Below are 72,089 nucleotides of genomic sequence, written 5' to 3' on the forward strand. Positions count from 1 at the left end.
CCTCATACACACGTGGCTGTGCTCCGTACACCTCATACACACGCGGCTGTGCTCCGTACACCTCATACACACGCGGCTGTGCTCCGTACACCTCATACACATACGGCTCCTCTCCATACATCTCATACACACGTGGCTGTGCTCCGTACACCTCGTACACACGCGGCTGTGCTCCGTACACCTCATACACACGCGGCAGTGCTCCGTACACCTCATACACACGCGGCAGTGCTCCGTACACCTCGTACACACGGCTCCACTCCGTACACCTCATACACACGTGGCTGTGCTCCGTACACCTCATACACATACGGCTCCTCTCCATACATCTCATACACACGCGGCTGTGCTCCGTACACCTCATACACACGCGGCTGTGCTCCGTACACCTCATACACACGGCTCCACTCCGTACACCTCATACACACGTGGCTGTGCTCCGTACACCTCATACACATACGGCTCCTCTCCATACATCTCATACACACGCGGCTGTGCTCCGTACACCTCATACACACGCGGCTGTGCTCCGTACACCTCGTACACACGCGGCTGTGCTCCGTACACCTCGTACACATGCGGCTGTGCTCCGTACACCTCGTACACACGTGGCTGTGCTCCGTACACCTCATACACACGTGGCTGTGCTCCGTACACCTCATACACACGCGGCTGTGCTCCGTACACCTCGTACACATACGGCTCCTCTCCATACATCTCATACACACGTGGCTGTGCTCCGTACACCTCATACACACGTGGCTGTGCTCCGTACACCTCATACACACGTGGCTGTGCTCCGTACACCTCATACACACGGCTCCACTCCGTACACCTCATACACACGTGGCTGTGCTCCGTACACCTCATACACACGCGGCTGTGCTCCGTACACCTCATACACACGTGGCTGTGCTCCGTACACCTCATACACACGCGGCTGTGCTCCGTACACCTCATACACATACGGCTCCTCTCCATACATCTCATACACACGTGGCTGTGCTCCGTACACGTCATACACACGGCTCCACTCCGTACACCTCATACACACGTGGCTGTGCTCCGTACACCTCATACACACGCGGCTGTGCTCCGTACACCTCGTACACACGACTCCGCTCCGTACACCTCGTACACACGCTGCTCTGCTCCGTACACCTCATGCACACGGCTCCGTACACATCGTACACACACGACTCCGCTCCATAGACCTTTCACACGCTGCCCTGATCCATACACCTCGTACACACACGGCTCTGCTACATCCACCCTGTAAACACCTCCTGACCTCACACATACGCTGCCTTACCCTCCTCCGGCGCCATGGCAACCAGCAAAGTCCTGTACACGGAGGGCCTCCTCCCGATCATGTGACCCTGACTCCTCCCATCCTGTGACCTCATCACAGGTCCTGTGCACAGACCAGCCATTATGTGGTGTGCTGCTGTGCAGGCCTGGTGCAGGGACTCGGAGCTCTCAGCTGACCGGCTGATACACGCACCTCCCAACCAATGCGGCCCCCTCTCTCTGCCCACCGGGTCCGGGGGCACACAAATGCCGGCGGGCATTCAGACAATTAGTGGAGGGTCAATCTGTGCGGTAGCCCAGGGCCCCCCCAGACCACTGGGCCCTGGGCTACCGCCCATATTGACCCTCTGATAATCCGCCCCTGGGTAAGACACTAAAATGAGGGGAGTAAGGCCTTACCTCTTCTCCCATGGACTCTCCAGCCTCTGAAACCACTACTGCCACCTAAAAAGTAGAAAATTGTTAATGTGGAATTCCTTGGAAATCTCTTGGGGCGCTCTAAGAGCAAAAGGACGACTGTGCGCTAATGGGACTCTAAAAGCCCTATGGGAATACAGCAGTGGCCATGCACTCGTGCCACCATGCACTCATCTAACAACCCCATGGGAATAGGAGCAGTGGCCATGCCCCCTCGCGCCACCATATAAGGCTAGGTTAATATTTGCGGTAGAGTCCGCAGCCTATATTACTGGGAGACACACAGACCTCACATCCAGCCTATATTACTGGGAGACACACAAACCTCACATCCAGCCTATATTACTGGGAGACACACACAGGCCTCACATCCAGCCTATATTACTGGGAGACACACAAACCTCACATCCAGCCTTTATTACTGGGAGACACACACAGGCCTCACATCCAGCCTATATTACTGGGAGACACACACAGGCCTCACATCCAGCCTATATTACTGGGAGACACACAAACCTCACATCCAGCCTTTATTACTGGGAGACACACACAGGCCTCACATCCAGCCTATATTACTGGGAGACACACACAGGCCTCACATCCAGCCTATATTGCTGGGAGACACACAGATCTCATATCCAGCCTATATTACTGGGAGACACACAGAGCTCACATCCAGCCTATATTACTGGGAGAAACACACAGACCTCATATCCAACCTATATTACTGGGAGAGACACACAGACCTCACATCCAACCTATATTACTGGGAGAGACACACAGACCTCACATCCAGTCTATATTACTGGGAGAGACACACAGACCTCACATCCAGCCAATATTACTGGGAGACACACAGACCTCACATCCAGCCTATATTACTGGGAGAGACATACAGGCCTCACATCCAGCCTATATTACTGGGAGAGACATACAGGCCTCACATCCAGCCTATATTACTGGGAGAGACACACACAGACCTCACATCCAGCCTATATTACTGGGAGCAGGGGCGGATTATCAGAGGGTCAATATGGGCGGTAGCCCAGTGGTGTGGGGGGGCCCAGGGCTACCGCACAGATTGACCCTCTGCTAATCCTCCTGAGTGTGACTGACTGTGCCCGCCGGGCGGCGTTTATGTGCCCCCGGACCCGGTGGGCAGAGAGAGGGGGTCCGCATCGGGCCCCTTCTCATCTGCTCACCGGGCCTCTTCCGGCGCTGCGGCGGTTTCCTATTGACATGCGGGCGCGTGCCCGCACATCAATAGTTAACAACAGCCGCCAGCCAATTGGAGGCTGGCAGCTGAAGTCGGCCGCAGCGCACACGTCGCCGGCGTCTGACGTCATTGTCAGTCGCCGGCAAGTGTGCGCTGCTGGAGGGACTCAGGGAGCTCGCCGCTGGAGCGTCGGTCAGGTTGTTTTTTTTTATTTTGTTTTGTTTTTTTTGATCGGTTAACGGTGGGCACACGGTGGGGGGGGGCAATGCTGGAGGGCACACTGGGGCAATGCTGGAGGGCACACTGGGGCAATGCTGGAGACACTGGGGCAGATTGCTGGAGGACACACTGGGGCAATGCTGGAGACACTGGGGCAGATTGCTGGAGGACACACTGGGGCAATGCTGGAGACACTGGGGCAGATTGCTGGAGGACACACTGGGGCAATGCTGGAGACACTGGGGCAGATTGATGGAGACACTGGGGCAGATTGATGGAGACACTGGGGCAGATTGCTGGAGACACTGGGGGCAATGCTGGAGGACACACTGGGGCAGATGATTGCTGGAGACACTGGGGCAGATTGCTGGAGACACTGGGGCAATGCTGGAGACACTGGGGCAGATTACTGGAGACACTGGGGCAGATTGCTGGAGACACTGGGGCAGATTGCTGGAGACACTGGGGCAATGCTGGAGACACTGGGGCAATGCTGGAGACACTGGGGCAGATTGCTGGAGGACACACTGGGGCAATGCTGGAGACACTGGGGCAGATTGCTGGAGGACTGTTGTGAATTCTGTTGTTAAGCTCCCTCCTGTGGTCATGAATGGTACTTCGGCTGGTTCTGTCCATGGGCTTCCTCTGGTGGTTGTGAGTGGGGCTGCGGCTTCTGAGGTTCCTTCCACAGGTGACGAGGTTAATTCGTTAGCTGGCTGCTCTATTTAACTCCACCTAGATCATTGCTCCATGCGACCTGTCAATGTTCCAGTATTGGTCTAGTTCGCTCCTGGATCGTTCTTGTGACCTGTCTTCCCAGCAGAAACTAAGTTCCTGCTTGTTTTTCTCTGTTTGCTATTTTTTCTGTCCAGCTTGCTATTTAGATTTTTGTCTTGCTTGCTGGAAGCTCTGGGACGCAGAGGGAGCGCCTCCGCACCGTTAGTCGGTGCGGAGGGTCTTTTTGCGCCCTCTGCGTGGTCTTTTTGTAGTTTTTTGTGCTGACCGCAAAGTTACCTTTCCTATCCTCTGTCTGTTCAGTAAGTCGGGCCTCACTTTGCTAAATCTATTTCATCTCTGTGTTTCTAAAAACAAGAAAAAGAAGCGCACATAGAGTAATACCTTCAGGTGTCGCAATCACGTGGACCCCCACAAAACAGACTCACCTGGTCTGGTTGTGACAGGTCACAACTCCCTTGGATCAGCACGTATGGTCGCAGCAAGCTCCCGGCAAGCAGAACAAATCCACATGGAGAGAAGTAGAACCGGAGAATAGAAGCCGCGCAGACCACAATAAAGGTATCAGAGTTACACACACACTCTGTTTATTAGCCTACGCGTTTCGTGGCCAACAGGCCACTTCATCAGGGCATCAAGATTCATCAGTAAAAACAGGTATATATACCTACAAATACAATCAAAAAAATATATACAAACATGTATAAACCCCACCTTCTTACGACATCACTTCTGGTGAGAACGCCCACTTTAAATCAAAAATTTATAAATACACCCATAACATTAATTACAAAACATTAAAATACATAAAACACAATAATCAATCTTTAGAACTACAAATATTAATCAATAAATAATAAAAACAAATATATATAAACATTTCTGGTATCTAGATCAACCAGGATCAGAACTCACATATGAAGAAACCTAAAAAATATCCTCCAGAGAATAAACCTCCGTCTTATACCACTACACCACCTGGTGGTCTTAGGTGAGGGCAACTATTTATCCTGGATCCACCAGTTAAACCCATTCAAGACGCTATCATATGTTGACCCATAATAAAGGAAAAACAAACAAAGGGCTCATATAAGGTAACAACATCACATAATATGAAGTAAAAAAGTAAGGGAAAGAATGGGTTCCCATATGCTCAATTTCCACAACTCTTTTCGGATATGAACCCATATGATCTAGAGGTCTACAAACACTACAAAGGAATAAGCAGCACCTCAAACCAGTTAACCACTTAACCACCGGAGTTCATGAAAAATGGGGAGCACTGAGGTCCATAGTCTCTCCCCACGACGACACACGGAGGAACTCCTACAATCAAGAAAATCCATCACAGAAGAATCTCCGTGAGATGAAACTCATGATATTAATTACTTATAGGTACCTAGAAGAGGTCGCTAACCTCATTCAACGTAGATGAGGTCCCTATAGGTACTCATGAAATCTCCGTGGATTGAATGAGGTTACCTTATATGAGCCCTTTGTTTGTTTTTCCTTTATTATGGGTCAACATATGATAGCGTCTTGAATGGGTTTAACTGGTGGATCCAGGATAAATAGTTGCCCTCACCTAAGACCACCAGGTGGTGTAGTGGTATAAGACGGAGGTTTATTCTCTGGAGGATATTTTTTAGGTTTCTTCATATGTGAGTTCTGATCCTGGTTGATCTAGATACCAGAAATGTTTATATATATATTTGTTTTTATTATTTATTGATTAATATTTGTAGTTCTAAAGATTGATTATTGTGTTTTATGTATTTTAATGTTTTGTAATTAATGTTATGGGTGTATTTATAAATTTTTGATTTAAAGTGGGCGTTCTCACCAGAAGTGATGTCGTAAGAAGGTGGGGTTTATACATGTTTGTATATATTTTTTTGATTGTATTTGTAGGTATATATACCTGTTTTTACTGATGAATCTTGATGCCCTGATGAAGTGGCCTGTTGGCCACGAAACGCGTAGGCTAATAAACAGAGTATGTGTGTAACTCTGATACCTTTATTGTGGTCTGCGCGGCTTCTATTCTCCGGTTCTACTTCTCTCCATGTGGATCATCTCTGTGTTTGTAATTTTCATCTTAACTCACAGTCATTATACGTGGGGGGCTGCCTGTTCCTTTGGGGAATTTCTCTGAGGCAAGGTAGGCTTTATTTTTCTATCTTTAGGGCTAGCTAGTTCCTTAGGCTGTGACGAGGCGCCTAGGGAGCGTCAGGAGCGCTCCACGGCTATTTCTAGTGTGTGTGATAGGATTAGGGATTGCGGTCAGCAGAGTTCCCACGTCTCAGAGCTTGTCCTGTATTTTTAGTAACTATCAGGTCATTCCGTGTGCTCTTAACCACCAGGTCCATTATTGTCCTCACCACCAGGTCATAACAGAGGACACACTGGGGCAATGCTGGAGACACTGGGGCAGATTGCTGGAGACACTGGGGCAGATTGTTGGAGACACTGGCGCAGGTTGCTGGAGGACACACTGGGGCAATGCTGGACACACTGGGGCAGATTGATGGAGGACACACTGGGGCAGATTGCTGGAGGACACACTGGGGCAGATTGCTGGAGGACACACTGGGGCAGATTGCTGGAGACACTGGGGCAGATTGCTGGAGGACACACTGGGGCAATGCTGGAGACACGGGCAGATTGCTGGAGACACTGGCGCAGATTGCTGGAGGACACACTGGGGCAATGCTGGAGACACTGAGGCAGATTGCTGGAGGACACACTGGGGCAATGCTGGAGACACTGGGGCAGATTGCTGGAGGACACACTGGGGCAGATTGCTGGAGGACACACTGGGGCAGATTGCTGGAGACACTGGGGCAGATTGCTGGAGACACTGGAGCACATTGCTGGGGGACACACTGGGCAATGCTGGAGACACTGGGGCAGATTGCTGGAGGACACACTGGGGCAATGCTGGAGACACTGGGGCAGATTGCTGGACACACAGGGGCAGATTGCTGGACACACTGGGGCAGATTGCTGGACACACTGGGGCAGATTGCTGGACGCACTGTCTGGGGGCAATGCTGGACACACTGGGGAAGATTGCTGGACACACTGGGGGCAATATGCTGGAGTCAGACACTGGGGCAGATTGCTGGACACACTGGGGGTAATATGCTGGACACACTGGGGGTAATATGCTGGACACACTGGGGCAGATTCCTGGACACACTGGGGGCAGGACTGGAGGCATGGGCAGAATGTAGACACGGGGCATGATTGGAGACACGGGGCAGAATGAAACATGGGGCAGCATTGGATCATGAGGCAGGATGGAGACAGATGGGGCAGGATGGGGAGATCATATGGTGTAGAATGGATACTCATGAGTGCAGGATAGGAGAACATATGGCTGGAGCCAGGAATGAGACACACGGGGCCAGGGTGGGGAATATTACCATAGGGGCTAATTAAGGGATATTATTACTGCAGTGATGTATTTATTTTATTTTTTGAGTATACTGTTTTAAATGGGGGGGGGGGGGGGCGGTCCTGTTACTGTGCAGAGTGACACTATATCGCCTTTTTTTCTTCATGTGGTGTAATGTAGAAGTTGTGAAAAATTAAGTAATGTGTTCTACAAGCGGAGCTCGAGATAACTGTGTTATTTCCTGCAGAAACGAGTCCTGCCTGGAAGAAATGATGGCGGTCTGTGCTGGATGAAAGATGAAGGATTTCACCTAGAGACGTCACTGGTGAGTCAGTGTTACCTATACACTGACACTATACACTGTATACTATATACAGAGGTCCTGTGTACAATGTCACCAGTGATCACTGTATTACCTATACATTATATACAGAGCTCCTGTGTATAATACCACCAGTGATCTCTGTATTACCTCTACACAGACAATGCATACTAAGTACAGATCTCCTGTGAATACTGGCACTTGCGATAGTATTCTGTTTTTTTTTATTTATTACTGATCAGTATTGTAGTATTCAGTCACTATGTGGTGGTAATATGTGGTCTGGAAATGGTGTCGCAGTATTTGTCCCTTGTATGTGCTATTGGGTCACCAAGTGGTGGTAATATGCGGTCTTGACATGGTGCGGTGGTATTTGTTCCTTGTATGTGATATTATTCGATCACTGTGTTTGTAATTTGTGGTCTGGTCATGGTGCGGTGGTATTTGTTCCTTGTATGTGATATTATTGGTCAAAATATACCTAAATTGTATTGTAGATTTTAACAAATATTTAATAGGTTACAGTAGAGTAGGGCCCGGCCATTTTTCTGGAATAATCTGGTTCGGATATATCATGACCCTGTCACATGACCCCCGTCACATGACCGGGGGGCCCACAGTGTCTTAACAGCCCGGGACCCTGGCTACCCTTAATCCACCCCTGACTGGGAGACGCACAGACCTCACATCCAGCCTATATTAATGGGGACACACAGACCTCACATCCAGCCTATATTACTGGGAGACACACAGGCCTCACATCCAGCCTATATTACTGGGAGAGACACAGAGACCTCACATCCAGCCTATATTACTGGGAGACACACAGGCCTCACATCCAGCCTATATTACTGGGAGAGTCACACAGACCTCATATCCAGCCTATATTACTGGGAGACACACAGGCCTCACATCCAGCCTATATTACTGGGAGAGACACACAGACCTCATATCCAGCCTATATTTCTGGGAGAGACACACAGACCTCATATCCAGCCTATATTACTGGGAGACACACAGGCCTCACATCCAGCCTATATTACTGGGAGACACACAGGCCTCACATCCAGCCTATATTACTGGGAGAGACACACAGACCTCATATCCAGCCTATATTACTGGGAGAGCCACAGAGACCTCACATCCAGCCTACATTACTGGGAGACACACATACCTCACATCCAGCCTATATTACTGGGAGAGACACAGAGACCTCACATCCAGCCTATATTACTGGGAGAGACATACAGGCCTCACATCCAGCTTATATTACTGGGAGAGACACAGAGACCTCACATCCAGCCTACATTACTGGGAGAGACATGCAGGCCTCACATCCAGCCTATATTACTGGGAGAGACATACAGGCCTCACATCCAGCCTATATTACTGGGAGAGACACACAGACCTCACATCCAGCCTATATTACTGGGAGACACACAGGCCTCACATCCAGCCTATATTACTGGGAGAGACACACAGACCTCATATCCAGCCTATATTTCTGGGAGAGACACACAGACCTCATATCCAGCCTATATTACTGGGAGACACACAGGCCTCACATCCAGCCTATATTACTGGGAGACACACAGGCCTCACATCCAGCCTATATTACTGGGAGAGACACACAGACCTCATATCCAGCCTGTATTACTGGGAGAGACACACAGACCTCACATCCAGCCTATATTACTGGGAGAGACACAGAGAACTCACATCCAGCCTATATTACTGGGAGAGACATACAGGCCTCACATCCAGCTTATATTACTGGGAGAGACACAGAGACCTCACATCCAGCCTACATTACTGGGAGAGACATACAGGCCTCACATCCAGCCTATATTACTGGGAGACACACACAGACCTCACATCCAACCTATATTACTGGAAAAGACACACAGACCTCACATCCAGCCTATATTACCAGGAAAGGCATTGGGAATTGGAGCCTTGAAGAGACCAAAGAACGGAACGTCACTGTGTCCTGTCTGGGCAGAAACCACTTGACTTGGCAGGTCGGCCAATTCTATAATTACATTATATAATTATTATAAATCACCATTTTTACTCACAGTAAATAATACAATCACTATTTTTTGGTGCATTCATTGGTTTTACCACAAAAGTTAACCTAGTTGAAGCTGCCTCTGTCATTTTTCTCATCTAAACAGAAAAACACAACATTGTGGTCTGAAGTTTGGGCCTACAGTCAAGACAGGGGCGGACATACTGCCTGTGCAGCCGGTGCAACTGCACAGGGGCCCAGAGGGGGAGAGGGGCCCAGCGTTGGAAACTTCATTATTATGTCTTCTGTTTCAGAGACATAATTACGTTGGCCAGAAGGTGGCAGCAATACAGAACTGCAGCACAACATTCTCCTCTGTGTTAGGCCGGCGTCACACTCGGCGTAAGACAATACGGTCCGTATACTACAGCCGTAATACGCTGAAAAGTCCCCAAAATAGTGGTCCGTAGCTCCTCCGTAGGCAGGGTGTGTCAGCGTATTTTGCGCATGGCATCCTCCGTATGTAATCCGTATGGCATCCGTACTGCGTGTTTTTCTCGCAGGCTTGCAAAACCGACATACGGCTATACAAGGGATCCATGTGTAAAAAAAAAACATAAAAACATATATACTGTCTATATATATATATATTTTGCTGTCTCCTTACTAAACCCGACATGACATGAGACATGGTTACATACATTTAACCATCTCATATCCCCATTTTTTTTGCATATTCCACACTACTAATGTTAGTAGTGTGTATATGCAAAATTTGGCCGTTCTAGCTATGAAATTAAAGGGTTAAATGGCGGAAAAAATTGGCGTGGGCTCCCGCGCAATTTTCTCCGCCAGAGTAGTAAAGCCAGTGACTGAGGGCAGATATCTTTTTTTGAGCTGTGCGCACAGGAGCCGTTCTGTCCAGCGTGTCCACATGGACATTCCTTTTCTGAATCCTGCTCATACAGGTATTGTACATATGACCAGGTTTTAAATACATCAGATAGGGATTACATACATTAGTTAGGACTGCTCTGATATGGGTATACCTTGACATTTGGTAGAGCGGCTTAATATACATTTTTTGCAAAAAACGTATCAACCAAATACCCTGTTTTTTCCATCTTTTTACTAGCACTTGCTGTCCACTGTGATTTTTTTGCTGCAGGGTGTTTTTGGTTTTACTGTGCTTTTTTGTGTTTCCAGCGTCAAGTAGTGTCTGCTGGTGGAGTCCTTCCTTTATTGCCATTTTCTTCCTTTTCATTGGCAGATTATGATGCGGATGCCAGTCATCTGGATGGGAAGCTTCACAAAGCCCTCAACATCTTGGAGATCAGGGCCATTCGTCTGTTTTTTTTCCATTAGTAGGAGCGCTGTTAGGTCTACCCGTCCGGATCCAGTCCGACAATGCCACCACTGTGGCCTAATATCAACCAGAATGAAACACTCATTTATCCATAGCAGACTTTTTTGGATTCTTGCTATTGCAGAATAAAGAATTTAATGCAATGTCAGCAGTGCATATACCCGCTGTGGACTACTGGGCGGGAGATTTCCAAAACCACAAAAGGCAGAGAGAAAGCAGTCTTCACCTGGACATTTTCCTCCAGACTGGTCTCCGGTGGGGCACTCCAGACATTGACCTGATGCTAGTCAGACAGAAGAAAATGTCTCAAAAAGATCTACCGGTAGTCGAAAAGTGTTCCCCAGTCATCCTCGTGGTTCTGGACGAACCCAGAAGATCTTGAATGCAGAAGTAATCAATTTTCTCGAAGACACTCCATGTAGACTGCTGGATTATCCAGACCTGGTTCCCCAGGGTCACCCCTTCCATCCATAATCACGGTCCTTCAGTATCAACATGGCTATTGAATGCAGAGTTCTTAATTCTTCTTTTTTCTCTGGTCAGGTTGTTCTATGATTCAGGCAGTTACCCACACTCTCATCATCCTACTTCGAAGACCATTTTCATAGTCGCATTTTCAATATTTCTGTGGTCAATTAATTTTTTATAATCAAAAATTAAATATTTTTAGTTTACAGCAAGTTCATGAATGATTGCTGCAACGGGGAAGACACTAAAATGAGGGGAGTAAGGCCTTACCTCTTCTCCCATGGCCTCTCCAGCCTCTGATACCTAAAAAGTAGAAAATTGTTAATGTTGAATTCCTTGGGACGCTTTCTGAGAGCAAAAGGACGACTGTGCGCTAATGGGACTTTAAAAGCCCTATGGGAATACAGCAGTGGCCATGCACTCGTGCCACCATGCACTCATCTAACAGCCCCATGGGAAAAGGAGCAATTGCCATGCCCTCGCGCCACCATCTAAGGGTAGGTTCACATTTGCGGTAGAGTCCGCAGCCTATTTTACTGGGAGACACACAGACCTCACATCCAGCCTACATTACTGGGAGAGACACACAGGCCTCACATCCAGCCTATATTACTGGGAGACACACACAGACCTCACATCCAGCCTATATTACTGGGAGACACACAGACCTCACATCCAGCCAATATTACTGGGAGACACACAGACCTCACATCCAGCCAATATTACTGGGAGACACACAGACCTCACATCCAGCCTATATTACTGGGAGCAGGGGCGGATTATCAGAGGGTCAATATGGGCGGTAGCCCAGTGGTGTGGGGGGGCCCTGGGCTACCGCACAGATTGACCCTCTGCTAATCCTCCTGAGTGTGACTGACTGTGCCCGCCAGGCGGCGTTAATGTGCCCCCGGACCCGGTGGGCAGAGAGAGGGGGTCCGCATCGGGCCCCTTCTCATCTGCTCACCGGGCCTCTTCCGGCGCTGCGGCGGTTTCCTATTGACGTGCGGGCGCGTGCCCGCACGTCAATAGTTAACAACAGCCGCCAGCCAATTGGAGGCTGGCAGCTGAAGTCGGCCGCAGCGCACACGTCGCCGGCGTCTGACGTCATTGTCAGTCGCCGGCGAGTGTGCGCTGCTGGAGGGACTCAAGGAGCTCGCCGCTGGAGCGTCGGTCAGGTGAGGAGACTGTGTTTGTTTTTTTTAATTTTGTTTTGTTTTTTGATCGGTTAACGGTGGGCACACGGGGGGGGGGCAATGCTGGAGGGCACACTGGGGCAATGCTGGAGACACTGGGGCAGATTGCTGGAGGACACACTGGGGCAATGCTGGAGACACTGGGGCAGATTGCTGGAGGACACACTGGGGCAATGCTGGAGACACTGGGGCAGATTGCTGGAGACACTGGGGCAGATTGCTGGAGACACTGGGGCAGATTGCTGGAGACACTGGGGCAGATTGCTGGAGACACTGGGGGCAATGCTGGAGGACACACTGGCGCAATGCTGGAGGGCACACTGGGGCAATGCTGGAGACACTGGGGCAGATTGCTGGAGGACACACTGGGGCAATGCTGGAGACACTGGGGCAGATTGCTGGAGGACACACTGGGGCAATGCTGGAGACACTGGGGCAGATTGATGGAGACACTGGGGCAGATTGCTGGAGACACTGGGGCAGATTGCTGGAGACACAGGCAGATTGCTGGAGACACTGGGGGCAATGCTGGAGGACACACTAGGGCAGATGATTGCTGGAGACACTGGGGCAGATTGCTGGAGACACTGGGGCAATGCTGGAGACACTGGGGCAGATTGCTGTAGACACTGGGGCAGATTGCTGGAGACACTGGGGCAGATTGCTGGAGACACTGGGGCAGATTGCTGGAGAAACTGGGGCAATGCTGGAGACACTGGGGCAATGCTGGAGACACTGGGGCAGATTGCTGGAGGACACACTGGGGCAATGCTGGAGACACTGGGGCAGATTGCTGGAGACACTGGGGCAGATTGCTGGAGACACTGGCGCAGATTGCTGGAGGACACACTGGGGCAATGCTGGAGACACTGGGGCAGATTGCTGGAGGACACACTGGGGCAATGCTGGAGACACTGGGGCAGATTGCTGGAGGACACACTGGGGCAATGCTGGAGACACTGGGGCAGATTGCTGGAGGACACACTGGGGCAATGCTGAAGACACTGGGGCAGATTGCTGGAGGACACACTGGGGCAATGCTGGAGACACTGGGGCAGATTGCTGGAGACACTGGGGCAGATTGCTGGAGACACTGGGGCAGATTGCTGGAGACACTGGGGCAGATTGCTGGAGACACTGGGGGCAATGCTGGAGGACACACTGGCGCAATGCTGGAGGGCACACTGGGGCAATGCTGGAGACACTGGGGCAGATTGCTGGAGGACACACTGGGGCAATGCTGGAGACACTGGGGCAGATTGCTGGAGGACACACTGGGGCAATGCTGGAGACACTGGGGCAGATTGATGGAGACACTGGGGCAGATTGCTGGAGACACTGGGGCAGATTGCTGGAGACACAGGCAGATTGCTGGAGACACTGGGGGCAATGCTGGAGGACACACTAGGGCAGATGATTGCTGGAGACACTGGGGCAGATTGCTGGAGACACTGGGGCAATGCTGGAGACACTGGGGCAGATTGCTGTAGACACTGGGGCAGATTGCTGGAGACACTGGGGCAGATTGCTGGAGACACTGGGGCAGATTGCTGGAGAAACTGGGGCAATGCTGGAGACACTGGGGCAATGCTGGAGACACTGGGGCAGATTGCTGGAGGACACACTGGGGCAATGCTGGAGACACTGGGGCAGATTGCTGGAGACACTGGGGCAGATTGCTGGAGACACTGGCGCAGATTGCTGGAGGACACACTGGGGCAATGCTGGAGACACTGGGGCAGATTGCTGGAGGACACACTGGGGCAATGCTGGAGACACTGGGGCAGATTGCTGGAGGACACACTGGGGCAATGCTGGAGACACTGGGGCAGATTGCTGGAGGACACACTGGGGCAGATTGCTGGAGGACACACTGGGGCAGATTGCTGGAGACACTGGGGCAGATTGCTGGAGACACTGGGGCAGATTGCTGGAGGACACACTGGGGCAATGCTGGAGACACTGGGGCAGATTGCTGGAGGACACACTGGGGCAATGCTGGAGACACTGGGGCAGATTGCTGGACACAGGGGCAGATTGCTGGACACACTGGGGCAGATTGCTGGACACACTGGGGCAGATTGCTGGACCCACTGTCTGGGGGCAATGCTGGACACACTGGGGCAGATTGCTGGACACACTGGGGGTAATATGCTGGACACACTGGGGGTAATATGCTGGACACAATGGGGCAGATTCCTGGACACACTGGGGGCAGGACTGGAGGCATGGGTAGAATGTAGACATGGGGCATGATTGGAGACACGGGGCAGAATGAAACATGGGGCAGGATTGGATCATGGGGCAGGATGGAGACAGATGGGGCAGGATGGGGAGATCATATGGTGTAGAATGGATACTCATGAGTGCAGGATGGGAGAACATATGGCTGGAGCCAGGAATGAGACACACGGGGCCAGGGTGAGGAATATTACCATAGGGGCTAATTAAGGGATATTATTACTGCAGTGATGTATTTATTTTATTTTTTGAGTATACTGTTTTAAATGGGGGGGGGGGGGGGCGGTCCTGTTACTGTGCAGAGTGACACTATATCGCCTTTTTTTCTTCATGTGGTGTAATGTAGAAGTTGTGAAAAATTAAGTAATGTGTTCTACAAGCGGAGCTCGAGATAACTGTGTTATTTCCTGCAGAAACGAGTCCTGCCTGGAAGAAATGATGGCGGTCTGTGCTGGATGAAAGATGAAGGATTTCACCTAGAGACGTCACTGGTAAGTCAGTGTTACCTATACACTGACACTATACACTGTATACTATATACAGAGGTCCTGTGTACAATGTCACCAGTGATCACTGTATTACCTATACATTATATACAGAGCTCCTGTGTATAATACCACCAGTGATCTCTGTATTACCTCTACACAGACACTGCATACTAACTACAGATCTCCTGTGAATACTGGCACTTGTGATAGTATTGTGTGTTTTTTTATTTTTTATTACTGATCAGTATTGTAGTATTCAGTCACTATGTGGTGGTAATATGTGGTCTGGAAATGGTGTCGCAGTATTTGTCCCTTGTATGTGCTATTGGGTCACCAAGTGGTGGTAATATGTGGTCTTGACATGGTGCGGTGGTATTTGTTCCTTGTATGTGATATTATTCGATCACTGTGGTTGTAATTTGTGGTCTGGTCATGGTGCGGTGGTATTTGTTCCTTGTATGTGATATTATTCGATCACTGTGTTTGTAATTTGTAGTCTGGTCATGGTGCGGTGGTATTTGTTCCTTGTATGTGATATTATTCGATCACTGTGGTTGTAATTTGTGGTCTGGTCATGGTGCGGTGGTATTTGTTCCTTGTATGTGATATTATTGGTCAAAATATACCTAAATTGTATTGCAGATTTTAACAAATATTTAATAGGTTACAGTAGAGTAGGGCCCGGCCATTTTTCTGGAATAATCTGGTTCGGGTATATCATGACCCCGTCACATGACCCCCGTCACATGACCGGGGGGGCCCACAGTGTCTGAACAGCCCGGGGCCCTGGCTACCCTTAATCCACCCCTGACTGGGAGACGCACAGACCTCACATCCAGCCTATATTAATGGGGACACACAGACCTCACATCCAGCCTATATTACTGGGAGACACACAGGCCTCACATCCAGCCTATATTACTGGGAGACACACAGGCCTCACATCCAGCCTATATTACTGGGAGAGTCACACAGACCTCATATCCAGCCTATATTACTGGGAGACACACAGGCCTCACATCCAGCCTATATTACTGGGAGAGACACACAGACCTCATATCCAGCCTATATTTCTGGGAGAGACACACAGACCTCATATCCAGCCTATATTACTGGGAGACACACAGGCCTCACATCCAGCCTATATTACTGGGAGACACACAGGCCTCACATCCAGCCTATATTACTGGGAGAGACACACAGACCTCATATTCAGCCTATATTACTGGGAGAGCCACAGAGACCTCACATCCAGCCTACATTACTGGGAGACACACATACCTCACATCCACCCTATATTACTGGGAGAGACACACAGACCTCACATCCAGCCTATATTACTGGGAGAGACACAGAGACCTCACATCCAGCCTATATTACTGGGAGAGACATACAGGCCTCACATCCAGCTTATATTACTGGGAGAAACACAGAGACCTCACATCCAGCCTACATTACTGGGAGAGACATACAGGCCTCACATCCAGCCTATATTACTGGGAGAGACATACAGGCCTCACATCCAGCCTATATTACTGGGAGAGACACACAGACCTCATATCCAGCCTATATTACTGGGAGACACACAGGCCTCACATCCAGCCTATATTACTGGGAGAGACACACAGACCTCATATCCAACCTATATTTCTGGGAGAGACACACAGACCTCATATCCAGCCTATATTACTGGGAGACACACAGGCCTCACATCCAGCCTATATTACTGGGAGACACACAGGTCTCACATCCAGCCTATATTACTGGGAGAGACACACAGACCTCATATCCAGCCTGTTTTACTGGGAGAGACACACAGACCTCACATCCAGCCTATATTACTGGGAGAGACACAGAGAACTCACATCCAGCCTATATTACTGGGAGACACACAGGCCTCACATCCAGCCTATATTACTGGGAGACACACAGGCCTCACATCCAGCCTATATTACTGGGAGAGACACACAGACCTCATATCCAGCCTATATTACTGGGAGACCCACAGAGACCTCACATCCAGCCTACATTACTGGGAGACACACATACCTCACATCCAGCCTATATTACTGGGAGAGACACACAGACCTCACATCCAGCCTATATTACTGGGAGAGACATACAGGCCTCACATCCAGCTTATATTACTGGGAGAGACACAGAGACCTCGCATCCAGCCTACATTACTGGGAGAGACATACAGGCCTCACATCCAGCCTATATTACTGGGAGAGACATACAGGCCTCACATCCAGCCTATATTACTGGGAGAGACACACAGACCTCATATCCAGCCTATATTACTGGGAGACACACAGGCCTCACATCCAGCCTATATTACTGGGAGAGACACACAGACCTCATATCCAGCCTATATTTCTGGGAAAGACACACAGACCTCATATCCAGCCTATATTACTGGCAGACACACAGGCCTCACATCCAGCCTATATTACTGGGAGACACACAGGCCTCACATCCAGCCTATATTACTGGGAGAGACACACAGACCTCATATCCAGCCTGTATTACTGGGAGAGACACACAGACCTCACATCCAGCCTATATTACTGGGAGAGACATACAGGCCTCACATCCAGCTTATATTACAGGGAGAGACACAGAGACCTCACATCCAGCCTACATTACTGGGAGAGACATACAGGCCTCACATCCAGCCTATATTACTGGGAGACACACACAGACCTCACATCCAACCTATATTACTGGAAAAGACACACAGACCTCACATCCAGAATATATTACCGGGAAAGGCATTGGGAATTGGAGCCTTGAAGAGACCAAAGAACGGAACGTCACTGGGTCCTGTCTGGGCAGAAACCACTTGACTTGGCAGGTCGGCCAATTCTATAATTACATTATATAATTATTATAAATCACCATTTTTACTCACAGTAAATTAATACAATCCACTATTTTTTGGTGCATTCATTGGTTTTACCACAAAACTTAACCCAGTTGAAGCTGCCTCTGTCATTTTTCTCATCTAAACAGAAAAACACAACATTGTGGTCTGAAGTTCGGGCCTACAGTCAAGACAGGGGCGGACATACTGCCTGTGCAGCCGGTGCAACTGCACAGGGGCCCAGAGGGGGAGAGGGGCCCAGCGTTGGAAACTTCATTATTATGTCTTCTGTTTCAGAGACATAATTACGTTGGCCAGAAGGTGGCAGCAATACAGAACTGCAGCACAACATTCTCCTCTGTGTTAGGCCGTCACACTCGGCGTAAGACAATACGGTCCGTATACTACGGCCGTAATACGCATAAAAGTCCCCAAAATAGTGGTCCGTAACTCCTCTGTAGGCGGGGTGTGTCAGCGTATTTTGCGCATGGCATCCTCCGTATGTAATCCATATGGCATCCGTACTGCATGTTTTTCTCGCAGGCTTGCAAAACCGACATACGGCTATACAAGGGATCCATGTGTAAAAAAAAACATAAAAACATATATACTGTCTATATATATATATATATACAGTCATGGCCAAAAGTATTGACACCCCTGCAATTCTGTCAGATAATACTCAGTTTCTTCCTGAAAATCATTGCAAACACAAATTCTTTGGTATTATTATCTTATTTTGCAGCCAGGAGCTCTGCTAATGCAGTGGTGCTCGTGGCTGCAAAACCCCGGGGAATGAAGGTAAAGTAGGTCAATAACCTATATTTACCTTCATTTGCGGTTAAAATATTTTAACCCCTTCAGATGGATTTACATCGTGGGACGTTACAGATCTTCGGAAGGTATGTTGTTATGAATTCTGTGGCAGAGCTCACTCCTGTGGTCACAAGTGGTACTTCGGCTGATTCTCTCTGGGAGCTTCCGTTTGTGGAGGAAAGTGGTACTGCAGCTTCTGAGGTTCCTCCCTCAGGTGATCTGGAGAGGTCGTTAGCTGCTTCGCTACTTAACTCCACCTGATGCTTTGATTCATGCTTCCTGTCAATGTTCCAGTGTTGGACTGGTGTTTCTCTGGATCATTCCTGCGGCCTGCTGCTCTGCATAGCTAAGTGCTTCTTTGCTATTTGTTGCTATCTTTTCTGTCCAGCTTGTCTATTTGTTTTGCTGGAAGCTCTGAGACGCAAAGGGTGTACCTCCGTGCTGTTAGTTCGGCACGGAGGGTCTTTTTGCCCCCTTTGCGTGGTTTTTCTTTAGGGTTTTATGTAGACGGCAAAGTTATCTTTACTATCCTCGTTCTGTCTAGAATATCGGGCCTCACTTTGCTGAATCTATTTCATCCCTACGTTTGTCTTTTCATCTTACTCACAGTCATTATATGTGGGGGGCTGCCTTTTCCTTTGGGGTATTTCTCTGAGGCAAGGAAGGCTGATTTTTCTATCTTCAGGCTAGTTAGTTTCTCAGGCTGTGCCGAGTTGCATAGGTAGTGTTAGGCGCAATCCACAGCTGCCTCTAGTTGTGTTTGGAGAGGATCAGGTATTGCAGTCTACAGAGTTCCCACGTCTCAGAGCTCGTTCTATAATTTTGGGTTATTATCAGATCACTGTATGTGCTCTGATCGCTATGTACATTGTGTTACTGAATTGCCTTTCATAACAGTATGTATATTGTTGGTTTATTATTTTTTCTTTGTTACAGAGCGAGGGTCTTCAGATGGATTGAGCGTAGAATAAAATATTACAACAACCTTTGTTTTTATTTAATTAAAATACTTTTAAATAATGTGTTTGTGTTTTTTTTAACCCTTTACTACTATTGGATTAATAATGGATAGGTGTCATAATTGACGCCTCTCCATTATTAATCTGGCTTAATGTCACCTTACAATAGCAAGGTGGCATTAACCCTTCATTACCCCATATCCCACCGCTACACGGGAGTGGGAAGAGAGTGGCCAAGTGCCAGAATAGGCGCATCTTACAGATGTGCCTTTTCTGGGGTGGCTGGGGGCAGGTGTTTTTAGCCAGGGGGGGGGGGGGGGGGCAATAACCATGGACCCTCTCCAGGCTATTAATATCTGCCCTCAGTCACTGGCTTTACTACTCTGGCAGAGAAAATTGCGCGGGAGCCCACGCCAATTTTTTCCGCCATTTAACCCTTTAATTTAATAGCTAGAACGGCCAAATTTTGCATATACACACTACTAACATTAGTAGTGTGGAATATGCAAAAAAAAATGTGGATCTGAGATGGTTTACTGTATGTAACCATGTCTCATATCATGTCGCGTTTAGGAAGGAGATAGCAAAAGCCGGCAATTGAATTAACGGCTTTAAAGCTATCTCGCGCTGGATGAAATATTAATATATATACATATATGTGTCTACTGACATATATATATATATATATATATATATATATATAGACAGTATATATGTTTTGTTTTTTTTAACACATGGATCCATTGTAAATCCGTATGTTGGTTTTGCAAGCCTGCGAGAAAAACACGCAGTACGGATGCTATACGGATTACATACGGAGGATGCCATGCGCAAAATACGCTGACACACCCTGCCTACGGAGGAGCTACGGACCACTATTTTGGGGACTTTTATGCATATTACGGCCGTAATATACGGACCGTATTGTCTTACGCTGAGTGTGACGCCAGCCTTAAAGTCTACATTGACAAAAAAAACTACCATTAAAGGAATACATTTTTTTTCCCTTAAATGGTTTGCATCCTGTGGTTTGAGTCCTTCCTTTTACCTTGCATTGGTGATTACATACCTGGTCCCATAGAGAATGAATGGAGAGGAGGTATGCACGCTCTCCTCCCTTGATCGGCGCAGACCTTCATAATCGGGAGGCTCTCTCCTTAACCCATGCCGAGGGTGAACCAGCAGGTTCATAGTGTTAGAAAGCTGAACGGCCACCATACTGAAAACACAGCTCTCAACCAGCGTGGCTAGTTATCGCTCATAGCATTGTCAGCAGCGGATGAAAGCACGTCCCAGTACTTGGAACGAAAGCCGGCAGCTCCCGGGACTAATAAAATTTGTTTTCACTAAGGTGCAGCGTCCAAGCACCATTCGATATCCAGCATAATAGCATTACTTGACGTGACAGCTTCCTTTAAATAAAAAGTTGGCTCCTCAGCAGACTACACCGGCTTACTGGCATAATCCCCTACCTTTGCGGCCTGCAATGAGAGCGCACCCACTTCTTGTATGAAACAGTTATGGAGCATCTTTATCTATGCCAACAACCACCTGGTACGCTGACCACCTCCGAAAGAGAATCAGACCAACTAGCTTCTCCGCACCAACAAGGCAATTCGCAGCAGAGGTCCAAGCAGCCTTGAGCAACTTCATAGTCGTCTCCTTTCCTCCCACTATGTATTTGCCATCTCACTCCCCCATCTTCTGAGGCTTAACCACCACCAGAATCGGACCACCATTCAGACTGAAGCGAACCTGGACTGTCACAACCTCGTCTCTCCCTGGTGGACCCTCATCTTCCAGTTATCCATTACCATGCTCGAGTGCCACTTCTCTCCGAGATACCATGGCTAGACTTTCAATCCTTGGACAAGTCTGCCCTTTTGGGCGAGGTTGGTGTTCGTGCCCTGTTTTCACCGCCACTTGGGATGCCAAGGGTGTAACTGACAGGCCAGTACATCAGCACCTGGGCATCTTTTCTGGGGCTCTTAGGTAACGTTCACACTAGCGTTATGCTCGTTTGCGTCGGGCGACGCAGCGGCGACGCATACGTCATGCGCCCCTATATTTAACATGGGGGACGCATGCGTTTTTTTTTAGTTGCGTTGTGCGACGCATGCGTCTTTTTTGCCGCTAGCGTCGGACCAAGAAAACGCAACAAGTTGCATTTTTCTTGCGTCCAAATTTCGGCAAAAACCGACGCATGCGTCGCAAAACGCAGCGTTTTTGCGTGCGTTTTGCTGCGTTTTTGCGTGCGTTGTGTGTTGCGTCGCCGTCGCAGCGGCGCACAACGCTAGTGTGAACGTAGCCTTACAACTGTGCTACTGAATCTCACAGAGCAGATTTTCCACCAGATAATTATCTCTGCTTTGTCTCATGGCTGTTCACGCTTCAATCAACATTGTGTTGATCTGTTGTGTTCTTGGCTGCAGTCCTTCCTTTTCAGGGCTTTCGCCTGTGTCACCAAGATGGACAAAGATTATTTCAGATGCCTGAAGAGAACTCTGCTTCCACAGTCAGGTCCAATCGCCAAGCTGACAGTCCGAGTCACTGTCTTCACCAGTTCTCTTCCATCTGCCAAGAGTGGACTCCGCATCTCAAAAGATGAAGAGACCTTCCAACAAGCCCGGTCTGATTGGCTGTGTGGGTGCAAAGATGGAAACGTATTCCAGGTTCCAGAGGCAAAAAGTTTTCCCTCAGCATTACAAAAACACTCCCCCATCCAGGAAGATTTTCGGGTGAGCTGTTATCTTAATTTCTGGTACACGTGGACTTCACCATAGAGACACTTCATCAGAGTTTGCCTCCTCCAGATATTTTACTGGATTCTATGATCTAGTCCTTCTGGTCTTCCATTTCCAACACATCTCACTTAATCAGGGATTATTGTTCTAGCTCTTGTGCAAAGGCGCTTAAGATTTTTTATGCAAACCTCTTCATCATTGTCCAAAAAGAATGGTTTGGCCAATCCTGGACCTGAACAGGTCAGACCATGGCTGCAAAAATGTAGTCTTTCCGTCAGAGACTTAAGGAAGTGTTTCTATACTCTGTGGATATTCAGAACACCTATGCCATCCTGTGCATCTGTCACAACTCAGGTTTTTCTTTGTTTCGCAGTCAATAACTTATAATTGGGGCTTTCTCCTTTGGGCTCGCTTACGACCCAAGCATGTTCACAAAGATCAAGCCTGCCATTGTGGTCCTCTGGTGCCAGGGAAATGGACACAGGGCTGCCACTAGAAATTTCGGGGCCCCATACTGGCAAAATTTTCGGGGCCCCCTTGAGACTCCACCCAGGCTCCACCCCAGCCCCGCCTCCGGGCTCCACCCCTCGAACTGTCCACAGTCCCACCGCTCTCTCTTGGAAAAACTACACTTCTTACCAATCACACATTGACAGTTCCCATCACCAGATCACATACATAGCAGGCAGCTTTTGTTTTGGACAAAAGATTTTTTAAGTCGCCACCATAACACGGTAGACACTTTTGGCCGGGCCCTACTCTACTGTAACCTATTAAATATTTGTTAAAATATGGAATACAATTTAGGTATATTTTTATTTATTTTTCAATTTTTAAAATGCCCAATAATATCACATAGAAGGAACAAATACCACAACACCATGACCAGATGACATATTACCACCACAGTGATCGAATAATATCACATACAAATAACAAATACCGCTACACCATGTCCAGATCACATACTACCACCACATAGTGACTGAATACTACAATTCTGATCAGTAATTTAAAAAAAAGCACCATACTATCACCATAAGTGCCATTATACACAGGAGATCTGTACTTAGTATGCAGTGTCTGTGTACAGATAATATAGTGATCACTAGTGAAATTATACACAGGAGCTCTGTATACAGTGTATAGTGTCAGTGTATAGGTAACACACTGACTCACCAGTGACGTCTCTAGGTGAAGTCCTTCATCTTTCATCCAGCACAGACCGCCATCATTTCATCCAGCCAGGACTTCTCTCTGCAGGAAATAACACAGTTATCTCGAGCTCCGCTTGCAGAACACATTACTTAATTATTCACAACTTCTACATTACACCACATGAAGAAGGCGACATAGTATCACTCTATACAGTAACAGGACCGCCCCCCATTTAAAACAGTATACTCAAAAAATAAAATAAATACATCACTGCAGTAATAATATCCCTAAATTAGCTCTATGGTATTAATAATATCCCCCAGCCTGGCCCCGTGTGTCTCATTCCTGGCGTCAGCCAGATGTTCTCCCATCCTGCCCTCATGAGTATCCATTCTGCCCCATATGATCTCCCCATGTGATCTCTCCATCCTGCCCCATCTGTCTCCATCATATCCATCCTGCCCCATGATCCTGCACGATCTGTCTCCAATTCTGCCCCCAGTGTCTCCAATCATGCCCCATGTCTCCATTCTGCCCCCTATGTCTCCAACCATGCCCCCATGTCTGCAATCCTGACACTTGTCTCCAATCATGCCCCCTGTGTCTCCATTCTGCCCCATCTGTCTCCAATCCTGCCCCATCTGTCTCCAGTCATGCCCCCATGTCTTTCATCCTGCCCCGTGTCTCCAATCATGCCCCGTATCTCCATTCTGCCCCGTGTCTCGCATTCTGCCCCAATGTCCAGCATTCTGCCCCTGGGTCTCACAGTCTGCCCCTGTGTCCAGCATTCTGCCCCTGTCACTGTGTCCAGCATTTCTGCCCCTGTCACTGTGTCCAGCATTTCTGCCCCACTGTGTCTAGCATTCTGCCCCACTGTCTCCAGCATTCTGCCCCACTGTCTCCAACATTCTGCCCACTGTGTGTCCAGCATTCTGCCCCACTGTGTGTCCAGCATTCTGCCCCACTGTGTGTCCAGCATTCTGCCCCACTGTGTGTCCAGCATTCTGCCCCACTGTGTGTCCAGCATTCTGCCCCACTGTGTCTCGCATTCTGCCCCAATGTCCAGCATTCTGCCCCTGTGTCCAGCATTCTGCCCCTGTCACTGTGTCCAGCATTCTGCCCCACTGTGTCCAGCATTTCTGCCCCACTGTCTCCAACATTCTGCCCCACCGTGTGTCCAGCATTCTGCCCCTGGGTCTCACAGTCTGCCCCTGTGTCCAGCATTCTGCCCCTGTCACTGTGTCCAACATTCTGACCCTGTCACTGTGTCCAGCATTTCTGCCCCACTGTCTCCAGCATTCTGCCCCACTGTGTCCAGCATTTCTGCCCCACTGTGTCCAGCATTTCTGCCCCTGTGTGTCCAGCATTTTGCCCCACTGTGTCCAGCATTTCTGCCCCTGTGTGTCCAGCATTCTGCCCCACTGTGTCCAGCATTCTGCCCCACTGTGTCCAGCATTCTGCCCCACTGTGTCCAGCATTTCTGCCCCTGTGTGTCCACCATTTCTGCCCCTGTGTGTCCACCATTCTGCCCCACTGTGTCCAGCACTCTGCCCCACTGTGTCCAGCATTCTGCCCCACTGTGTCCAGCATTCTGCCCCACTGTGTCCAGCATTTCTGCCCCTGTGTGTCCACCATTCTGCCCCACTGTGTCCACCATTCTGCCCCACTGTGTCCAGCATTTCTGCCCCTGTGTGTCCACCATTCTGCCCCACTGTGTCCAGCATTCTGCCCCACTGTCTCCACCATTCTGTCCCACTGTGTCCACCATTCTGTCCCAATGTGTCCAGCATTTCTGCCCCACTGTGTCCACCATTCTGCCCCACTGTGTCCAGCATTTCTGCCCCACTGTGTCCAGCATTCTGCCCCACTGTGTCCAGCATGCTGCCCCACTGTGTCCAGCATTTCTGCCCCTGTGTGTCCACCATTCTGCCCCACTGTGTCCACCATTCTGCCCCACTGTGTCCAGCATTTCTGCCCCTGTGTGTCCACCATTCTGCCCCACTGTGTCCACCATTCTACCCCACTGTGTGTCCACCATTCTGCCCCGCTGTGTCCAGCATTTCTGCCCCACTGTGTCCAGCATTCTGCCCCACTGTGTCCAGCATTTCTGCCCCTGTGTGTCCACCATTCTGCCCCACTGTGTCCACCATTCTGCCCCACTGTGTCCAGCATTTCTGCCCCTGTGTGTCCACCATTCTGCCCCACTGTGTCCAGCATTCTGCCCCACTGTGTCCACCATTCTGTCCCACTGTGTCCACCATTCTGTCCCAATGTGTCCAGCATTTCTGCCCCACTGTGTCCACCATTCTGCCCCACTGTGTCCAGCATTTCTGCCCCACTGTGTCCACCATTCTGCCCCACTGTGTCCAGCATTTCTGTCCCACTGTGTCCAGCATTCTGCCCCACTGTGTCCAGCATTTCTGCCCCTGTGTGTCCACCATTCTGCCCCACTGTGTCCACCATTCTGCCCCACTGTGTCCAGCATTTCTGCCCCTGTGTGTCCACCATTCTGCCCCACTGTGTCCACCATTCTGCCCCACTGTGTGTCCACCATTTGCCCCGCTGTGTCCAGCATTTCTGCCCCACTGTGTCCACCATTCTGCCCCACTGTGTCCAGCATTCTGCCCCACTGTGTCCACCATTCTGTCCCACTGTGTCCACCATTCTGTCCCAATGTGTCCAGCATTTCTGCCCCACTGTGTCCACCATTCTGCCCCACTGTGTCCAGCATTTCTGCCCCACTGTGTCCACCATTCTGCCCCACTGTGTCCAGCATTTCTGCCCCACTGTGTCCAGCATTCTGCCCCACTGTGTCCAGCATGCTGCCCCACTGTGTCCAGCATTTCTGCCCCTGTGTGTCCACCATTCTGCTCGACTGTGTCCACCATTCTGCCTCACTGTGTCCAGCATTTCTGCCCCTGTGTGTCCACCATTCTGCCCCACTGTGTCCACCATTCTGCCCCACTGTGTGTCCACCATTCTGCCCCGCTGTGTCCAGCATTTCTGCCCCACTGTGTCCAGCATTCTGCCCCACTGTGTCCAGCATTCTGCCCCACTGTGTCCAGCATTTCTGCCCCTGTGTGTCCACCATTCTGCCCCACTGTGTCCAGCATTTCTGCCCCACTGTGTCCACCATTCTGCCCCACTGTGTCCACCATTCTGCCCCACTGTGTGTCCACCATTCTGTCCCACTGTGTCCAGCATTTCTGCCCCACTGTGTCCACCATTCTGCCCCACTGTGTCCAGCATTTCTGCCCCACTGTGTCCACCATTCTGCCCCACTGTGTCCAGCATTTCTGCCCCTGTGTGTTCACCATTCTGCCCCACTGTGTCCAGCATTCTGCCCCACTGTGTCCACCATTCTGTCCCACTGTGTCCAGCATTTCTGCCCCACTGTGTCCAGCATTCTGCCCCACTGTGTCCAGCATTTCTGCCCCTGTGTGTCCACCATTCTGCCCCACTGTGTCCAGCATTTCTGCCCCTGTGTGTCCAGCATTCTGCCCCACTGTGTCCAGCATTCTGCCCCACTGTGTCCAGCATTCTGCCCCACTGTGTCCAGCATTCTGCCCCACTGTGTCCAGCATTTCTGCCCCTGTGTGTCCACCATTCTGCCCCACTGTGTCCACCATTCTGCCCCACTGTGTCCAGCATTCTGCCCCACTGTGTCCACCATTCTGTCCCACTGTGTCCAGCATTTCTGCCCCACTGTGTCCACCATTCTGCCCCACTGTGTCCAGCATTTCTGCCCCACTGTGTCCACCATTCTGCCCCACTGTGTCCAGCATTTCTGCCCCACTGTGTCCACCATTCTGCCCCACTGTGTGTCCACCATTCTGTCCCACTGTGTCCAGCATTTCTGCCCCACTGTGTCCAGCATTTCTGCCCCACTGTGTCCAGCATTCTGCCCCACTGTGTCCAGCATTTCTGCCCCACTGTGTCCAGCATTTCTGCCCCACTGTGTCCACCATTCTGCCCCACTGTGTCCACCATTCTGCCCCACTGTGTCCAGCATTTATGCCCCTGTGTGTCCAGCATTCTGCCCCACTGTGTGTCCACCATTCTGCCCCACTGTGTGTCCACCATTCTGTCCCACTGTGTCCAGCATTTCTGCCCCACTGTGTCCAGCATTTCTGCCCCACTGTGTCCACCATTCTGCCCCACTGTATCCACCATTCTGCCCCACTGTGTGTCCACCATTCTGTCCCACTGTGTCCAGCATTTCTGCGCCACTGTGTCCACCATTCTGCCGCACTGTGTCCAGCATTTCTGCCCCACTGTGTCCACCATTCTGCCCCACTGTGTCCAGCATTTCTGCCCAACTGTGTCCAGCATTCTGCCCCACTGTGTCCAGCATTCTGCCCCACTGTGTCCAGCATTTCTGCCCCTGTGTGTCCACCATTCTACCCCACTGTGTCCAGCATTTCTGCCCCACTGTGTCCAGCATTCTGCCCCACTGTGTCCACCATTCTGCCCCACTGTGTGTCCATCATTCTGTCCCACTGTGTCCAGCATTTCTGCCCCACTGTGTCCACCATTCTGCCCTACTGTGTCCAGCATTTCTGCCCCACTGTGTCCAGCATTTCTGCCCCACTGTGTCCAGCATTCTGCCCCACTGTGTCCAGCATTCTGCCCCACTGTGTCCAGCATTTCTGCCCCTGTGTGTCCACCATTCTGCCCCACTGTGTCCAGCATTTCTGCCCCACTGTGTCCAGCATTCTGCCCCACTGTGTCCACCATTCTGCACCACTGTGTCCAGCATTTCTGCCCCTGTGTGTCCAGCATTCTGCCCCACTGTGTCCACCATTCTGTCCCACTGTATCCAGCATTTCTGCCCCACTGTGTCCAGCATTCTGCCCCACTGTGTCCAGCATTCTGCCCCACTGTGTCCAGCATTCTGCCCCACTGTGTCCAGCATTTCTGCCCCACTGTGTCCAGCATTTCTTCCCCACTGTGTCCAGCATTTCTGCCCCTGTGTGTCCAGCATTCTGCCCCACTGTGTCCACCATTCTGCCCCACTGCGTGTCCACCATTCTGTCCCACTGTGTCCAGCATTTCTGCCCCTGTGTGTCCACCATTCTGCCACACTGTGTCCAGCATTTCTGCCCCTGTGTGTCCATCATCCTGCCCCCAGGGCCCCCCTGGATCGCAGGCAGCTCTCAAAGAAAAAAAAAAAACACGACTTCTTACCTGGCCATGCTCCTGCGCCGGGCGAAGATCCCCCCAGGCTCCACACAGACGCACTCGCCGGGCCCACCGGCGGCTGACAATGACGTCAGAGGCCGGCGACGCCGGCGAGTGCGCACTGCGGCCCTATTCAGCTGCCAGCCTCAGACTGGCTGGCGGCTGTTAACTATTGACGTGCGGGCGCGGGCCCGCACGTCAATAGTGTGCCGCTGCCGCAGCGCCTGCAGGGGGAACCCGGTGAGCAGATGAGACGGGGCCCGATGCGGGCCCCCTCTGCTCACCGGTCCCCATACGCCAGTCACGGCTGTCATGCTCTGATGGCGGCCCTGAATGGACATCTCCTACCTGGACAAGATTCTTATGAAAACACAGTTCAAACATAGATGTTTTTCTTCAATACAACAATATTTCCAGTCGCTGAACCAGAACACATTTCCCGATGCCATTTCACCTCCGCTTCTACTTGAGCATTCTGGGCAACATGGTTACTGCCAGAGACAATTAGACAATTGTCTTTGCACAGTTACAATATCATGCCCCTGCAGCTTACTCCTATCTTGTTGGGACAAAACTACTCTTCTTGAATCGTCCAATTTTCCTACCCAGCGTCAAGTAGTACCAGAACACATGAGCTGCGCACACAGTGAACAAGCCCGTAGAGACATGCTCACACCACCAAGAGACTTGAAAACACAAAAAAGCACAGTAAAACCAAAAACACTCTGTTGCAAAAAAAATCACAGTGGACAGCAAGTGCTAGTAAATAGATGGAAAAAACTGGGTATTTGGTTGATACATTTTTTTTGCAAAAAATGTATATTAAGCCGCTCTACCAAACGTCAAGGTATACCCATATCAGAGCAGTCCTACCTAATGTAGGTAATCCCTATCTGATGTATTTAAAACCTGGTCATATGTACAATACCTATATGAGCAGGATTCAGAAAAGAAATGTCCATGTGGACACGCTGGACAGAACGGCTCCTGTGCGCACAGCTCAAAAAAAAGAGGGGTGGAGGCCTTCCCAGTGAACAAGCCCGTAGAGACATGTTCACACCACCAAGAGTCTCTTGGTGGTGTGAACTTGTCTCTATGGGCTTGTTCACTGTGCGCACAGCTCATGTGTTCTGGTTTTACATAATTGTTTTCTTGTGTCCACAAGACTGGGGAGGCCTCCACCCCTCTTTTTTTGAGCTGTGCACACAGGAGCCGTTCTGTCCAGCGTGTCCACATGGACATTCCTTTTCTGAATCCTGCTCATACACGTATTGTACATATGACCAGGTTTTAAATACATCAGATAGGGATTACATACATTAGTTAGGACTGCTCTGATATGGGTATACCTTGACATTTGGTAGAGCGGCTTAATATACATTTTTTGCAAAAAACGTATCAACCAAATACCCTGTTTTTTCCATCTTTTTACTAGCACTTGCTGTCCACTGTGATTTTTTTGCTGCAGGGTGTTTTTGGTTTTACTGTGCTTTTTTGTGTTTCCAGCGTCAAGTAGTGTCTGCTGGTGGAGTCCTTCCTTTATTGCCATTTTCTTCCTTTTCATTGGCAGATTATGATGCGGATGCCAGTCATCTGGATGGGAAGCTTCACAAAGCCCTCAACATCTTGGAGATCAGGGCCATTCGTCTGTTTTTTTTCCATTAGTAGGAGCGCTGTTAGGTCTACCCGTCCGGATCCAGTCTGACAATGCCACCACTGTGGCCTAATATCAACCAGAATGAAACACTCATTTATCCATAGCAGACTTTTTTGGATTCTTGCTATTGCAGAATAAAGAATTTAATGCAATGTCAGCAGTGCATATACCCGCTCTGGACTACTGGGCAGGAGATTTCCAAAACCACAAAAGGCAGAGAGAAAGCAGTCTTCACCTGGACATTTTCCTCCAGACTGGTCTCCGGTGGGGCACTCCAGACATTGACCTGATGCTAGTCAGACAGAAGGAAATGTCTCAAAAAGATCTAGTCGGAAAGTGTTCCCCAGTCATCCTCGTGGTTCTGGACGAACCCAGAAGATCTTGAATGCAGAAGTAATCAATTTTCTCGAAGACACTCCATGTAGACTGCTGGATTATCCAGACCTGGTTCCCCAGGGTCACCCCTTCCATCCATAATCACGGTCCTTCACTATCAACATGGCTATTGAATGCAGAGTTCTTAATTCTTCTTTTTTCTCTAGTCAGGTTGTTCTATGATTCAGGCAGTTACCCACACTCTCATCATCCTACTTCGAAGACCATTTTCATAGTCGCATTTTCAATTTTTCCATTACACCCTTCTCTTTCCTGGGTCTTCTTGCCCCAGTTGGGTCTCAAGTCCAGCTTGGTTCTTAATTCCTTCAAGAGACCATATTCTGCCCAGTCTACTCCTCTTCAGAAGAATCTGTCTTCCGGGTCTCTAACCCTGGGCATTTTTATTCCTTAAAATGCTCTCTCCCTTTGAACAGATACAGGACATCTTCCTGCTCTCTAGGATGCAATTTGTTATGATCCGGTGACCTTGGAGCAGCATGAAAACTTTCACTGGAGTAGGTGGTCACTATACTGACCGCAAATCCTGATCTTAACACCGCAACTAGAAGTAGCCATGGAGTGTACCTAACCAATCCTAGACACCTCGTCACAGCCGGAGGACTAAATACCCCTAAAGATGGAAATAGGAATACTATCTTGCCTCAGAGCAGATCCCCAAAGGATAGACAGCCCCCCACAAATATTGGTGGTGAGTCGGAGAGGAAAAAACACACACAGGCAGAAAAACAGGATTAGCACAGGAGACCACTCTAGCTAAAATAGGACAGGATAGGACAGAGTTCTGTGCGGTCAGTATTAAAACCCTTCAAAAATATCCACAGCAGAATATACAAAAACTTCCTACATCTAACTAAAGACGTAGGAGCGTATATCTGCAACTCCAGCGAATCCTACAATCAGAGCAGGAATACAATCAAAAACAAGCACACAGCCTGTGTGCCACAGAAAAAGAAACAGACACTTATCTTTGCTGAAATGGCCGCCAAGCAGGAGAAGCCAGACAGAGATCCATCATATCCCAAAAAACATTGACAACTGGCAAGGACTAATGAGTCCTGCAAGCCTAAATACCCCAGTCAGAACTGCAATTAGCAGATACACCTGTCCAAGACTGCAGCCCAGGAACAACTGCATTACCATCTACTACCACCAGAGGGAGCTCAAAAGCAGAATTCACAACAGCAATTACTTTTAGAAAACAACTACAGAAGGAGGCTGTTCTCTTATTGTCCATTCCTTGTCCTCCTCTAAGATAAGGTGATATGTCCAGGTGATTTCTCCTTTCCACCTTAATGAGATAGTTAAACCTTACTACTGTCCTTCTCCCCATCCTCCAGCTGAGTGATCTTTACACAATTCAGATATTAGATAGAGCTCTGCGTCACTGCCTGTCGGTGACAGCCTCATTCAGACGTTCAGTCTGTCATTCTGGTAGTATCTCATTGAAGTCTCTCCACCTAAAGGTACCGTCACACTGAGCAACTTTTGAACGATAACGATAGCGATCCGTGACGTTGCAGCGTCCTGGATAGCGATCTCGTTGTGTTTGACACGCAGCAGCGATCAGGATCCTGCTGTGACATCGCTGGTCGGGGCTAGAAGGCCAGAACTTTACTTTGTCGTCAGGTCACCCGCTGTCATCTCTGGATCGGCGTGTGTGACGCCGATCCAGCGATGAGTCCCCGGGTAACCAGGGTAAACATCAGGTTACTAAGCGCAGGGCCGCGCTTAGTAACCCGATGTTTACCCTGGTTACCTGGGGACTTCGGCATCGTTGGTCGCTGGAGAGCTGTCTGTGTGACAGCTCCCCAGCGACCACACAAGGACTTTCCAACGATCCCGGCCAGGTCGTATTGCTGGTCGTGATCGTTGGAAAGTTGATCAGTGTGAAGGTACCTTAAGGCTTTTATTGATCGCAGGATGCAAGTCTGGAAGAGTATCAGGAAACTAACAGAGTTCCTCTGCTGGAGATTAAAGGGGAATTTCCATCCCCAAGATCCTATCCCAATATGTAGAAGATATAATATTAGCAAATACCTCAAATTTGAAATTTAGTAGTTATTCTGATTCACGGTCGCTTACACCATGTAGGCCATTGCAGTAACTTAGGTATCAATGGTTACATCCACTCATATAGTGACAGTTAGTGGTTAGTGGTCGTAACCATGGATACCCGAGCTACTGCAATGCCCTACATTGGGTAACTGAAAACGACACTATAGAAAAACTACACTATATTTTTAATTGGAGGTATTAGATATTACACTTACACGTTGGGATAGGATCTTGGAGATGGGAAAACCCATTTAAGCCTCACTCCGCTCAGGCGGTAGGGACCTCGGGACCGTTCGACAATAGGCTTCTGTTCCTTCGTCCATACATTCTTAAAATTTTAAAACAGTTTATACCTTTCCTTAAGCTGACACAACAATGGGTCGAAGGGCGCTGCAAGCGGCAGTTAACTCGGGTTAGTCCTGAGGGATCTGCCTTACTATCCTTTACTTTTGGAACAGCCCATAACTTCCAGTGTTTCACCATTGAGGCGTCTAAGTGGATTTGGGGTACCGTATTTACTAGAGTTGAGCGACCTTGACCTTTTTAGAGTCGAGCCGGGTTTTGCGAAACCCGACTATGTCCAAAGTCGGGTCGAGTGAAATCGGCCGATTATGACGTAAAGTCGGGATCGACCGAAACACGAAACCCAATGCAAGTCAATGGGGCAGCATAGTCGGCAGTGAGTGGGGGCCAGGAAAACACCTAGAGTGGCCATTTTAATGTCAAAACCATCCATTCTTCTTAATGAAGCTTGTCAAGCGTAATTTACCTTATAATAATTGGAAGGCATTTGAAATTGGGGGTCATTTGGCTAAAGTTGTGGGGGGTAGGGCTGGTTCAAGTAATTAGTGGGCCCAGGAAATCTGGACCACGTCACGGCAGTGGAGCAGGGAGAGGTAAGTATTTCAACTTTGCAAGTGCTGTGAACCTGAGCAAGCAGGGGGGGCCCACTCGTTGGCATTGGCACTGGCACAGGGCCCCTCAAAGTACAGCGGTGTGTTTGCACGGCGGGGGCGCCTCCCACCGGCAGCAACACTTTTGCGTACTATGAGAGGCCCTGTGCCAGTGACGTCGCCAACTAGTATTCCTCCCCCCACCTGATGAAGGAACCTGCACTTTCATCTGCACCTTCCTCTTTGTCCCCGTGTAAGGTGGTATGGTATGCGGGAAGAGCAACCTGACTTTCAGCAGGGTCACAATGTTGTTGTGTAGCGTGCACGGGGAATGTTGCGTTATGGGTCAATGTACCAGCAGACTCATCTATCACTGGCTGGGCAATGGGCACGATGAAGTGGAAACACAGATATAGGCCCAAAGAAGAAAGTGGGCTAAATGCAGTTCAAAATTGGTAACACAGGAATAACCAGGGGGCATTGCAGTGGAGGACAACTGGAATGAGAGGCTGACACAGAGAGTAGGGCCAAATCAGTAAGTAGTCGAAATGCAGTTCAAAATTGGCAACCGTAGTAAACAGGCGGCACAGCTTTGTTCAGTGGAGGAGAACAGCAAGGAGTGGCAGACACCGATAGTAGGCCCCAAACCAACTAGTACGCCAAATGCAGTTGTTCCATTTAACCACAATTTAATGAGAGCCTGAAGATAGAAGCTCAGGAAAGGCAACCTGGGGAACACCTTGGAGTGTAACACACCATCTCTCTCCACCCCATACCCATTTTGTATGGCCTAATGCAGTGTACTTTTCTACAACTACTAAACGAGAGTCGGAAGACCGAAGCAATGGCAAGGAAACCTGGGGAACACCTTAGAGTGTAACACACCCTCTCTCTACACCCCATACCCAATTTGAAGGTCTAATGCAGTGTAGTTTCCAAGAACTACTAAACGAGAGCCGGAAGATCGAAGCTCAGGAAAGGCAACCTGGGGAACACCTTGGAGTGTAACACACCCTCTCGCTACACCCCATACCCAATTTGAAGGCCTAATGCAGCGTAGTTTCCAACAACTACTAAACGAGAGCCGGAAGATCGAAGCTCAGGAAAGGCAACCTGGGGAACACCTTGGAGTGTAACAAACCCTCTCTCTACACCCCATACCCAATTTGTAGGCCTAATGCAGCGTAGTTTCCGACAACTACTAAACGAGAGCATGAAGATCGAAGCTCAGGAAAGGCAACCTGGGGAACACCTTGGAGTGTAACACACCCTCTCTCTACACCCCATACCCAATTTGTAGGCCTAATGCAGCGTAGTTTCCGACAACTACTAAACGAGAGCATGAAGATCGAAGCTCAGGAAAGGCAACCTGGGGAACACCTTGGAGTGTAACACACCCTCTCTCTACACCCCATACCCAATTTGTAGGCCTAATGCAGCGTAGTTTCCGACAACTACTAAACGAGAGCCGGAATATCGAAGCTCAGGAAAGGCAACCTGGGGAACACCTTGGAGTGTAACACACCCTCTCTCTACGCCCCATACCCAATTTGTAGGCCTAATGCAGCGTAGTTTCCGACAACTACTAAACGAGAGCCGGAATATCGAAGCTCAGGAAAGGCAACCTGGGGAACACCTTGGAGTGTAACACACCCTCTCTCTACACCCCATACCCAATTTGAAGGCCTAATGCAGTGTAGTTTCCAAGAACTACTAAACGAGAGCCGGAAGATCGAAGCTCAGGAAAGGCAACCTGGGGAACACCTTGGAGTGTAACACACCCTCTCGCTACACCCCATACCCAATTTGAAGGCCTAATGCAGCGTAGTTTCCAACAACTACTAAACGAGAGCCGGAAGATCGAAGCTCAGGAAAGGCAACCTGGGGAACACCTTGGAGTGGAACACACCATCTCTCTACACCCCATACCCAATTTGAAGGCCTAATGCAGAGTAGTTTCCAAGAACTACTAAACGAGAGCCGGAAGATCGAAGCTCAGGAAAGGCAACCTGGGGAACACCTTGGAGTGTAACACAACGTCTCTCTACACGACGGAAGGGCTGATTCTTAGGAAGGAAGGCTGTTGGAAATAAGCATTGCGCGTCCGAGGGTGATTATATTCTTATTAGGTATATACTCACCCTCGGACGCGCCCTGCTTCTTTATTTGGAATGAATGTTTATTTGCAATGTGGTGTTGACTTTCTCTATTATTTTGGTAATTAATGATTTTATTATTTTCATTATTTTGCATCTTCTCGGCAATAATATAAAGAAGACGCGACAGGACAACACTCGGTGGATGCCATATGTGTGTTTTCAATTTAAAAAAACTTTCAGTTAACTACTTGCAGGAGAAAGTAATTGTAGCTGGTGGCCATTTTTAGTACTGTACCAGATTTTAGTTGTGTGTTTGTTTTTAATGTTAAAATGTCTGCATTTGATATCTCACCAGTATTTTCTTTTTTATAAGCAAAATACTTATTTTTATATTTTCTGATGTTGGTTCCAGGGGTACACGGCCAGCAGTGCCCTGGTCAGTGTAGTAGTAGTTGAAAGAATGGACCGCAGACAGGCATCGAAGGCCTAAAATAATAACACATGGCTGTAGGCAATTTTAAATTGGTTCCAGGGGTACACGGACAGCAGTGGTGTGGTCAGTGGAGGCCTAGTGGAAGGAGTGACCGCAGACAGGCATCGAAGGCCTAAAATAATAACACATGGCTGTAGGCAATTTTAAATTGGTTCCAGGGGTACACGGGCAGCAGTGACCTGGTCAGTGTAGTAGTAGTTGAAAGAATGGACCGCAGACAGGCATCGAAGGCCTAAAATAAAAAAATTGGGCTGGCTGTAGGCAATTTTAAATTGGTTCCAGGGGTACACGGGCAGCAGTGGTGTGGTCAGTGGAGGCCTAGTGGAAGGAGTGACCGCAGACAGGCATCGAAGGCCTAAAATAATAACACATGGCTGTAGGCAATTTTAAATTGGTTCCAGGGGTACACGGGCAGCAGTGACCTGGTCAGTGTAGTAGTAGTTGAAAAAATGGACCGCAGACAGGCATCGAATGCCTAAAATAATAACACATGGCTGTAGGCAATTTTAAATTGGTTCCAGGGGTACACGGGCAGCAGTGACCTGGTCAGTGTAGTAGTAGTTGAAAGAATGGACCGCAGACAGGCATCGAAGGCCTAAAATAAAAAAATTGGGCTGGCTGTAGGCAATTTTAAATTGGTTCCAGGGGTACACGGACAGCAGTGGTGTGGTCAGTGGAGGCCTAGTGGAAGGAGTGACCGCAGACAGGCATCGAAGGCCTAAAATAATAACACATGGCTGTAGGCAATTTTAAATTGGTTCCAGGGGTACACGGGCAGCAGTGACCTGGTCAGTGTAGTAGTAGTTGAAAGAATGGACCGCAGACAGGCATCGAAGGCCTAAAATAATAACACATGGCTGTAGGCAATTTTAAATTGGTTCCAGGGGTACACGGACAGCAGTGGTGTGGTCAGTGGAGGCCTAGTGGAAGGAGTGACCGCAGACAGGCATCGAAGGCCTAAAATAATAACACATGGCTGTAGGCAATTTTAAATTGGTTCCAGGGGTACACGGGCAGCAGTGACCTGGTCAGTGTAGTAGTAGTTGAAAGAATGGACCGCAGACAGGCATCGAAGGCCTAAAATAAAAAAATTGGGCTGGCTGTAGGCAATTTTAAATTGGTTCCAGGGGTACACGGACAGCAGTGGTGTGGTCAGTGGAGGCCTAGTGGAAGGAGTGACCGCAGACAGGCATCGAAGGCCTAAAATAATAACACATGGCTGTAGGCAATTTTAAATTGGTTCCAGGGGTACACGGGCAGCAGTGACCTGGTCAGTGTAGTAGTAGTTGAAAAAATGGACCGCAGACAGGCATCGAATGCCTAAAATAATAACACATGGCTGTAGGCAATTTTAAATTGGTTCCAGGGGTACACGGACAGCAGTGACCTGGTCAGTGTAGTAGTAGTTGAAAGAATGGACCGCAGACAGGCATCGAAGGCCTAAAATAAAAAAATTGGGCTGGCTGTAGGCAATTTTAAATTGGTTCCAGGGGTACACGGACAGCAGTGGTGTGGTCAGTGGAGGCCTAGTGGAAGGAGTGACCGCAGACAGGCATCGAAGGCCTAAAATAATAACACATGGCTGTAGGCAATTTTAAATTGGTTCCAGGGGTACACGGGCAGCAGTGACCTGGTCAGTGTAGTAGTAGTTGAAAGAATGGACCGCAGACAGGCATCGAAGGCCTAAAATAAAAAAATTGGGCTGGCTGTAGGCAATTTTAAATTGGTTCCAGGGGTACACGGGCAGCAGTGGTGTGGTCAGTGGAGGCCTAGTGGAAGGAGTGACCGCAGACAGGCATCGAAGGCCTAAAATAATAACACATGGCTGTAGGCAATTTTAAATTGGTTCCAGGGGTACACGGGCAGCAGTGACCTGGTCAGTGTAGTAGTAGTTGAAAAAATGGACCGCAGACAGGCATCGAATGCCTAAAATAATAACACATGGCTGTAGGCAATTTTAAATTGGTTCCAGGGGTACACGGGCAGCAGTGACCTGGTCAGTGTAGTAGTAGTTGAAAGAATGGACCGCAGACAGGCATCGAAGGCCTAAAATAAAAAAATTGGGCTGGCTGTAGGCAATTTTAAATTGGTTCCAGGGGTACACGGACAGCAGTGGTGTGGTCAGTGGAGGCCTAGTGGAAGGAGTGACCGCAGACAGGCATCGAAGGCCTAAAATAATAACACATGGCTGTAGGCAATTTTAAATTGGTTCCAGGGGTACACGGGCAGCAGTGACCTGGTCAGTGTAGTAGTAGTTGAAAAAATGGACCGCAGACAGGCATCGAATGCCTAAAATAATAACACATGGCTGTAGGCAATTTTAAATTGGTTCCAGGGGTACACGGACAGCAGTGGTGTGGTCAGTGGAGGCCTAGTGGAAGGAGTGACCGCAGACAGGCATCGAAGGCCTAAAATAATAACACATGGCTGTAGGCAATTTTAAATTGGTTCCAGGGGTACACGGGCAGCAGTGGTCTGGTCAGTGGAAGTCTAGTGGAAGGAGTGACCGCAGACAGGCTTCCAAGGCCTAACATAACAAACTTGGGCTGGCTGTAGGCACTTTTAAATTGGTTCCAGGGGTACACGGGCAGCAGTGGTCTGGTCAGTGGAAGTCTAGTGGAAGGAGTGACCGCAGACAGGCTTCCAAGGCCTAACATAACAAACTTGGGCTGGCTGTAGGCACTTTTAAATTGGTTCCAGGGGTACACGGGCAGCAGTGGTCTGGTCAGTGGAAGTCTAGTGGAAGGAGTGACCGCAGACAGGCTTCGAAGGCCTAACATAACAAAATTGGGCTGGCTGTAGGCACTTTAAATTGGTTCCAGGGGTACATGGGCAGCAGTGTATGGTCAGTGGAAGTCTAGTGGAAGGAGTGACGGCAGACAGTCTTCGAAGGCCTAACATAACAAAATTGGGCTGACTGTAGGCACTTTTAAATTGGTTCCAGGGTAACACGGCCAGCAGTGGCCTGGTCAGTGTAGTAGTTGTAGAAAGAAGGGACCGCAGACAGGCTTCGAAGGCCTAACATAACAAAAATGTCAAAACAATGGTATTGTCAGTGCCAGGCATTGAAGGATGTCAGCGGCTAGACTACACATTGGTGAAGCTGTGAGAGATAATTTTGCTAGTGGTAGAGCACTGTTTGAGCTGGGGGGGGGAACTGTCTTGTGGCCGGCGGTACAGGCACAGGGCCCCTCATATTACAACGGTGTGTCTGACGTTGGGTGCGCACCACCACCGCCAGAGACACTTTATTGTACTATGAGGGACCCAGTGGCAGTGCCGTCGACCAAAAGCGGCCACACCCACCTCTTCAGACAAACAGCACTCTCAAGGGTCCAAGCGCAAAGTGGCGATAGCACGGCCCCGTGTGGGGAGTTTGGCCATTTCGTGAGGTGGAAACATGTCGTATGCTGGACAATCAGGTGAAGAAAATTACGAGATTGGAAAAGTCATTCAGAATAGTCCACAGGCAAGACCTTTTCATAGGAAAGCTAGGTGTCAGCCGGGCAGGGTGGGGCAAAAGATTTTGAAATCCAGTTGTGGTTCATTTTAATGAAGGTTAGATCATCTACATTTTGGGTAGCCAGACGAGTCCTTTTTTCTGTTAGTATTGAACCTGCAGCACTGAATACTCTTTCTGATAGGACACTAGCTGCCGGGCAAGCAAGCTCCTGCAATGCATATTCTGCCAATTCTGGCCAGGTGTCTAATTTGGATGCCCAGTAATCAAATGGGAATGACGGTTGAGGGAGAACGTCGATAAGGGATGAAAAATAGTTTGTAACCATACTGGACAAATGTTGTCTCCTGTCACTTTGAATTGATGCTGCAGTACCTGTCCTGTCTGCGGTCATAGAAAAATCACTCCACAACCTGGTCAGAAAACCCCTCTGGCCAACGCCACTTCTGATTTCTGCCCCTCTAACACCTCTGGTCTGCTGGCCCCTGGAGCTCGTGTGAGAACGATCACGGGCGCTGTGTGCAGGGAATGCCAGAAGCAAACGGTCAACAAGAGTTGATTGTTTTGTTGCTAATATTAGTTCCAAGTTCTCATGTGGCATAATATTTTGCAATTTGCCTTTATAGCGAGGATCAAGGAGGCAGGCCAACCAGTAATCGTCATCGTTCATCATTTTTGTAATGCGTGTGTCCCTTTTGAGGATACGCAAGGCATAATCCGCCATGTGGGCCAAAGTTCCCGTTGTCAAATCTGCGGTTGTGCTTGGTTGAGGGGCAGTTGCAGGCAAATCTACGTCACTTGTGTCCCTCAAAAAACCAGAACCCGGCCTTGCCACGCCACCAATTTCCCGTGCCCCCGGGAAAGCTTCCTCATTAAAAATATACTCATCCCCATCATCCTCCTCATCCTCCACCTCCTCTTCGCCCGGTACCTCGTCATGTACACTGCCCTGACCAGACAATCGCTGACTGTCATCAAGGCTTTCCTCTTCCTCTGGTGCAGACGCCTGATCCTTTATGTGCGTCAAACTTTGCATCAGCAGACGCATTAGGGGGATGCTCATGCTTATTATGGCGTTGTCTGCACTAACCAGCCGTGTGCATTCCTCAAAACACTGAAGGACTTGACACATGTCTTGAATCTTCGACCACTGCACACCTGACAACTCCATGTCTGCCATCCTACTGCCTGCCCGTGTATGTGTATCCTCCCACAAAAACATAACAGCCCGCCTCTGTTCGCACAGTCTCTGAAGCATGTGCAGTGTTGAGTTCCACCTTGTTGCAACGTCTATGATTAGGCGATGCTGGGGAAGGTTCAAAGAACGCTGATAGGTCTGCATACGGCTGGAGTGTACAGGCGAACGGCGGATATGTGCGCAAAGTCCACGCACTTTGAGGAGCAGGTCGGATAACCCCGGATAACTTTTCAGGAAGCACTGCACCACCAGGTTTAAGGTGTGAGCCAGGCAAGGAATGTGTTTCAGTTGGGAAAGGGAGATGGCAGCCATGAAATTCCTTCCGTTATCACTCACTACCTTGCCTGCCTCAAGATCTACAGTGCCCAGCCACGACTGCGTTTCTTGCTGCAAGAACTCGGACAGAACTTCCGCGGTGTGTCTATTGTCGCCCAAACACTTCATAGCCAATACAGCCTGCTGACGTATGCCAGTAGCTGCCCCATAATGGGAGACCTGGTGTGCAACAGTGGCAGGTGCGGATGGAGTGTTTGTGCGACTGCGGTCTGTGGACGAGCTCTTGCTTCTGCAGGAGGACGAGGAGGAGGAGGAGGAGGAGGAGGGGGTGCGAACGGCTACAGACAACTGTTTACTAGACCGTGGGCTAGGCAGAACTGTCCCAAACTTGCTGTCCCCTGTGGACCCTGAATCCACCACATTTACCCAGTGTGCCGTGATGGACACGTAACGTCCCTGGCCATGCCTACTGGTCCATGCATCTGTTGTCAGGTGCACCTTTGTGCTCACAGATTGCCTGAGTGCATGGACGATGCGCTCTTTAACATGCTGGTGGAGGGCTGGGATGGCTTTTCTGGAAAAAAAGTGTCGACTGGGTAGCTCGTAGCGTGGTACAGCGTAGTCCATCAGGTCTTTGAAAGCTTCGCTTTCAACTAACCGGTAGGGCATCATCTCTAACGAGATTAGTCTAGCTATGTGGGCGTTCAAACCCTGTGTACGCGGATGCGAGGCTAAGTATTTCCTTTTTCTAACCATAGTCTCATGTAGGGTGAGCTGGACTGGAGAGCTGGAGATCGTGGAACTAGCGGGGGTGCCGGTGGACATGGCAGACTGAGAGACGGTGGGAGATGGTATTGTTGCCGCCGGTGCCCTAGATGCAGTGTTTCCTACTACGAAACTGGTGATTCCCTGACCCTGACTGCTTTGGCCTGGCAAAGATACCTGCACAGATACAGCAGGTGGTGCGCTAAATGGTGGTCCTACACTGCCGGAAGGGATGTTGCGTTGATGACTAGCTTCATTGGCCGAGGGTGCAACAACCTTAAGGGACGTTTGGTAGTTAGTCCAAGCTTTCAAATGCATGGTGGTTAAATGTCTATGCATGCAACTAGTATTGAGACTTTTCAGATTCTGACCTCTGCTTAAGGAAGTAGAACATTTTTGACAGATGACTTTGCGCTGATCAATTGGATGTTGTTTAAAAAAATGCCAGACTGCACTCTTTCTAGCATCGGATACCTTTTCAGGCATTGCAGACTGAGCTTTAACCGGATGGCCACGCTGTCCTCCACCAGGTTTTGGCTTTGCCACGCGTTTTGGGCAAGATACGGGCCCGGCAGATGGAACCTGTGGCGATGTTGATGCCTGCTGCGGCCCCTCCTCCTCCTCTGCTTCAGAACTGCTGCCGCCTGCACCCTGTTCCCCCAATGGCTGCCAATCGGGGTCAAGAACTGGGTCATCTAATAACTCTTCTTGTACCTCCTGCGCAACTTCGTCTGTGTCACCGTGTCGTTCGGTGGTATAGCGTTCGTGATGGGGCAACATAGTCTCATCAGGGTCTGATTCTTGATCAGCACCCTGCGAGGGCAATGTTGTGGTCTGAGTCAAAGGACCAGCATAGTAGTCTGGCTGTGGCTGTGCGTCAGTGCACTCCATGTCAGATTCAATTTGTAATGGGCATGGACTGTTAACTGCTTCACTTTCTAAGCCAGGGACGGTATGTGTAAAGAGCTCCATGGAGTAACCCGTTGTGTCGCCTGCTGCATTCTTCTCTGTTGTTGTTTTTGCTGAAGAGGACAAGGAAGTGACTTGTCCCTGACCGTGAACATCCACTAACGACGCGCTGCTTTTACTTTTACCAGTTTCACGAGATGAGGCAAAAGAGCTAGAGGCTGAGTCAGCAAGATAAACCAAAACTTGCTCTTGCTGCTCCGGCTTTAAAAGCGGTTTTCCTAATCCCAGAAAAGGGAGCGTTCGAGGCCTTGTGTAGCCGGACGACGAACCTGGCTCCACAGCTCCAGACTTAGGTGCAATATTTTTTCCCCCACGACCACCTGATGCTCCACCACTACCACTACCCTCATTACCAGCTGACAATGAACGCCCCCGGCCACGACCTCTTCCACTAGACTTCCTCATTGTTTTAAAAACGTAACCAAACTAACGTTATTTGTTGCAGTCACACAACTTACACGGTGAGCTATAACTTCAGTATGATTTAGCTACCCCTTTACAGGTTGGTGAGACCACAGCGAAAATCAGGCCCAATGTTACACACTCTTTTTTTGGTGGCTGCAAATTAGAGAGATGCCCCACACGCAGGACTGTCACTGAAGCACAAATGTTAATATTAATGTCACACTATTATTTTTTTTTTATTTTTATTTTTTTCAGGAACACTTTAGAAACCCCCCCAAAAAAAAAAAATAGATTTTTGCAGGGAGAATTTAGAAAACAAATGTAACAAACTATATGCTTTCTATGGGCCACTGAGTGAGAGATGACGCACACAGGAATCAGGAGTGGCACACAAGCCCAGAGGCCAATATTTTTCTACCAATGATTGATGGAGTTATTTTCTCTGGTAGATTTTGGAACCCAAATCAAGGAAAAAAAATATAGGCTTTCTATGGACCACAATTGGAGAGAGAGAGAGAGAGAGAGAGAGAGAGAGAGATGGCACACCCAGGAGTCAAGACTGGCACACAAGCAGAAAGGCCAATATTAATCTTCCACTGTTTTTTTGGGTTGTTTTCTTTTTTTTTTTTTCAGGGAGACTTTAGAAAAAAAAATAATAAAAAAAATATGATTTTATCAGGAAGAATTTAGAAACCAAATAAAATAAAATGATTTTTTCAGGGAGAATTTAGAAAACAAATAAAACCAAAAATAGGCGTTCTATGGCCCACTGACTGAGAGAGAGAGAGAGATGGAACGCTTAGTACTGGCACACAAGCCCAAAGGGCAATATTAATCTCCCTTTTTTTTTCCAGGGAGAATTTCTAAAACCCAAAAAAAAAATAAAATAGGCTTTCTATGGCCCACTATTTGTGAGAGAGATGGGACGCTCAGGACTGGCACAGATGGCACGCTCAGGACTGGCACAGAAGCCCAGAGGCCAATATTAATCTCCCTTTTTTTCTGGGAGAATTTATAAAACCAAAAAAATATTTAAATAGGCTTTCTATGGCCCACTATTTGTGAGAGAGATGGCACGCTCAGGACTGGCACAGATGGCACGCTCACAACTGGCACACAAGCCCAGAGGCCAATATTAATCTCCCTTTTTTCAGGGAAAATTTATAAAACAAAAAAAAAAATTAAATAGGCTTTCTATGGCCCACTATTTGTGAGAGAGATGGCACGCTCAGGGCTGGCACAGATGGCACGCTCAGGACTGGCACACAAGCCCAGAGGCCAATATTAATCTCCCTTTTTTTCAGGGAGAATTTATAAAACCCCCAAAAAAAATAAAATAGGCTTTCTATGGCCCACTATTTGTGAGAGAGATGGGACGCTCAGGACTGGCACAGATGGCACGCTCAGGACTGGCACAGAAGCCCAGAGGCCAATATTAATCTCCCTTTTTTTCTGGGAGAATTTATAAAACCAAAAAAATATTTAAATAGGCTTTCTATGGCCCACTATTTGTGAGAGAGATGGCACGCTCAGGACTGGCACAGATGGCACGCTCACAACTGGCACACAAGCCCAGAGGCCAATATTAATCTCCCTTTTTTCAGGGAAAATTTATAAAACAAAAAAAAAATTTAAATAGGCTTTCTATGGCCCACTATTTGTGAGAGAGATGGCACGCTCAGGGCTGGCACAGATGGCACGCTCAGGACTGGCACACAAGCCCAGAGGCCAATATTAATCTCCCTTTTTTTCAGGGAGAATTTATAAAACCCCCCAAAAAAATAAAATAGGCTTTCTATGGCCCACTATTTGTGAGAGAGATGGGACGCTCAGGACTGGCACAGATGGCACGCTCAGGACTGGCACAGAAGCCCAGAGGCCAATATTAATCTCCCTTTTTTTCTGGGAGAATTTATAAAACCAAAAAAATATTTAAATAGGCTTTCTATGGCCCACTATTTGTGAGAGAGATGGCACGCTCAGGACTGGCACAGATGGCACGCTCACAACTGGCACACAAGCCCAGAGGCCAATATTAATCTCCCTTTTTTCAGGGAGAATTTCTAAAACCCAAAAAAAAAATAAAATAGGCTTTCTATGGCCCACTATTTGTGAGAGAGATGGGACGCTCAGGACTGGCACAGATGGCACGCTCAGGACTGGCACAGAAGCCCAGAGGCCAATATTAATCTCCCTTTTTTTCTGGGAGAATTTATAAAACCAAAAAAATATTTAAATAGGCTTTCTATGGCCCACTATTTGTGAGAGAGATGGCACGCTCAGGACTGGCACAGATGGCACGCTCACAACTGGCACACAAGCCCAGAGGCCAATATTAATCTCCCTTTTTTCAGGGAAAATTTATAAAACAAAAAAAAAAATTAAATAGGCTTTCTATGGCCCACTATTTGTGAGAGAGATGGCACGCTCAGGGCTGGCACAGATGGCACGCTCAGGACTGGCACACAAGCCCAGAGGCCAATATTAATCTCCCTTTTTTTCAGGGAGAATTTATAAAACCCCCAAAAAAAATAAAATAGGCTTTCTATGGCCCACTATTTGTGAGAGAGATGGGACGCTCAGGACTGGCACAGATGGCACGCTCAGGACTGGCACAGAAGCCCAGAGGCCAATATTAATCTCCCTTTTTTTCTGGGAGAATTTATAAAACCAAAAAAATATTTAAATAGGCTTTCTATGGCCCACTATTTGTGAGAGAGATGGCACGCTCAGGACTGGCACAGATGGCACGCTCACAACTGGCACACAAGCCCAGAGGCCAATATTAATCTCCCTTTTTTCAGGGAGAATTTCTAAAACCCAAAAAAAAAATAAAATAGGCTTTCTATGGCCCACTATTTGTGAGAGAGATGGGACGCTCAGGACTGGCACAGATGGCACGCTCAGGACTGGCACAGAAGCCCAGAGGCCAATATTAATCTCCCTTTTTTTCTGGGAGAATTTATAAAACCAAAAAAATATTTAAATAGGCTTTCTATGGCCCACTATTTGTGAGAGAGATGGCACGCTCAGGACTGGCACAGATGGCACGCTCACAACTGGCACACAAGCCCAGAGGCCAATATTAATCTCCCTTTTTTCAGGGAGAATTTCTAAAACCCAAAAAAAAAATAAAATAGGCTTTCTATGGCCCACTATTTGTGAGAGAGATGGGACGCTCAGGACTGGCACAGATGGCACGCTCAGGACTGGCACAGAAGCCCAGAGGCCAATATTAATCTCCCTTTTTTTCTGGGAGAATTTATAAAACCAAAAAAATATTTAAATAGGCTTTCTATGGCCCACTATTTGTGAGAGAGATGGCACGCTCAGGACTGGCACAGATGGCACGCTCACAACTGGCACACAAGCCCAGAGGCCAATATTAATCTCCCTTTTTTCAGGGAAAATTTATAAAACAAAAAAAAAAATTAAATAGGCTTTCTATGGCCCACTATTTGTGAGAGAGATGGCACGCTCAGGGCTGGCACAGATGGCACGCTCAGGACTGGCACACAAGCCCAGAGGCCAATATTAATCTCCCTTTTTTTCAGGGAGAATTTATAAAACCCCCAAAAAAAATAAAATAGGCTTTCTATGGCCCACTATTTGTGAGAGAGATGGGACGCTCAGGACTGGCACAGATGGCACGCTCAGGACTGGCACAGAAGCCCAGAGGCCAATATTAATCTCCCTTTTTTTCTGGGAGAATTTATAAAACCAAAAAAATATTTAAATAGGCTTTCTATGGCCCACTATTTGTGAGAGAGATGGCACGCTCAGGACTGGCACAGATGGCACGCTCACAACTGGCACACAAGCCCAGAGGCCAATATTAATCTCCCTTTTTTCAGGGAGAATTTCTAAAACCCAAAAAAAAAATAAAATAGGCTTTCTATGGCCCACTATTTGTGAGAGAGATGGGACGCTCAGGACTGGCACAGATGGCACGCTCAGGACTGGCACAGAAGCCCAGAGGCCAATATTAATCTCCCTTTTTTTCTGGGAGAATTTATAAAACCAAAAAAATATTTAAATAGGCTTTCTATGGCCCACTATTTGTGAGAGAGATGGCACGCTCAGGACTGGCACAGATGGCACGCTCACAACTGGCACACAAGCCCAGAGGCCAATATTAATCTCCCTTTTTTCAGGGAGAATTTCTAAAACCCAAAAAAAAAATAAAATAGGCTTTCTATGGCCCACTATTTGTGAGAGAGATGGGACGCTCAGGACTGGCACAGATGGCACGCTCAGGACTGGCACAGAAGCCCAGAGGCCAATATTAATCTCCCTTTTTTTCTGGGAGAATTTATAAAACCAAAAAAATATTTAAATAGGCTTTCTATGGCCCACTATTTGTGAGAGAGATGGCACGCTCAGGACTGGCACAGATGGCACGCTCACAACTGGCACACAAGCCCAGAGGCCAATATTAATCTCCCTTTTTTCAGGGAAAATTTATAAAACAAAAAAAAAAATTAAATAGGCTTTCTATGGCCCACTATTTGTGAGAGAGATGGCACGCTCAGGGCTGGCACAGATGGCACGCTCAGGACTGGCACACAAGCCCAGAGGCCAATATTAATCTCCCTTTTTTTCAGGGAGAATTTATAAAACCCCCAAAAAAAATAAAATAGGCTTTCTATGGCCCACTATTTGTGAGAGAGATGGGACGCTCAGGACTGGCACAGATGGCACGCTCAGGACTGGCACAGAAGCCCAGAGGCCAATATTAATCTCCCTTTTTTTCTGGGAGAATTTATAAAACCAAAAAAATATTTAAATAGGCTTTCTATGGCCCACTATTTGTGAGAGAGATGGCACGCTCAGGACTGGCACAGATGGCACGCTCACAACTGGCACACAAGCCCAGAGGCCAATATTAATCTCCCTTTTTTCAGGGAGAATTTCTAAAACCCCAAAAAAAAATAAAATAGGCTTTCTATGGCCCACTATTTGTGAGAGAGATGGGACGCTCAGGACTGGCACAGATGGCACGCTCAGGACTGGCACAGAAGCCCAGAGGCCAATATTAATCTCCCTTTTTTTCTGGGAGAATTTATAAAACCAAAAAAATATTTAAATAGGCTTTCTATGGCCCACTATTTGTGAGAGAGATGGCACGCTCAGGACTGGCACAGATGGCACGCTCACAACTGGCACACAAGCCCAGAGGCCAATATTAATCTCCCTTTTTTCAGGGAAAATTGATAAAACAAAAAAAAAAATTAAATAGGCTTTCTATGGCCCACTATTTGTGAGAGAGATGGCACGCTCAGGGCTGGCACAGATGGCACGCTCAGGACTGGCACACAAGCCCAGAGGCCAATATTAATCTCCCTTTTTTTCTGGGAGAATTTATAAAACCAAAAAAATATTTAAATAGGCTTTCTATGGCCCACTATTTGTGAGAGAGATGGCACGCTCAGGACTGGCACAGATGGCACGCTCACAACTGGCACACAAGCCCAGAGGCCAATATTAATCTCCCTTTTTTCAGTGAAAATTTATAAAACAAAAAAAAAAATTAAATAGGCTTTCTATGGCCCACTATTTGTGAGAGAGATGGCACGCTCAGGGCTGGCACAGATGGCACGCTCAGGACTGGCACACAAGCCCAGAGGCCAATATTAATCTCCCTTTTTTTCAGGGAGAATTTATAAAACCAAAAAAAAAAATAAATAGGCTTTCTATGGCCCACTATTTGTGAGAGAGATGGCACGCCTAGGGCTGGCACAGATGGCACGCTCAGGACTGGCACACAAGCCCAGAGGCCAATATTAATCTCCCTTTTTTTCAGGGAGAATTTATAAAACCCCAAAAAAAATAAAATAGGCTTTCTATGGCCCACTATTTGTGAGAGAGATGGCACACTCAGGACTGGCACACAAGCCCAAAGGCCAATATTAATCTCCCACTGTATTTTTATCAGGGAGAATTTATACACCCCACAAAAAAAAATACAGAAAAATGAAAAGGCTTTCTATGGCCCACTATGTGAGAGAGATGGCACACACAGGGATGGCACTCTAGCAGAAATGCCAAATTGCCAATCTTAATCTCCCACCAAAAAAAAAAAAAAAAAATAACAGGGAATGTCCTACAATTACTATCTCCCTGCCTGCAGTAATCTCAGCCAGGTATGGCAGGCAGCTACTATCTCCCTGCCTGCAGTAATCTCAGCCAGGTATGGCAGGCAGCAATAAGGAGTGGACTGATGCACAAATGAAATAAAAAGTGTGGACAAACAAAAAAGATAGCTGTGCAGAAAGGAAGGAACAAGAGGATTTGTGCTTTGAAAAAAGCAGTTGGTTTGCACAGCGGCGTACACACAGCAATGCAGCTATCAGGGAGCCTTCTAGGGCAGCCCAATGAGCTACAGCGCTGAGGGGAAAAAAAAAAAAAAAAAAACTTCCACTGTCCCTGCACACCGAGGGTGGTGTTGGACAGTGCAAATCGCTGCAGCACAAGCGGTTTTGTGGTTAATGGACCCTGCCTAACGCTATCCCTGCTTCTGACAAAGCGGCAGCAACCTCTCCCTAAGCTCAGATCAGCAGCAGTAAGATGGCGGTCGGCGGGAACGCCTCTTTATAGCCCCTGTGACGTCGCAGACAGCAAGCCAATCACTGCAATGCCCTTCTCTAAGATGGTGGGGACCAGGACCTATGTCATCACGCTGCCCACACTCTGCGTTTACCTTCATTGGCTGAGAAATGGCGCTTTTCGCGTCATTGAAACGCGACTTTGGCGCGAAAGTCGCGTACCGCATGGCCGACCCCGCACAGGGGTCGGATCGGGTTTCATGAAACCCCGACTTAGCCAAAAGTCGGCGACTTTTGAAAATGTTCGACCCGTTTCGCTCAACCCTAGTATTTACCATAAAATACCTTTCTTGTAGGCTTCATTGAGGGACACCGCAGAGACACTTCTAGTTGTACTCGTTTGTTTTTTTTTTCCCCTTATGTTTCTCCTACTATTTTCTCATTAACAGTAACTTGGTGTAGCTGGCTGGGGAGGATTTTATGGTGAGTACCAAAAATCCTCTTATGTCACAATAGCCAGCAAAGGGAAAAACTAAAACGTCAAAGTGGAGCTGCTGGCACTTAAAGCTGGGTAGCGGTGTGCTCCAGAAGGTAGAACTTAAGATGTCCCCTTTTAAGTTCCTTGCGTCAAATACTCGTATGCCCAGGAGACAAAAATAAGACGCAAAGTCTAAAATCTGCGGTAACTGACAATGCACGTCACCTCGTGTTTGGCACATCTAGTCATATACTACATTAAAGGACTTTGGAAAGAAAACCCTTTTTCTAGATAATATTGGTTACGATGTTTTTACTGCTGCAAAATTATAATTTATGCACCGTATTTTTCGCTTTGTAAGACATTCCGGATTATAAGACGCACTCCAAATTTTGAGGGAAAAAATAGGAAAAAAACTTTTTTTAAATAAATTGGTGGTGCTTCTTATACTCCATGCGTCTTATTGCTTAACGGGGGTGGTGGCTGCGGTGAAGGAGGTCCCAGGGTCGCCGCTGGAGGAGGCAGGAGTGGAGCATTGCTGCAGGCTGGGACGAGGGGTGTGCAGGAGTCCTGTGCTGCAGGGGTTGTCTTCGGTGATGCTTGCGTCTCCGGTGCTGTGGGGGGCTCTGCCGACATTTTGAGAAAGGCCACAGCCCCCCGGCAGTTCGTCCATGCTTTCCAGTGCGACGGACCTCGGGAAAATGGCCGCCGGGAGGTGGCGCATGCGCAGATGGCGATCTCGGGACCAAGATCTCAGCGCTGAAATCTCATCTCCTGATTTCTTGGTACCAACAACTCTATCTGCGCATGCGCCGCCTCCCAGCGGCCATTTTTCCGAAGTCCGTCGCACAGTAAACCATGGACGAACTGCCGGGGTGCTCTGGCCTTTCATAAAATATCGGCAGAGCCCCCGCAGAATCGGAGACACAAGCATAATCCTGGGCAGTGGCGGACACCCTGGGCAGCGGCAGTGGCGGCGGACACTCTCACCCCAGCCTGCAACGGTAACGGTAAGCGGTATGTCTGCTTTGTAAGAACCAAAACAAATACTCATTACCTTTTTGGCTTCCAAAGCCTTGGTCGGTCGATTGAAGGCTTTCGTTGAAGTCACGATTTGCTAAAATTGAAAAGATAATTCATATAAATCTAGAGAAACGTCAGGCTCAAACCAGGAAGACCCAAATGTTATAACTGCACGCAAAAAAAGTGAAAAAAAACAAACAAACTAAATATCTCCAAAGGAAAAACGACCCTTTACCATATAATCCATCACCACAAAGAGCAAAGAAATGATTACCAGATGTTATTGGATTTTATAATTTTTTACGGCGTAAAATGGTAAAAATAAATAGGCAACGTGATTCTCCAAGTTATTTTAATAACGGCAATACCAATCTTATACATGATTTTTTATTATATTTTTTTAAAAAACACATATATTTATATATAAAAGTATGGCATGAGAAATATACTGTGTATACTCGAGTATAAGCTGAGATTTTCAGCTCTTTTTTGGGCTGAAAGTGCCCCTCTCTGCTTATACTCGAGTCATATCCAGCGGTCGGCGGGGGAGGGGAAGCTGAGCTGTGTAATAATACTCACCTGCTCCTGGTGCGGTCCCTGCACGTCCCCGGTTCCCCGGCAGTTTCTTCCTGCATTGAGTGGTCACATGGTACAGTTCATTACAGTAATGAATATGGACCCGAATCCACTCCCATAGGGGTGGAGCCGCATATTCATTACTGTAATGTGCGGTACCATGTGACCGCTAACTACAGGAAGAAGCTGCCGGAGCCGGGGAACAGACGTGCAGGGACCGCACCAGGAGCAGGTGAGTATAACTCCATGCGTATATTCACCGTCGGCACCGCTGCGTCTTCCACATCCTCTGCAGTGACGCTCAGGTCAGAGGGCGCGATGACGCGGTTAGTGCGCGCCGCCCTCTGCCTGAACGTCAGTGCAGAGGACGCGGAAGACGGAGAGATGCAGACGGTGGAACGGGAAAGGTGAGTATAGCAAGAGCATATGGGGCAAATATCTGTATGGAGCATCTTATGGGGCCATGTGGAGCAATATATGAGGCAAATGTCTGTATGGAGGAGCATCTTATGGGGCCATGTGCAGCATTATATGGGGCAATTATCTGTATGGAGCATCTTATGGGGCAATGTGCAGCATAATATAGGGCAAATATCTGTATGGGGCCATGTGCAGCATTATGTGGGGCAAATATATGTATGGAGCATCTTATGGGGCCATGTGCAGCATTATATGGGGCAAATATCTGTATGGGGCCATGTGCAGCATTATATGGGGCAATTATCTGTATGGAGCATCTTATGGGGCCATGTGCAGCATTATATGGGGCAAATATCTGTATGGAGTGCCGGACGTCACCGCTGTGCTCTGCTTTACGGCCCGCCGGCGCTGACACAATGCAGGGAAGCTGACGCCGGGGGACAGACACCGGAATGTAAGTATGTACTGTTTTTTTTTTTTTAACTTTTACAATGGTAACCAGGGTAAACATCGGGTTACTAAGCGCGGTCCTGCGCTTAGTAACCCGATGTTTACCCTGGTTACCCAGGGACTTCGGCATCGTTGTCTACATCGTTGCAGCGTCGCTAAATGTGATGGTACCTTTAAAGTGTGGAGATCAGGCAAGAGCCAAAGGAAAAGTGCGCTGCCCAAAGCAATCAATCACGGTGATCTAGATTCTCTTTTTAAGAATACATGATCTTGAATCAGGGCTGCACAGTTGTGCAATGCTGAGATTGCAGGGACACATTGTGACATTAGATGTAATGATTTTCTAAAGTGCTGCATGTTTCCAAATATGTTGGACTTTCTGTCGCTGGTCACAAGAGACACTTGTAATAGACTTCAAAAGAAATATGTGAAAACTTGTCCATTGTACTTGAATAATCAGAGCTCAGTCATTAGACTAGCTGCGACTTTTCCGACACCCATGTTGTTTGACAAGGGTCAGCATGGAGCCCCAAGCCATGTTGATACAGTGGCTGCTGCACTTGTCCTCCGAACTAGTGCTAAAACACACACGTTGCGCTGCAGAAGCGTTACACTTACTCGAGAAGGAGCTGTGAGTGTTTTCTTTAAATTCTGGTTCCTTCAAAAGAAAAAATAGTATTATAGAAATAGACTTAATTGGCTCTACCGAACATTTCATTGTACAAGACGGCATACTTGTGTCTCAGCTCTTCTTTTGATTAGCCGGCCTGGCATCACGTTATCATTCAAGCATCTATCCAGGCTGGCTAATCGAAACAAGAGCAGCGGATGTGGTGATTCTCGAGGCTCCTGTTCTACGGCCACGGATTACGGTCATAACCGTAGCAACTCTAGTATCTATCGCACAAGGAAAAGACTACCGTAGTTCTTTTTTTCCCATTTAATTTTCCAGGATCCCAAATACCAAAAACTGCTTCAAGTAAATGGTTTGTAAAGGCATCTAGCAGAGACTGATCATTGACAGACACGTTACATAGACCGCAATACATACCGAGCTGCCGAAATTAGTGACACAGGCGGGACGGTTATCCAGCTCACTTTCAGAATCTTTCTCAGCCATGTTAACAGAATGAAAAAAACAAAACCAGGTTCTGACCTCTCGGCAAAATTCCTGCAAAGATGAAAGTGACTTTTACTAAAGATAAATTCATATATTTCTCAACACAGAATAGTTAGGAAGAGACTCTCCTGCGCCATCCACCTCCTACCCCCAAGAAGACGCATTAACTCCTTAAGAGACCCTGCCCTTTTTCATTTTTGCATTTCTGTTTTTCCCTGCCCTTCTTCCCAGAGCCATAGCTTTTGTATTATTCCGTCAATATGGCCATGTGAGGGCTTGTTTTTGCGAGATGAGTTGTACTTTTTAAATAAACCATTGGTTTTACCATATCATGTACTCAAAAACGGGAAAAAAATTCCAAGTGCGGTGAAACTGCAAAAATAAGGTGCAATTCCACAACAGCTTTTTGTATTTTTTTTTTTAACCATGTTCACTAAATGCTAAAATCATACCATTATGATTCACCAGGCCAATACAAATTCATAGACACCAAACATGTCTAGGTTCTTTTTTTATTTAAAGGGTAAAAAAAAAAAATTAATCCAAAGTTTGTTACAAAAAAAAAATTTGCACCATTTTCAGAGACCTGTAGCGTTTCTATTTTTCGTGATCTGGGGTTGGGATAGAGTCAAAACGCCAGAATTAGGTTTTTTTGGTCACCGCGACATTGCATTAAAATGCAATAATGGGAAATCAAAAGATTGTATCTGCACCAAAATGGTATCATTAAAATCGTCAGCTCTGCCTGCAAAAAATAAGCCATCACCTGACCCCAGATCACGAAAAATGGAGACGCTACGGATATCGGAAAATTGTGCAATTTTAGCAAAGTTTGGAATTTTTTTTCACCACTTAGATAAAAAAGAACCTAGACATGTTTGGTGTCCATGAACTCGTAATGACCTGGAGAATAATAATGGCAGGTCAGTTTTGGCATTTAGTGATGAGGCTGAAGTTGGTTTCTTATTCGTCAGTTTCTGATTCGCCATTTTTTTTTCTGTTTTTTATAGGCTTAACAACAAAAAATAAGCATCACAATAATAAAAGACAATGCAGTGAGGAGCCCTGATGTGAATACACGTAAAAAAAGGCTACAAAAACAATAAAACTGGCACAAAAATGGGCATCAAAGTGGGCACCGAAGAGCGCTGAAGAAAGGGTTAAATGACTTTGGGCCACTGATCTGATGATTAAAATACACAGATAGTGATGCCCTGCATCAAACCCAGGTCCCTACAGCCTGGCTTAAATGGGTTCTGGGCACCAGAACTGGCATCAAAGTGGGCAAACAGCCCTTTTTCACAGATTTGAATAAGTAACTGCTGTTTTTAATGGGTTAAATGACTTTGGACCACTGATCTGAAAATTAAAATCCAGAAACAGTGATGCCCTGCATCAAACCCAGCTCCCGCCAGCCTGGCCCAAATGGGTTCTGGGCACCAGAACTGGCATCAAAGTGGGTAAAGAGCCCATTTTCACTGATTTGAATAAGTAACTGATGTTTTTAAGGGGTTAAATGATTTTAGGCCACTGATCTGACACTTAAAGTACACAGATAGTGATGCCCCGCATCAAACCCAGGTCCCTCCAGCCTGGCCCAAATGGGTTCTGGGCACCAGAACAGGCATCAAATTGGGCAAACAGCCCTTTTTCACAGATTTGAATAAGTAACTGATGTTTTCAATGGGTTAAATGCCTTTGGGCCACTGATCTGACGATTAAAATACACAGATAGTGATGCCCTGCATCAAACCCAGTTCCCCTCAGCCTGGCCCAAATCGGTTCTGGGAACCAGAACTGGCATCAAAGTGGGCAAACAGACCATTTTCACAGATTTGAATAAGTAACTGATGTTTCTAAGGGGTTAAATGACTTTGGGCCACTGATCTGATGATTAAAATACACAGATAGTGATGCCCTGCATCAAACCCAGGTCCCTTCAGCCTGGCCCAAATGGGTTCTGGGCATCAGAACTGGCATCAAAGTGGGCTAGCAGCCCATTTTCACAGATTTGAATAAGTAACTGATGTTTTTAAGTGGTTAAATGATTTTGGGCCACTGATCTGACACTTAAAATACACAGATAGTGATGCCCTGCATCAAACCCAGGTCCCTCCAGCCTGGCCCAAATGGGTTCTGGGCACCAGAACAGGCATCAAATTGGGCAAACAGCCCATTTTCACAGATTTGAATAATTAACTGCTGTTTTCAATGGGTTAAATGACTTTGGGCCACTGATCTGACGCTTAAAATACACAGATAGTGATGCCCTGCATCAAACCCATGTCCCTCCAGCCTGGCCCAAATGGGATCTGGGCACCAAAACTGGTATCAAAGTGGGCAAACAGGACATTTTCACACATTTGAATAAGTAACTGATGTTTCTAAGGGGTTAAATGCCTTTGGGCCACTGATCTGACGATTAAAATACACAGATAGTGATGACCTGCATCAAACCCAGGTCCCTCCAGCCTGGCCCAAATGGGTTCTGGGCACCAGAACAGGCATCAAAGTGGGCAGACAGTTAATTTTGTTCATTTGAATAAGTAACTGATGTTCTTAAGGAGTTAAATGCTTTTGGGCCACTGATCTGATACATAAAATACACAGATAGGGATGCCATGCATCAAACCCAAGTCCCTCCAGCCTGGCCCAAATGGGTTCTGGGCACCAGAACTGGCATCAAAGTGGGCAAACAGCCCATTTTTGCAGATTTGAATAAGTAACTGATGTTTTTAAGAGGTTAAATAACTTTGAGCCACTGATCTGACACTTAAGATAAACAGATAGTGATGCCGCGCATCAAAATAAGGTCCTTCCAGCCTGGCCCAAATGGGTTCTGGGCACCAGAACTGGCATCAAAGTGGGCAAACGGCCCATTTTCACAGATTTGAACAAGTAACTGATGTTTTTAAGGGGTTAAATGACTTTGGGCCACTGATACCACAGTGCATACATATAGAACAGGGAGCCCCACATCAAAAACAGGTCCCTCCATCCTGGCCCAAATGGGTTCTGGGCACCAGAACTGGCATCAAAGTGGGCAAACAGCCCTTTTTCACAGATTTGAATAAGTAACTGCTGTTTTTAATGGGTTAAATGCCTTTGGGCCACTGATCTGACACTCAACCCCTTTACCCCCAAGGGTGGTTTGCACGTTAATGACCGGGCCAATTTTTACAATTCTGACCACTGTCCCTTTATGAGGTTATAACTCTGGAACGCTTCAACGGATCCCAGTGATTCTGACACTGTTTTCTCGTGACATATTGTACTTCATGATAGTGGTAAAAATTATTTGATAGTACCTGCGTTTATTTGTGAAAAAAACAGAAATTTGGCGAAAATTTTGAAAATTTTGCAATTTTCCAACTTTGAATTTTTATGCAATTAAATCACAGAGATATGTCAGACAAAATACTTAATAAGTAACATTTCCCACATGTCTACTTTACATCAGCACAATTTTGGAACCAACATTTTTTTTTGTTAGGGAGTTTGCATCTCGGCTTCAGGAAAATGGCCGCCGCGATCTCTTGTGCGCACGCGCGGCATCCCGCGGCCATTTTCCTGAAGCCCCGTGCAGCAGAGCACTCCATCTGCGCACGCGCGGCCCCAGGAAGATGGCCGCCCCCACCGATGACAAGGGTAATAGCGCAGATCGCGCGCTGTTTCTTCACGTGCGCGCAGTGGATTCGGCACTTGGACATGCGCGCACCACTACACCACCAACGGAAAGCTGGGGAAGAAACAGCGATGTCACCACGCCCACCTGACCTGACCAGCCTGATTGACAGGCGAAAACGGCGACTTTGGTAATGTATTTCGCAGCATAGGTGGGGAATCAGGGTACACTACATACACTATAGTAACGCACAGCGCAGGCCCTATTTAACAGTATTTATATCTCAATCTGAAAAAACGGGGTGACAGGTTCCCTTTAATTTTTCCCTAACTAAGGGGGTGATGAAGGGGGGTTTGATTTACTTTTATAGCGGGTTTTTTAGCGGATTATTGATTGGCAGCCGTCACACACTAAAAGACGCTTTTTATTGCAAAAAATATTTTTTGCGTTACCACATTTTGAGAGCTATAATTTTTCCATATTTTGGTCCACAATGTCATGTGAGGTCTTGTTTTTTGCGGGACGAGTTGACGTTTTTATTGGTAACATTTTCGGACACGTGACATTTTTTGATCGCTTTTTATTCCGATTTTTGTGAGGCAGAATGACCAAAAACCAGCTATTCCTGAATTTCTTTTGGGGGAGGCGTTTATACCGTTCCGCGTTTGGTAAAATGGATAAAGTAGTTTTATTCTTCGGGTCAGTACGATTACAGCGATACCTCATTTATATCATTTTTTTATGTTTTGGCGCTTTTATACGATAAAAACTATTTTATAGAAAAAATAATTATTTTGGCATTGCTTTATTCTGAGGACTAGAACTTTTTTATTTTTTTGCTGATGATGCTGTATGGTGGCTCGTTTTTTGCGGGACAAGATGACGCTTTCAGTGGTATCATGGTTATTTATATCTGTCTTCTTGATCGCATGTTATTCCACTTTTTGTTCAGCGGTATGATAATAAAGCGTTGTTTTTTGCCTCGTTTTTTTCTTTTCTTACGGTGTTTACTGAAGGGGTTAACTAGTGATATAGTTTTATAGGTGGGGTCGTTACGGACGCGGCAATACTGAATGTGTGTACTTTTATTGTTTTTTTTTTTAAATTTAGATAAAGAAATGAATTTATGGGAATAATATATATATATATTTTTTTTTCATTATTTAGGAATTGTTTTTTTTATTTTTTTTTACACGTGCGGAAATTTTTTTTTTAACTTTTTTACTTTGTCCCAGGTGGGGAAGCCACCTCCCTCCCTGCAGGACCCGGATGCCGCGGCCATCTTGGATCCGGGCCTGGAGCAGGGAGGGAGGAATGCAGACCCTCGCAGCAACGCGATCACATCGTGTTGCTGCGGGGCGCTCAGGGAAGCTCGCAGGGAGCCCCCTCCCTGCGGGAAGCTTCCATGCACCGCCGGCACACCGCGATCATGTTTGATCGCGGTGTGCCGGGGGTTAATGTGCCGGGGGCGGTCCGTGACCACTCCTGGCACATAGTGCCGAATGTCAGCTGCGATAGGCCGTGAGCGCGGCCGATCGCGCTGGACGTACTATTCCGTCCTTGGGAATTAGGGCCCACCCCACATGGACGGAATAGTACGTCCATTGGCAGAAAGGGGTTAAAATCCAGAGACAGCGATGCCCTGCATCAAACCCAGGTCCTTCCAGCCTGGTCCAAATGGGTTCTGGGCACCAGAACTGGCAGTAAAGTGGGTAAACAGCCCATTTAGTAACTGATGTTTTTAAGGGGCTAAATGACTTTGGGCCACTGATCTGACACTTAAAATACACAGATAGTGATGCCCTGCATTAAACCCAGGTCCCTCCAGCCTGGTCCAAATAGGTTCTGGGCACCAGAATTGGCAGTAAAGTGGGCTAATAGCGCATTTTCACAGATTTGAATACGTAACTGATGTTTTTAAGGGGTTAAATGACTTTGGGCCACTAATCTGACACTTAAAATACACAGATAGTGATGCCCTGCATCAAAACCAGATCCCTCCAGCCTGGCCCAAATGGGTTCTGGGCATCAGAACAGGCATCAAAGTGGGCAAACAGCCCATTTTCACAGATTTGAATAAGTAACTGATGTTTTTAAGGGGTTAAATGATTTTGGGCCACTGATCTGACACTTAAAATACACAGATAGTGATGCCCTGCATCAAACCCAGGTCCTTCCAGCCTGGTCCAAATGGGTTCTGGGCACCAGAACTGGCAGTAAATTGGGCAAACAGCCCATTGTCACAGATTTAAATAAGAAACTAATGTTTTTAATGGGTTAAATGACCTTGGGCTACTGATCTCACACCACTATTACATACACAGGCTGGAGACACACTAGCGATTTAAAAATCGTTCCGATTTATTGCAGTTAAGTCTGACGAGTGCAATGCAAGTGTCATGTGAGTGTCTGGCGCTTTTTGTGCGAGTGCAATCTGACTTTTCACACCTAGCATCCGATCTACATCCGACTGCAGTGCGATTTTACCATGAGATTTTACATACAGAAATGTTCTAAATCATTTACCACATAGTTTTAAAACGAAATATTCTTCAAAATATATATATATATCATATATGTTTATATACAGTGTATATATATACAGTGGGGCAAAAAAAGTATTTAGTCAGTGCAAGTTCCACCACTTAAAAAGATGAGAGGCGTCTGTAATTTACATCATAGGTAGACCTCAACTATGGGAGACAAACTGAGAAAAAAAAATCCAGAAAATCACATTGTCTGTTTTTTTAAATCATTTTATTTGCATATTATGGTGGAAAATAAGTATTTGGTCAGAAACAAACAATCAAGATTTCTGGCTCTCACAGACCTGTAACTTCTTCTTTAAGAGTCTCCTCTTTCCTCCACTCATTACCTGTAGTAATGGCACCTGTTTAAACTTGTTATCAGTATAAAAAGACACCTGTGCACACCCTCAAACAGTCTGACTCCAAACTCCACTATGGTGAAGACCATAGAGCTGTCAAAGGACACCAGAAACAAAATTGTAGCCCTGCACCAGGCTGGGAAGACTGAATCTGCAATAGCCAACCAGCTTGGAGTGAAGAAATCAACAGTGGGAGCAATAATTAGAAAATGGAAGACATACAAGACCACTGTTAATCTCCCTCGATCTGGGTCTCCACACAAAATCCCACCCCGTGGGGTCAGAATGATCACAAGAACGGTGAGCAAAAATCCCAGAACCACGCGGGGGGACCTAGTGAATGAACTGCAGAGAGCTGGGACCAATGTAACAAGGCCTACCATAAGTAACACACTACGCCACCATGGATTCAGATCCTGCAGTGCCAGACGTGTCCCACTGCTTAAGCCAGTACATGTCCGGGCCAGTCTGAAGTTTGCTAGAGAGCATTTGGATGATCCAGAGGAGTTTTGGGAGAATATCCTATGGTCTGATGAAACCAAACTGGAACTGTTTGATGGATGCAACTCAGTATTCTTTTTCCTCCAAACACGACAAGTTGTGTTTCTACCAAACACCATACCTACTGTAAAGGTGGAAACATCATGCTTTGGGGCTGTTTCTCTGCAAAGGGGCCAGGACGACTGATCCGGGTACATGAAAGAATGAATGGGGCCATGTATCGTGAGATTTTGAGTGCAAACCTCCTTCCATCAGCAAGGGCATTGAAGATGAAACGTGGCTGGGTCTTTCAACATGACAATGATCCAAAGCACACCGCCAGGGCAACGAAGGAGTGGCTTCATAAGAAGCATTTCAAGGTCCTGGAGTGGCCTAGCCAGTCTCCAGATCTCAACCCTATAGAAAACCTTTGGAGGGAGTTGAAAGTCCGTGTTGCCAAGCGAAAAGCCAAAAACATCACTGCTCTAGAGGAGATCTGCATGGAGGAATGGGCCAACATACCAACAACAGTGTGTGGCAACCTTGTGAAGACTTACAGAAAACGTTTGACCTCTGTCATTGCCAACAAAGGATATATTACAAAGTATTGAGATGAAATTTTGTTTCTGACCAAATACTTATTTTCCACCATAATATTCAAATAAAATGATAAAAAAACAGACAATGTGATTTTCTGGATTTTTTTTTCTCAGTTTGTCTCCCATAGTTGAGGTCTACCTATGATGTAAATTACAGACGCCTCTCATCTTTTTAAGTGGTGGAACTTGCACTATTGCTGACTGACTAAATACTTTTTTGCCCCACTGTATATATATATATATATATATATATATATATATATATATATATATATATTTATTCTAGATAGATAGATAGATAGATTAACAGCTGGCAAATGATCAGCCACGTACATTTTAATCAGAGTGACAGGTTAGTGTTATGACCTGGTGGTCAGGACAATAATGGACCTGGTGGTTAAGAGCACACGGAATGACCTGATAGTTACTGATAATAAAGGACGAGCTCTGGGACGTGGGAACTCTGCTGACCGCAATCCCTAATCCTATCACGCACACTAGAAATAGCCGTGGATTGCTCCTAACGCTCCCTATGCAACTCGGCACAGCCTAAGAAACTAGCTAGCCCTGAAGATAGAAAAATAAAGCCTACCTTGCCTCAGAGAAATTCCCCAAAGGAAAAGGCAGCCCCCCACATATAATGACTGTGAGTAAAGATGAAAATACAAACACAGAGATGAAATAGATTTAGCAAAGTGAGGCCCGACTTACTGAACAGACTGACGATAGGAAAGGTTGCTTTGCGGTCAGCACAAAAACCTACAAAAAGACCACGCAGAGGGCGCAAAAAGACCCTCCGCACCGACTCACGGTGCGGAGGCGCTCCCTCTGCGTCCCAGAGCTTCCAGCAAGCAAGACAACAATAACATTAGCAAGCTGGACAGAAAAATAGCAAACCAAAGAAAATACAAGCAGGAACTTAGCTTCTGCTGGGAAGACAGGTCAGAAGAACGATCCAGGAGTGAACTAGACCAATACTGGAACATTGACAGGTGGCATGGAGCAAAGATCTAAGTGGAGTTAAATAGAGCAGCCAGCTAACGAATTAACCTCGTCACCTGTGGAAGGAAACTCAGAAACACCCACCAGAGGAAGTCCATGGACAAAACCAGCCGAAGTACCATTCATGACCACAGGAGGGAGCCCGACAACAGAATTCACAACAGTACCCCCCAATTGAGGAGGAGTCACCGAACCCTCACCAGAGCCCCCAGGCCGACCAGGATGAGCCAAATGAAAGGCACGAACCAGATCGGCAGCATGAACATCAGAGGCAAAAACCCAGGAATTATCTTCCTGACCATAACCCTTCCACTTGACCAGGTACTGGAGTTTCCGTCTCGAAATACGAGAATCCAAAATCTTCTCCACCACATACTCCATCTCCCCCTCAACCAACACCGGGGCAGGAGGATCAACGGATGGAACCACAGGCGCCACGTATCTCCGCAATAACGACCTATGGAACACATTATGGATGGCAAAATAAGCAGGAAGGGCCAAACGAAATGACACAGGATTAATAACCTCAGAAATCTTATACGGACCAATGAAACGAGGCTTAAACTTAGGAGAGGAAACCTTCATAGGAACATAACGAGACGACAACCAAACTAAATCCCCAACATGAAGTCGGGGACCCACACAGCGCCGGCGGTTAGCGAAACGTTGAGCCTTCTCCTGGGACAATGTCAAATTGTCCACCACATGAGTCCAAATCTGCTGCAACCTATCCACCACAGTATCTACACCAGGACAGTCCGAAGACTCAACCTGCCCTGAAGAGAAACGAGGATGGAAACCAGAATTGCAGAAAAACGGCGAAACCAAAGTAGCCGAGCTGGCCCGATTATTAAGGGCGAACTCAGCCAACGGCAAAAAGGACACCCAATCATCCTGATCAGCAGAAACAAAGCATCTCAGATATGTTTCCAAAGTTTGATTAGTTCGTTCGGTTTGACCATTTGTCTGAGGATGGAAAGCCGAGGAAAAAGACAAATCAATGCCCATCCTAGCACAAAAGGATCGCCAAAACCTCGAAACAAACTGGGAACCTCTGTCAGGAACGATGTTCTCCGGGATACCATGTAAACGAACCACATGCTGGAAAAATAATGGCACCAAATCAGAGGAGGAAGGCAATTTAGATAAAGGTACCAAATGGACCATCTTAGAAAAGCGATCACAAACCACCCAAATGACCGACATCTTTTGAGAGACGGGGAGATCCGAAATAAAATCCATAGAAATATGCGTCCAGGGCCTCTTCGGGACCGGCAAGGGCAAAAGCAACCCACTGGCACGAGAACAGCAGGGCTTAGCCCGAGCACAAGTCCCACAGGACTGCACAAAAGAACGCACATCCCGTGACAAAGACGGCCACCAAAAGGATCTAGCCACCAAATCTCTGGTACCAAAGATTCCAGGATGCCCAGCCAACACTGAACAATGAATCTCAGAGATAACTCTACTAGTCCATCTATCAGGGACAAACAGTTTCTCCGCTGGGCAACGGTCAGGTCTATCAGCCTGAAATTTTTGCAGCACCCGCCGCAAATCAGGGGAGATGGCAGACAAAATTACCCCCTCTTTGAGAATACCCGCCGGCTCAGGAACACCCGGAGAGTCAGGCACAAAACTCCTTGACAGGGCATCAGTCTTCACATTCTTAGAGCCCGGAAGGTACGAAACCACAAAATCAAAACGGGAGAAAAATAACGACCATCGAGCCTGTCTCGGATTCAACCGTTTGGCAGACTCAAGATAAGTCAAATTCTTGTGATCTGTCAAGACCACCACGCGATGCTTGGCTCCCTCAAGCCAATGACGCCACTCCTCGAATGCCCACTTCATGGCCAACAACTCTCGATTACCAACATTATAATTACGCTCAGCAGGCGAAAACTTTCTAGAAAAGAAAGCACATGGCTTCATCACCGAACCATCAGAACTTCTTTGCGACAAAACAGCCCCTGCTCCAATCTCAGAAGCATCAACCTCAACCTGAAACGGGAGCGAAACATCTGGCTGGCACAACACAGGGCAGAAGAAAAACGACGCTTCAACTCCTGAAAAGCCTCTACAGCTGCAGAAGACCAATTGACCACATCAGCACCCTTCTTGGTCAAATCAGTCAACGGTTTAGCAACACTAGAAAAATTAGCGATGAAGCGCCGATAAAAATTAGCAAAGCCCAGGAACTTTTGCAGGCTCTTCACAGATGTCGGCTGAGTCCAATCGTAAATGGCCTGGACTTTAACAGGGTCCATCTCGATAGTAGAAGGGGAAAAAATGAACCCCAAAAATGAAACCTTCTGAACCCCAAAGAGACACTTTGACCCCTTCACAAACAAGGAATTCGCACGAAGGACCTGGAACACCATTCTGACCTGCTTTACATGAGACTCCCAATCATCCGAAAAGACCAAAATATCATCCAAATACACAATCAGGAATTTATCCAGGTACTCTCGGAAGATGTCATGCATAAAGGACTGAAATACTGGAAATACTGATGGAGCATTGGAAAGCCCGAATGGCATAACCAGGTACTCAAAATGGCCCTCGGGCGTATTAAATGCTGTTTTCCATTCATCGCCTTGTTTAATACGCACAAGATTATACGCCCCTCGAAGATCTATCTTGGTGAACCAACTAGCCTCTTTAATACGAGCAAACAAATCAGACAGTGTCGGGGTCGTCACGACAATACCCTTCATCCACCAGTCATTCCAAATCAGATTAGGAGCATGTTGGTACCGGATAAGAATGAGTCAGACACAATGCTGGTTCAAACTCATTGCACGCTCGTGTGTCCACACGTAGTGGGAACGTCACAGCAACAACTGAACTTTATTTCCTGATACACAATATTACATGATCCATTGGGGGAAGGTGTGCAGAGGGCGGGGATAGGCAGGGGTTAAGCAATGTATCTAGTATTCAGTCCCTCTGGTTGGCCTGACGTCATCTGATGAATCTTCCTTTGTCCACATCTTGTCCACATCGCTTTAAGTATCATTTCCAGAGAAATGTTACTTGTCCTTCTGGAATGTGCAACTTGTTCCTTCAGCCTGAAAGTGGGGCAAAGGTGAATACTGGCAGCCATCTTAAATACAGTTAACTTTGCATTTGGCAAGCAAAGGGAAAAACTTATTGTTTCACAGCATAAGAGTATATAAAAGTACAAAAGTGTATAAAGACGTATATTTTTACCTTGACAATCCCCCCTAAACACTAAGTTTTTCCCTAAAAAGAACGCTCCTTCGAGACTGTCCATGTGATGGGGAAAGGGGAGGTGGATTTCTTCATCCAGACACCTCAGAAGCTCTCCCCTTGTGAGAGGCCTCCAGGCAGCTGAACCCTTCACTAGCTTCACATGGAGTTCTCCCGCTGTCCCTAAACTAAATCTCTTAGGCTACGTTCACATTGGCGTTCCGCCAATGTGCGTCGCTGTTGCGCCGGCGACGCAGCGGCGACGCAGCGGCGACGCAGCGGCGACGCGCCCCTATGTTTAACATAGGGGACGCGTGCGTCGTTTTGGTGGCGTTTTTCGCCACGTGCGTCGTTTCCGACGCTAGCGTCGGACGCAAGAAAACGCTACATGTAGCATTTTCTGTGCGTCCGATTTTCGTCGGAAAACGACGCACGCGTCGCAAAACGCGCGCGTTTGCGCGCGTTTTAGCGTGCGTCGCGCGTTGCGTCGCCGACGCACGGCGGCGCAACGCTAATGTGAACGTAGCCTTAGCATCATCTGAGAGTAAAGGGTTTTGTCTATCTTCTTGAGGGGGACGTACTTGGGGATCTCCCCTGGATCAGTGCCATCGCACTCTAGTGGGTCTACTTCTTGGTTGAGGAAGGTGCCAGTCGGAGTTGCCTCAGTAATAACCTTTTTATACAGGGGAATAACACAACAGAGAATTATCGATCCAACTACAAGAAAAGAAATCAGTACTAGACAAGCTTGTTGAAGAAATCCTTTGAGCCCACCCAACCAACCGGAAAAGAAAGATATATCTACTCCAGCATTAGTCTTTAATCCTGCTGCTAACCCATTTATCTTTTTAAGGGCTATCATGGTCTTTCCATTTACCCCAGAGTTCTGAGGGATATAGGTACAACACTCCTCTCCCACCATCCCACAGACTCCTCCTTTCTCAGCTAAGATCATATCAAGGGCTAGTCGGTTTTGGAGGGTCATTCTAGTGTTAGGGCCCAATTCCTCAACTATACCTTGGAAGGCATCACAGGTAAAATTGACAAACCTTTGTTCACTGTAATATATGTAATTGATCCAATCAACATTTTTATTAATCTGCACCTGTGGGATTATGGAAGCAAAGCCAGCACATATCTGATTCTGGGCCTTAAATTGGTCAGGCACCCCCCTTGGCACTCCAATGCCATCGACATATACCAATGGATCTTCTTCATAACTCATGTGGAGCTGATCGACACTTCTCCTCTTTCTGGTATATTCATCAGGTGTCTCTGGATCCCAAGGTAAAATCTTGAACTGCACAGCTAGTTTAACAAGGGTACATTGACCTGTCCAGGCATTAGGCAACCTAGGATGGAGCTTACCATCTCCACATAACCAATAAATGTCGTACATATACTGTATATGATTAGCTAGCAAATCAGTATCTAGGGAACTGTTCTCTTTGCAGAAACCTATCTCGAAGACCCCTACTGGTGTACCTGTAGTGTCGTGGGAATTATAGCAGGTATAATCAGTGGCGTAGGAAGGGGGGTGCGGGGGGGGCGGTCCGCCCCGGGCGGCACAATGCTGGGGGCGGCCGGCGCTGCAGGAGAAGAAGATAAAAAAAAAAAGACGCCCCTTTAAATCTTCGGGCGGCGCCGTCCGCCGCCACGACCAGGGCCAGCTCCCCCCACCCCCGGGTCCCGCCCCCGCCCCCGCCCCCCGCTCTAATACTCACCTCTCCTGGTTCCTGCGGCTTCAGCGTCCTCTGACTCTGCGACGTCTCAGAGCAGAGGGCGCGATGACGTCACTACTGTGCGCGCCGCTCTGCCTCTCTGTCCTGAGCGTCGCAGAGCCGGAGAGACGCTGACTGCACCGGACCTGCGCTGGGAACGGGAGAGGTGAGGATTTTACTTTTTTTTTTTTTTCTTTATGTCTGACTGTCTGGGGCTGGGGCAATGCTGGAGACCATGGGGCAGATTGCTGGACACACTGGGGCAATACAGGAGACCATGGGGCAGATTGCTGGACACACTGGGGCAATACAGGAGACCATGGGGCAGATTGCTGGACACACTGGGGCAATACAGGAGACCATGGGGCAGAATGCTGGACACACTGGGGCAATACTGGAGACCATGGGGCATAATGCTGGACACACTGGGGCAATACAGGAGACCATGGGGCAGATTGCTGGACACACTGGGGCAATACAGGAGACTATGGGGCAGATTGCTGGACACACTGGGGCAATACAGGAGACCATGGGGCAGATTGCTGGACACACTGGGGCAATACAGGAGACCATGGGGCAGATTGCTGGACACACTGGGGCAATACAGGAGACTATGGGGCAGATTGCTGGACACACTGGGGCAATACTGGAGACCATGGGGCAGAATGCTGGACACACTGGGGCAATACTGGAGACCATGGGGCAGAATGCTGGACACACTGGGGCAATACTGGAGACCATGGGGCAGAATGCTGGACACACTGGGGCAATACTGGAGACCATGGGGCAGAATGCTGGACACACTGGGGCAGTACAGGAGACTATGGGGCAGAATGCTGGACACACTGAATACTGGAGACCATGGGGCAGATCTCAGGACACATTGAGGCAATGCTGGAGACCCTGGGGCAGACTTCTGGACATACTGGGGCAATACTGGAGACCATGGGGCAGATTGCTGGACACACCGGGGCAATACTGGAGACCATGGGGCAGAATGCTGGACACACTGGGGCAATACAGGAGACCATGGGGCAGATTGCTGGACACACTGGGGCAATACTGGAGACCATGGGGCAGTACAGGAGACTATGGGGCAGAATGCTGGACACACTGAATACTGGAGACCATGGGGCAGATTTCAGGACACATTGAGGCAATGCTGGAGACCCTGGGGCAGACTTCTGGACATACTGGGGCAATACTGGAGACCATGGGGCAGATTGCTGGACACACCGGGGCAATACTGGAGACCATGGGGCAGAATGCTGGACACACTGGGGCAATACAGGAGACCATGGGGCAGATTGCTGGACACACTGGGGCAATACTGGAGACCCTGGGGCAGATTGCTGGACACACTGGGGCAATACTGGAGACCCTGGGGCAGATTTCTGGACACATTGAGGCAATGCTGGAGACCCTGGGGCAGACTTCTGGACACACTGGGGCAATGCTGGACACTGGGGCAGATTGCTGGACACACTGGGGGTAATATACTGGACACACTGGGGCAATGCTGGACACTGGGGGTAATATGCTGGACACACTGGGGCAGACTGCTGGACACACTGGGGAAAGGCTGGACACTGGGGCAGATTGCTGGACACACTGAGGGCAGATTGCTGGACACACTTGGGGTAATATGCTGGACATACTGGGGCAGATTGCTGGACACACTGGGGGTAATATGCTGGACACACTGGGGCAGATTGCTGGACAACATGGGGGTAATATGCTGGACACACTGGGGCAGATTGCTGGACAACATGGGGGTAATATGCTGGACACACTGGGGGCAGGACTTGAGGCATGGGCAGAATGTAGATACGGGGCATGATTGGAGACACGGGGCAGGATTGGATCATGGGGCAGGACGGATACGATGGAGGCTGGTGGGGCAGGATGGGGAGATCATATGGGGTAGAATGGATACTCATGAGGGCAGGATACGACAACATATGGCTGGAGCCAGGAATGAGATAAACGGGGCCAGGGTGGGGAATATTATTACCATAGGGGATAATTAAGGGATATTATTACTGCAGTGATGTATTTATTTTATTTTTTGAGTATACTGTTTTAAATGGGGGGGCGGTCCTGTTACTGTGCAGAGTGACACTATATCGCCTTTTTTTCTTCATGTGGTGTAATGTAGAAGTTGTGAAAAATTAAGTAATGTGTTCTGCAAGCGGAGCTCGAGATAACTGTTATTTCCTGCAGAAACGAGTCCTGGCTGGAAGGAATGATGGCGGTCTGTGCTGGATGAAAGATGAAGTTCTTCACCTAGAGACGTCACTGGTGAGTCAGTGTTACCTATACACTGACACTATACACTGTATACTATATAGAGGTCCTGTGTATAATGTCACCAGTGATCTCTGTATTACCTCTACACAGACACTGCATACTAAGTACAGATCTCCTGTGAATACTGGCACTTATGGTGATAGTATTGTGGGTTTTTTTTTATTACTGATCAGTATTGTAGTATTCAGTCACTATGTGGTGGTAATATGTGGTCTGGAAATGGTGCGGTGGTATTTGTCCCTTGTATGTAGTATTATTCGGTCACTATGTGGCCTGGTCATGGTGTGGTGGTATTAAGTCACAGGTGTGGCATGTGGGGGTGACACCATTAGGCCCAGTTTAAGTTCTACAAAACAGGAAAACCATTTTTGGTAACCTTTGTGTGTATTGAGCTGGGGGGGGGGGATGGGGGGGCACCAAACTCGGGAACAGCCCCGGGCGGCAAAAGCTCTAGCTACGCCTCTGGGTATAATTATCAGCTAATACGGTTATCCCTCCCTGGGACCTTTAGTTTAGGTTCTTCATGAATTAGTGGGACATAATTTGAGCAATCAGTGGGCTTTAGACCCTTCAACAGTTTCATAACACAGGCAGTGGTATTGTCATCAGGAAAAAACAATGCATGTGTGTATAGATGTGTATTCGCTGCAGCACAAGCAATACATCCTACAGAGATATTCTGAACTCTTACATTGTATCTTACCCATTCTAACCATAAATTTGTCCTTGGGGCTGTTTGTGTTTCTATGGAGAAAACTTCTTGCCAACTGAGACCTGGAATGGGGATTACTTCGTTAACTATATTTTGCAAACGTTCACCTGGGCCTGTTTTAGCTGTACTGGTAACGGGGGCCTTGGTTGGTCTGAAGCTAATATCCTGGAGCTGTATATGGCCTAAATTCCCATAGTATCCACTATTAAACACATTATGAAAATATCTTCCCAGCACAATTGTTATCTCTGGTAACACATATATAAAACTGGATAATTCCCTCTACCACCCGCTGAGTCTCGGGGCACTTGACTACATCGCAGAAATCAAATCACCAGGTATTTACCGGGGCCGTTAGGTTTACCCAGAGAATAGTGGCACCGGTATTCTTATTTACAATAGGGGCCGAGGAGGTAGGGGCGAGGATGACCCCTGGCCCTAGGACCAAAAACAACAACAACATTTTCCTTCGATCACCACTGTGACTAAGCGCTGGTCCGGTCTCTTTTACAGTGTGAAGCGTGGATTCAGGTGCTCTTTCCTTCAAGTTTTACTGACATAGCTTTTCACGACCATAAAACCACCAGGCATCAAATTGTGACCAATATCGGTTTCTGCTGAATCTGGAAGGGAAAAAGAAACTAAAACATGGGTGTTAGCAACATTTTTTACTAAGCTGAATAACATATTGAACAGCACGGTCAGTTTCTTCTGACAACTACTGAGACTGAAAATTTGCAACTGAGAACCTAGCACCAAACAATATCTCATATGGGGACAGGCCATATTTTGCAATAGGGGTAGTACGAATGTGTAAGAGCCCTGGCCATGGAGCCGTAGTCTCCTGCATCACTTTGGTCAATTTTCCCTTCAGTGTACCGTTCAGCCTCTTAACTTTCCTACTGGATTGTGGAGAGTACGGAGTATGGAGGGCTACAGTGGATCCAAGCATTGTCAGAACCTCCTGACACACATGAGAAGAAAAGTCCGGGTCTTGGTCACTTTCAACAACTTCTGGAACACCGTATCTGTATTCGACTTCCATCACCAGTTTCTTCGCTGTGGTCTTTGCAGTCATGTTGGTAACAGGGAATGCTTCTGGCCAACTGGAGAACATGTCGACAACCACCAGACAATATTCATACCTTCCA

General features: G+C 47.8%; 1 long non-coding RNA gene across 1 annotated transcript; it reads right to left on the reverse strand.

Moving 5' to 3' along the window:
- Nucleotides 1–11,735: 11,735 nt before the first annotated feature.
- LOC138654443 (uncharacterized) lies at nt 11,736–53,926 on the reverse strand. The gene is made up of 4 exons (XR_011316297.1): nt 53,888–53,926; nt 51,858–51,917; nt 18,154–18,255; nt 11,736–11,768 (listed from the first exon to the last, which is right to left on the reverse strand). It is a non-coding gene; the product is annotated as an uncharacterized lncRNA (long non-coding RNA).
- Between the last annotated feature and the right edge of the window lie 18,163 nt (nt 53,927–72,089).

This window comes from Ranitomeya imitator, unplaced genomic scaffold (genome assembly GCF_032444005.1).
Source record: "Ranitomeya imitator isolate aRanImi1 unplaced genomic scaffold, aRanImi1.pri SCAFFOLD_172, whole genome shotgun sequence".
Taxonomy (NCBI): domain Eukaryota; kingdom Metazoa; phylum Chordata; class Amphibia; order Anura; family Dendrobatidae; genus Ranitomeya; species Ranitomeya imitator.